Source organism: Haemaphysalis longicornis, unplaced genomic scaffold, assembly GCF_048455015.1.
Source record: "Haemaphysalis longicornis isolate Haplotype H1 unplaced genomic scaffold, Haemaphysalis longicornis Haplotype H1 scaffold_7, whole genome shotgun sequence".
NCBI lineage: Eukaryota > Metazoa > Arthropoda > Arachnida > Ixodida > Ixodidae > Haemaphysalis > Haemaphysalis longicornis.
The window spans coordinates 122,535,122-122,606,875 of record NW_027526422.1 but is presented as its reverse complement, the minus strand read 5'-3'; the positions used below and the strand labels follow the sequence as shown (position 1 = coordinate 122,606,875).

The window sequence follows — 71,754 nt, the reverse complement described above, 5'->3', positions numbered from 1 at the left end:
CTTAGAGTGTACGGAATTGTATAACGATAGCCTGTATGCCTTGCTTTCGCTTGAACCAGGCACAGTGCTTGAAATCTTCATTGAAGAGAACATCCCGCCTGGGGTAGAAGAAAGGGTGGCCGCCAGTTCCAATGCGGAGTGCATTCCTGCACTGACTCGCTATAGCGCGCAGTTGCACGCGACATAGCTCCAGCAACCCCAAAGCATTTAGCTGAAACCATTTACTATATGTGGTGGTTCCAACAGTAGGTGTGGTGTCTGGAAAACCAAAGAATATTCGTCTTATCTTGGCGTGTAGTCCTCCTAGCAGCACAAAGTTTTCCTGTGAGGAAAAAAGACAGCGCTTGTAGCTTGTAATGAAGAAGGCCTTACAAAATCGCGTCGTGTAGACTTAAGGTGGTATTTACGTCATATAGGGTTTCTTATGACGTCCCATCTATCAGTGCTGTTAAATGCACGCCGATAATATCAACACTTGGTGTGAACTTTCTTTAAGTGTACACTGAAGGCAACCAGCAAGTTTATTTAAAAATTCAGGAAAGATTTCACTCACCCGCAAAAGTTGATTTGCGAAGCTGTTGTACGTGAGAATTGCCAGACACATAGTTCAGTTTCACTATCATTGTTTATTTGCATAATTGCGGGGCTAGTAATCGTCATGACATGCATGGAAGAGGTCGTCTTCTTCACGGCGATGGTTGGATGGAAAGTCATCCTCAGCACTGTGCACTTCCTTCAGCTCTTCGTCATCGACTCGGGGCAGCGGTTGCGGTATCTGTAAGTAGTCTTCGGGATGATTGGCACACCCGTAGCCACGTCCCCAATTATCCATAATAGCTTCTAGACAATGCTCCGCTGCGCCTCAACTGTTGTGACGGGGCAGCCCGACGGCACCGCCAAGGCCGCTGCACCTCCCCCACCTGTGCCCATTGTCAGGAGCCCGAGACGCCGGAGCCCCTAATCTGCTCCTGCCCATAGTTTGCAGCACACCGAGGAATGCTGCAGACTTCGCTCCAGCGTCTTGGGCTGTCCAACCAGCGCCTCGAAGACCTGCTCTTCCCGACGGGCTCTGACGGCACCCGCCGTGACGTGTTCCGGCACCTCCTGCTCTACCTTGACCCGATGGTGATGACGATGATGATGCTTAGTGGCTGTCCCTTTGTAACGGGGTGGCGTTGCACAGCGGCCTTAGTCGCAACGCCAATGTACAATCAGCTCGCCAAAAAATACAAACAAATAAATAAAAAATAATGTCAAAATAAAAAAGAAATACTTTTACGATATTTTTGTGCTAGTCTGACTTCTTTGTTCGCATGTCTTCCCAGATTGATCTCTGCTCTTTTCCCTCCAACATTCTAAGCTTCTTTTACTAACATCTACTGCTGTACAGTTCACTTTTCCGCTGACCTTAAAGCCAAGGGCTTCCGGAAGCTGGATGGCTCCATCACTGAGGACTGGACGGATACTTTTGCACTCCGTTACAATATGTCGCATAGTTTCTGGCTCATTTCCGCAGCGTGCGCATAGTTCTTCCTGTACCGGCTCGCGGATGAGCGTTTTGTCCTACAGCAACCCGCTCGGGCTTCAAAAAGCAATGCACTTCCTTTGGTATTATCGAATAATTTTTCCCTTTTGATGTCCTGCTTTGAGATCCTGTAGATATCTAAGGAATTCTTCGCATCCATCCTCTTTTTCCAGGTCGTTGTCTCTCTTTCTTTTACTTCATTTTTTATTGCCTTGGTCGTTTCCCCTGCACTTCCAGCTTTCATATACTTTGTCCTGATCCTTCTGGTTCTTTTCCTTCATTGTGTGTCCACGCTTTTGATGTAAAGATACCGTAACACTTTGGCCGCCCATCTCTGATCATCCATATTTCTAAGTCGTTCTTCAAAACATATTTTGCTCTGTGCTTCTCCCACCTCGAAGGATGCCCATCCCATGTCTCCCTGCACTGCCTCATTTGTTGTTGTGCTCCCAATGCCAATCGACCTACGGCCCTCTTATTTACTCTAGCCCTGATTAAATCTCTGATTTGACACACACTACTGCGTTCGAAAAGGTGAGTACTGGTACCATTACTCCCTTCCAGATTCCTCTCACTACTTCATATCTCCCCACAGTGCTCTGTGCTTCATGGGAGAGGCGTTTCTTCTGCCTTTCATTCTTGAATGTTCTTCGTGAGTTTTTAGATACGCCTGACCTGGCCGCCGGACTCACCAAGCACCTTTAAACAGCACACTGCTGTCCGCGACATTGCTGCTGCTGCTTCGCTCAGTTAAGCGTAGAGGCGCCACTTTCTTTTTCTAGATTACCTATCTTTTTTACCACGCTTTTTTTCCTCCCTAATCTTTCATACCCCTCCTCCCGCTCCCCCCGCACTGGGTTGTATGCAGGTGCCCCCCGATGGGCTCAATAATATCGCCAGTGCACTTTCTTCCCTTTTCACACTAATCACTTAGTAGTAGTAACAATGCGACTGCCGCGATGACCTCTCCCAAGCAAAGTGTATTTTCATCTTGACCATTAGAGCTGGAGTTTTTCTTTGCATGCGCAGTAGCGCTTGACAGCAGCGCTGGAGCTTTTTTATTTGCTCGAGCCAAACCGGTGCACACTCCTCCAAGGCCCCTGAAGAACAAGCGGAGTCCCCAACATTAGTCACATTTCAGGACATTATACAGAATTATCGACTAGAATTACACAGAATCAGAAGAAACGACTCTTAGTCGCATCCAAATGAACACCTTGGTCCTTTCAATTCGCTTAAAGGGAAACTGAGGCAGTTTTTAATTTGCTGAATACACAGAAATTCGGAAACGTTGACCTTAAACACCTAACCTACGAGGTCTTTTTCTTTTTTTTTGGTTGAAATAGCGGCGTAATAGACGAATAAACAAGCGCCATCGCCACGCCCCCGCGACGCGCGGAGCGCAGGGGAGGAGGACGGCACGAGAGTGAAAGGGGTCGTGGTGACGTCGTCGTGAGGAGCGATCGGCCGCCGCGGCAAGTGTTCGGCCCCTGCTGCTGCCTTTCTCAGCGTGCCGTCCGCCAGCGTTAGCTTTCCTGGGCCCCGTGCTGTGTTTTGTTTTAATTTAGCAACTAGTAATGGAAACTTTTTCAGTGCTGCGTTGTACTGCTTCACAATCGTGCCGAGGAAGCGGAGTAACCATGCCGAGGTTCTGCTCGGCATTCGGTTGCAACAGCACCTATGGCCGCGATAAAGTGGTCTTTCACAGCTTCCCGCGGGAGCCGAAACTCGCTGCTCAGTGGGTTGCTACTGTAAAGAGGGAACACTTCAAGCCAACAAAGGCGAGTGTGTTGTGTTCCAGACATTCCCAGACAGGCTGCTTCTAGGCAGTATCGGGAAGTGCAACCTCCAGCACAGTCGAAGTGCAACCTCCAGCACAGCCCTGTTGAGGCACACATTTTTTTAGTTTTCTGGTGGTTGTGGCGCACCTGGGGTGCCTTTGCCTCTCTCGAACCTCCCGTATCTCCTGGCAACAGCAGCAATCTTCTTCGTCGGTCATTGTAACGCAGTGCGCGCATGAACACCTGTTATGAAAACATGCTTATCGTGATATGAGTGCCTCAGAAGGGACCACTACTGACCAAAGCGTTTCAATATAGCTCATACTGAACTAAGTGACGACGCCACTGCAGTTACAAAAGCCCCAGCGGTGGGATATCGGCTCTAAAATCTGGAACAGCAGTGGTGACGTCGCAAAAAACATGTGAGGAGCGGCTCTCTGTAATCAAAATTGGAGTATCGTGTCGCCGCTGCACGACTGAAGCCGTTGGTACGTACTGGCGTGTGCGCTGCTTGTACTGTATGTACTCCTGAACTTCTTGTTGGATCACGATCAAAGAAAAAAGAGCTGTGCGCTGGTGCCGCGACAGTAATAATATGGATGTTATGGATGAACTCCCGGTGAAAAGACCTCTGTAGCACTTAAAATTTGCATATAAATTAGTGCGTACGTCAGCAGAAATTTAACCTCCTCTAATAAAGAAGGATATATACTTTGCACCATGGTACCGCATTTTCGAGAAGCACGGTGCGAGAAAAGGGAAATTAATTGTTGTGGCTCAAGACGCCACTTGCATATTTCGAAGGAAATTTTCCATTGAGAAGGTGGTTGCTTCTCAAAATGAGCGCAGAAAATCATTCACAAATTGCATACGCAAACCATACCCCCTAAAAAAAAAAAAGAGACTTCGGCGGGAATTGAACCCGCGAAGTTGAGCGCACGGGCGCGACGCGCGAGAGCACGGCGCCACCGCACAAATAGCCACACAATGCAAAATATCCTAGGTAATAGATGGAGGCCCATCCTTCCGTGTCATACGTCGGTGTTTACTAGCTGGTTTACAGAATTCCTGGCTGGTAAACTGAAATTTCTTAAATAGCGCTTGCACAGCAAGGTTCCCCGAAGCCCCCACAATAGCTTATCGCCATCAACTCCGCTGCTTCGCGAAAACGCTCGCAAAAATGTGTGTGCGCGGCTGCGACTGCGATTTCCCACTGCTTGGATAGAGCTTGTCGTACTTTGGTTTTACGTTTCACATGAAAAACCTTGGCCGATATTGATGGCTTATTACCCAAATTACCCTACGTAACTCTTCTTCTGCACGAAACTGACCTTACATTTTCCACAGGCGAGCCGTTCGCACACCATTTACAGCTTGCAGCTCCGGGGTAGCGGCGGCGCCGAAGAGCACAGCCGAAGCGTTGAAAGCCAAAATACGGATTGCATTAGCGCTAGTGTTGAGTTGCATGGGCTTCGTGGACCTTACTGAGTTTATTACACTCCAGAAACTATCAAAATAGAGCCGCATTCATTGCGGCACAGATGTTGTCGGGGGGGCAGTTTTCGCTTCTCGGTCGATTCCCGACGACGCGTCGGGCGACCGGTCGGGTGACCGATTTTGTTGGCTTCTTCGGTCGGCGAACCAGTCACACTACGGCGACTTTCCATCGGCCGATGTGTTTGTTTCGCCGTCGGCGTAGTATGACAGCGCGGTCGGGCAACTCGGCAGTTGGCCGATGGCTTGGCGACTCAGCTGTTTCCCAGGCGGGTGAACGTTGCCGGTTGGGGCACGTATTCCTCGGAAGTGTTGTTCGTCGCCGGCACTTGTCGCCGTCGCCGCTCGTGCACGGGCGAGAGGCTCGAACAGTACGGGTGTACTATAAACTCACTACTCGGACTGGCCATCATGGGATCAATTACACAAATGCAAATACGGCGTTTTCTACCGCGACGACCCGCTGGGAACGCGTTTCATGCTCCGCCTCCTCCGAGGGTCCTCACGACGACGTCACGAAGACTTGACCAATCACGAACGGCGGTGAGGTTCGCCACATGTCCCTAGGCACCCGTTGTTCATTTTTGCCAAAATTAAGTGCTTTTTAATAGTTTATGCCAAGTTTTGACTTGATTTTCGAGTTCGCCGTATGAAAAATGATAAAATGGGAGCAAAAGTTCTTTTTTTGTAAAAAGTGCTTCAGTATCCCTTTAAACCACATGCTCCCCACTCAATCTCAAGCCGAATGCACTTTCTTGTATTCCCATGCCAGAAGAAGCGTTGGACACCACCCATATTTTATTAGTGTGTGCCCATACCCCGACCAACCACCCTTTCCTTCCCATCTCACCCCCCTTGAGTGTGGGAAAACCTGAATACCAGTGACCACCTGGACATCCAGCAACTTCTCCCATCTAAGGCACCTGTCACTCGGTCATCACGTGGATTCCCGGAATAGGTAACCACGCCTACTTTATGCCTCATTAAAGTTTCATACTACTACTGTGCGATACGGCGACTCGGTGGTCTCCACGAGGCTAGCGCTCACGAGCGCTCGCCATTTTCTCGATCCTTGGGGTTTCGCCATGTTTTTTTTTTGTTTTTTTTTGTAATGCTACTACGCGCACCGGGGATGCTCGTGGGTTGCCGCGAGGCACGCGCTCACGAGCGCTTGGCCTTTTCTTTGTATTTTTTCTGCAATGGAGAAATTGCGGCTTCTAAAGCAGCTCCGGTATTAAAACAAAAGGTTTAGCTTCCCGTAGTCATTTTGGCGTCGACTCAGTGCCGAAAGGCCGGAATTTCTAAGAAATTGCTAGTAAAACAAAGCATTTCGCTTGCTCACTTCCCCCGCTCCGATTCCATCATGCAGGTAGCGGCCGCAGCAGCCGCTATTTGAGCCACGATAAACCGAAAGCTAGCCAGTTACCGCTGATGTACAGCGAAACTGAAACAAGGAAACGCAAGGCTACCACGTACCAATCGGTTTCATCAGTGTTCACGAGGGTGCTGGTATGGGGTTGGTAGAACATGACAAAAAATTGAAGCGCTAGGACAGTGGGACTTGTGTGTGTTGACTTGCTTTTCCCATTGCCGTAGCGCTTCAATTCTTTTTCATCAGTGTCATTCAATTCGGGCGTGCTTTTGCGAACTCCCAAGTCCTTTGCTGCTACGGAACACTAAGCAATTTATTTAACAGGCTCGCGATGAGAATTGATGCTTTATTGAAGCAAAGCATAATGTTCTTTGTAGGCCAAGTGAATGTTGACATCGAATAAACCGATTGCACGCAGCCCCGCAATGCGTCGTCAGGTAGCGTTACCAACACACTCTTGGGCGGGTAGCGTCACGAAACAGGAAGCACAACGGGAACCCAGTAAAAAGGAACCCAGGAGACACGTTCTCTGTGTACACTTTTTAATTACTGACTTCTGCCAGAATAGGCGTTTTGGGGTTTTTTTTTACTGCAACAACAGCACGCAAAACGCCATAAAAAGTTGCTATTCACACAGTACTGCTAAAGGGTCCACCATTATTTGACCGAGTATTGCACCAGGTACTGCACCGAAACTAAAACAAACTTGCTATCGTTTAGGGTTGCCGCTTGATGTGTCATCTGGGCTCCCATTATATTTTTTATAGCGTAGTTTTTGTCTGTCCTCATTCAAACATAAAACTACAAAACGCTACACCTAATGTCTTAGAAAACCTCGGAAGGCATATTGTTAAAATATTTCTCATGCAATTGAACCGCTTCGACTGTACGTAGCGCGGTATACGGAGTGGGGGCAATAAGTCTTCCCTTTTTCTACCTAATTTTAGAAACGATATCGGTAACGATGGTATATCAGCATTCTCGATAAAGTTAATTTATTGCTCTAGAGCAAATTTAGTTTTGGCTTCAGTGTCCTCTGAAGCCATGAACGCCTGGCGTCCATTGAAGATAGCGGTCCAAAGTGCAACCGAGAAAAATTCACGTTTACGTATAGTATCGGTGCGGCTGCGGCCGTTAGTTGGTGACAACGACTGCATACTAGGGGGAATCTATAAAAGCGGTATGAGCAGGAATGCTTACGCAGCACTTGAGTTTCTTATTCCGGGAGGAAGATAGGATATAAAGCGTGCAAATATGCTTCTAATATTAGCGTTGCCATTTGAAGTCGTATGCAGTTTCATCGTACCGCTTTAGTAGTAGCATTAAATAATTTTTATTTGGCAGAAACTTCAGACCGAACATGTCGACCACCTACGCGACCAGTCAGCGCTGATCGTCTTCCACTTCAAATCCAGGTCAGTCGGTTCAGGTGGTGATAAAACGGGATGGGGGATGCGTACGAGCTGGAGAGGTGAGCTGCCCGGCAGTAAATTATTCAACGAGGTGTGGTGTTCGCATAGCAGCGAACACGTTTTACGGAAAGTGATGGGTGAGGAGGTGGGTACAGGCGTTTCTCCAGATGGAGATGGAGGTAGGCAGCCTTGATGATGCGCCGCAAGGAGAGCCTGCCACCGTCTTTCGAGGACGTGGGCCAAGGAATCAATGGTGCCCCTAAAGAGTATCGCTGGCGAGTCCGTGCGCCAACTCATTACGGTCAATCCCCGAGTGTCCAGCAACCCAAAGGAGAAAATGGTGGATGGCTGCTAAGCAGAGACCCCTTGACCTCCTGTTCAAGTGTTGGGGTAGGAAGCGGTTTAGTATTTGTATAAGTACAGCGTAAGGATTGGAGCAAACTGTGGGTTCGGAAATGAGAGGAAGGAAAGAAAAGGACGACCGTAGGGCATGGGAAATGGCGAGAAACTCGAGAATCATTGCTTCCGAAGGGGGAAGTACGGGCAGCTAGTGTGGGTTCGGCTTCCGCAAGGTGACTGTTGTAGAGAGCGTAACCGTAGGAGCCTCGAGGAGCCACAAAGGAGGCATTTGTGTGAGTAACTTCATGGATACTGAAAAGTGGATAATGGTGTTGAGCGGCACCATGACCAACGATGTGCTTGGAGGAGAGGGCACATGTTTGACTGGAGAAGAAGGATACAAGGGTTGGACGCCGAAATATTGTCGGGAGGTCTAATGTGGGAGACGAAAATCAGAGATATACTCGCCAGAGCCAGCAACGCCTGACCCGACCGCTAAGAGAGAGCGGAGAATGCTGGGAATCACGGTGGAGGGTGAGGAGAGAGCGAAGGAAATGAAAGAGGCCCTTGTGTAAGAGCTTATCAATGGAGGTGGTGAGTGATACTGAGGTTCAGTGCTGCCTTCTAGAGTCCCACGAGGGTGGTCTCAATTGTATTGATTTGAGTGTTGGTGAAAAACATTTAAGGGATAATGTTGTAGGCGGCGGGCAAGGATGTGTGGCCTAGCCGACGCTTATTGAGGTTGCGCTAACTTTACCTGGTCGGTACAAAGAGCGTAGAACAGGGTGCCCCTCCAGGCCGGGTGCCAAGCGGGTTCTGTTCAGGAGCCAGTTAACAATGATGGTAGTGAAGGTGAAGAAGCCAATGATGATAGTGTCGCTACAAGGTACAATAAGTTGTTCTGGGCGAGCACGTGCGCAATCCGGCACGCATTAGCTTCATTGAGACCCGCTCCTCGATTGACCCCATGATGTTAGGGGTAGGTTACCGAGTGGGATGTCACAGCGGCACTGTGCAGTACTTGCACGCTCTTGGCTGCATTCAAAGGAAAGTCACGAACCTCACATTTGGTGATGACAGGAGTGGTAGAGCCAGAAATATGGAGGGAGGTCAGAGGTAGTGGGCGCGCTGGTACGAGGAACCAATTGAGGAGAAACCAGGACTTTTTCTTAGATCGAAGACCAACAGCGGTGAGAGAGGAGTCGATCACATCTAACGCACGCTGCTGCGTGTCCTCCACATGACCCGGAGAGCCAGACGAACGCCAGAGTGGGATGTGGTGAGCGTCAAGGATGTGATGAAGATCAGGGATTTCAGCTAGTTGGTAAGTGAGAGGGGCCGCAGCAATTTTGAAGACGTTGGAACAGAGAAATAGAACCCTGAGGAGGGCCTCGGGTGATAAGGTTGGACTCGGACAGATGGGTTTCGTCCCGAAAGCGAGCCACTCGGTTAGAGTAGAAGTATGGGGGATAAGGGTACATGCGGTATCCAGAAGACAATGGGGCATTCAGGGACAAAGTCTGGTCAAGGCACACACCGTAACAGGCTTCACGTATATGGACGGTCATTACAGCGTGAATTTGGGGGTTCTGTAAAGGTTTGCTGAGAAGGACAAACTTTTCCTTAGTACACGCGCGACGTCAAAATCGGATGATGGAGAGAGGGAAGAACTCCCTCATTTAAAAAAAATCACCCGCATTTCCCCGAAGGGGAGCATGGGGAAGTGCGAATGCACGGGTGATGCTATGAGGGGGAGTTATGTTGAACTGTGTTGGCATTGGCCCGTTAGTTGCATTGAACACCCCCGCGTGATCAAGTGGGGATTCACACACCCCGTTAGTCGTTCTCTTGAAATCTTGGTGAATAAAAGTGTATGTTCGAGCAGATCACACACACACGCAAGTGAAGTGAAACGGCAGTATTCTTTATTCAGCACTTGTTGGTGTTGTCGTTGTAGTTGACGGTCATTATGACCGCCTTGTGGTCACTGAAATGTACGGTCAAGAGTTGCTGCAAGACCGCGCGTATCAGACAGTTCCTCGCAAAGGCGAGGTCGATGTAGCTGCCGTTGATGGTGGTGGGAGCCTCTAGCGGTAGGCACGTCATGGAGTGGTTGGCGAGCATGTATTCCATCAACCACTCGCCGCCCTTCTTCTTCTTGGCCAATCGCCCTAAGTGGGTATGTGGTGCGGACGGACGAACGGCGGTAGACGCGTGATTCAGGGTCGCTTAAGAAGTGCATTCGCACTTAAAAAAAAATCAGAGGCAAGTTAGAGCGATTCGCTCAAACGTCTTACCAACGCACGACGCTTAGGATATATGCCGAGGGTCAACGAGGGACGGAGGTTTTCCCGGCTTAGGAAAAATGGTAATGAAGGAAGACGTAAAGGAGCTACGTAGACAGCTGCTGTCCCAGGCCAGATTAAAAATCTGAAGCCGAACTTGTTTGGTATGGTCGAGAATGTTACGGACAGTCGTGTGCGTGATGGCGTCTTTGCCAGAAGCCGAACGCGTAGCATTTGCAACCAGGACTGCCTCGATCACCCGGAGAGTGAAAGCGCTGCCCAGATTAGAAATAGGTTCACCCGAGTAGTCTGTATATAGAGGAGTACGAGGGGGCCCGTGATCAAAAGAGGCTAGTTGGTTAAAGATGTCGGAGTCAGTTTCTTTCGAAAGGGTTTTACATAAAGCGTGAGGAAGGGTGGGCATATATCTAGGCAAGATTTAAAGATAGACCATGTTTATCATGAGTGCAATGAACCATCAAGGCCGTCGCAGAGACCACTTTATTGAGAGTGTTCAAGAGAGGCGCAGTGAGCAACCGTGCGTCTCGCAGAGCAGCGATTCTGGAAGTAAGCTGAGTATTTTGGGCTTTGTGAGTGGAACGAGTGGCGCAGATGTTTTCGGCGAAAACATAAACAGAAAGGGAAGGTCAGAGTCTTATATCGGGTGACAGATGCGAACACGGCGACTACTGCAAGAAGGCGCCGCAGAAACGCGGGACGTCCGGTCTTTATAGGGCTCAAAGGAGCGGAAAGCCAGAGCCGTGTGGAAGACGTGCCGGGCCATGTTACTGAAAAGGCGACATTAAAGATTCTTGGAAACAGAGTGAGAAAGGTGCATTAGAAAGTGGTCACGGAGAAATGTTTCGGCTGTGGCCTGCTAGTGAGTCAAAAGGGGTCCCCGAGCGAACGTGAGGTCAGGTGTCGTGGACCAATGTGAGACAGTGCCGGCTCAGGTAGGTGAGCCAGGAGTATTAACAAGGTTGAGGTGGTGCTCGTGAGCAAGATCGGGAAGTAAGCGGGAAAGAAAGCCCGGCCGGTCATTGCCGCGGTTCCGTTGGAGCAGACGAAAATGAAGGCGAAAGTGGCGCACTTTAGTGGTATCCATAAAATTTCCTGGCATAGTGAGTAGACTTACCTTCGGTGGAGGGTGATTCTTGTGATTTAATGGAAGACTTTTAAGATATAACCTCTTGCATGGCACCAACTGCATAAACAGTTCAACATGAGATTTTAGTCGAATCTCTACTACAACGTAAACGCTGAGCTCGACGCACATGAATAAAAAACTTTGCCGTCATCCAATCCTGAGACAGTGAAAGTCCAGCAAAGCTGGTGTAAACCATTAAAAAATGGTGATGGAGGAGGGTGTGAAACGTTTTACGTTACCTCGCGGCCGCTTGTCGCTTGTGCAGGGCTAGTGTCAGTTGTTAAGAGTACGGAGTATCTTCACGGTTTTCACTTATTTTTCCGTGCCGCCGCGATGATCCTTAGTCAGTTAGCATTACCTGACATTTCTTTGCACTGCGAGGACCCATGAGCGCCGCTGTTTTGTTGCTTGTGCGTTTTAGTCAGTCAATTCCGGTAGGCTTAGATTGTCCTCTTTTCTCTCCGGCTGTGCGCTACTGACTTTGTTCGGAATGTGAATCAAAGATAGCGCGTGTAACAGCATTTCAGCAACCGCAGTGTGTGCAAAGATGCCGTTTCGCTGCATCTTCGGTAGTGTTGTTTTCAAATGACCCAGTCCAAGTTAACGGCGAGGCCGTAAATGCGACAATCGCGCAACACTGATAAACGCCAAAATGGCTGCCACTGCTGACTTGCGTGCCTCGGTGTGGGTGCTATAATAGCTTGTCTGCTGACACTACGCTTGGCTTCTCTGGCGACAAACGCTGGGTCCTGCGTAGCTTCACGCATGCGCTCGGCGTCATGGGCAAGAACTTGCTATTTATTGACACTAGTTCTGTTCACCCTTCAAAGTTAATCTGTAAACTTAATCTTTACCAGGAACTCATGGTGCGGGTTCCCATTGATCACAGGTGCCTAATGCGGGATCGATGCGGTACCAATACAGGATTAGTGCGGTATAATAATGCGGTATAGATGCCTGTTTTGAGTTTTCCTTAAACGAATGCTGAGCTCTATCCTGTATGCCTGATTAGCCTGACGCATGCGCGCGGCGTCTTAGACCTTGGCTTCTCGGCGTTTTTGCCCACGGAGATAAAACCGTTGGGGTGGAGTCATTCAGCTTAGCTTTAAAATGATGCTGGCACGTCGGGCACAGCGTTCGTGTTGAACATCAAGCAGACGAACATGAACGCCTATAAATTAACAATATTGACATTCTATGTAGGTTGTGCGCTACCGTTTGTTTCACTGTCGTGCTGAAGTTGGGTCATCGGAGACTGCCTCTGGGTAGGCGATGACTGTTAATACTTGGAACAGGTGCGGTTGCGTGTAGCCTCTCTGCTTTTTTGAAGTTACGCAACATCCTAGCGCAGCTGCATGTCCTTCAACTAAGACCGTGGAGTATGGAGCGCATCTCCGCCTACTGAGTAACCGGTACAATGTTTTTTTTGTGCCGGTCAGTTGCCTGTGGTTGCGACATAACAAAGCCACTCGGCTCCTCCTGGGACTTGTCGGCGCCCTTAGGGAGAAGGCGGTTTTATGCCACGTCTGTCCATGAGACGCCATTTTGATTTTTTTACTCGGGGAAGGAGAAATTCTTCATGAACACGAATGGGTCCACGGCAGTAAGGCCGACGTATTCTACACGCTTCACAGAAAAAAGTTTGGCCATAAGGGGTAGCTTCCTCATGTATACACCAAACGTTCCTAGAAAGCTTCGGAGGTGGCAAAATATTGTGGCGTGGCCAATATGCTGGCACAATAAGAACATTTCGTTTTATTCTGAATGACGCGACATTGAATTCCCGCTCGTAATATATGGTCAGATAGACCCATATACTTGGACAAATATTGGGCTGGCAGAACGCCTGCCCATGCCTTGTGGGCGGAGTTTAGAATTTTATCTGGAGATTATGATTCATCCGCCGTTATGAATATTCTTGAAAACTCACTGCGGTAAGAGAGGTTCTAAATTTGATACCGCTGCGTCATAGGCTTTTTATTTTGGAGGAGAATATCGCTACCAGCCTCCAAAAGGCAACCGAGGCATCCCTGATCATAAACAGACACTTGTATTACGTTTACAGACGTAATATGTATGCGTGTTGCGAAGTCTGCCATTTCTCCGCTCGGGGATAATATACGCTTAAAATATGCCAATGCGTTGTTGTTGATGAACTGTATCCTGAGTGTATTTCGTTGCCCTAAGTGTGAAAGCGGCTGAAGGCGACTTACTCTTTCAGCCCTTTTGATGTCTTGGGTGTGCACCATGAAGCTGCGACAGAGTAAATATGCGCCGAGCCTATGCTGAGTGCGGTCAGAATTGACGTCCCCCGGCAACAATTAACATGGCTTGGCCTGGCTGAGCACAGCATCAGGGTGATGCTATGTTAGCAATATTAGGCGAATTTCGAAGTAGCACGATTCACTAGTTTCAGAAGAAGTTTTTAACCGATACCCTGGTTAGGACGTTAGCTGCTCTGTTGGTTTGTAACGATGCGCAAATTTAAGTACCTGCACGGATGAAATGTCCGTGGTTGAGCGCTGCTCAATGTACATCTGGAAAATGAGCTCCTCTATGGCTATACTCGACCATGTGTCAGTATTGGGACTAGCAACAAAGAATATCAACCGCAAACATTACCGAATACACCTGATTGGATATGTGTTAGCGCCTGCGTTAGGCTTAACGTAATGTAGCCATAACGTTTAGCGAAATCTAATTCGAGGAACTTTGAACTTATTGTACGTCATGCAGATATCATATACACGAAGTATTACGTTATGTCTAACATCAGGCGGAACACCCCGGGGCGCCCATTCTTAATGCGATGCCAACACAAGACGAAATATACTACCCTAACCTTGTTCTACAGATTCGGTGGGTATTTTCTGCTGAGTTGGGCATCATTTCTGGACTTGCATGAAAGAAATATTCCGGGGTAAAGGGGCGCACTGGCAATGCTGTAAAAATAGTGCGAGGGCGCATTACGTTACAACGCAATCTTCGAAAGCCTACCTGTGTTTGCGCTGTTGCTTCCGCTGGGAGGACGTGTCAAACTCAGAGCCAATTGTTTTTCTAGAAGTAGAATTTATGTTTTTGCTCATTCGTCAAGGCCGCCCGTTCGACATTGCTCGGCCCGGCTTATTGTTTGTGGCGCTCAGGCCATCGAGAACGACAAACAATGAGACGACTGCGCGGGCGTGCGATCCCCTACGCCTCCGTGAAATAATTTTGCAATTCCGAACGCTTACGGGTTCTACTTGAACCTATCAGAAAAAGTTTGCTTCGTTGTAGTTGATTGATTGATTGATTGATTGATTGATTGATTGATTGATTGATTGATTGATTGATTGATTGATTGCTACGAAAGGACTCCTGGGGTTTGAGGCCCGCCGTTGTGGAGGCCGCCGCATTAATTTTGAGCACCTGGTGGGCTTTAAAGGAGCCATGAAGAGAAAACAAAAGTTCGTTTTATTTGAGAGATTAGGTGTTTCATAGTACCCCAAGCGCTTTCCTGGAAGCAAATGATGCTTTATTCAGTGAGAAATAGGGCGAATTAAGACAAAATTTTAAATCTCCCGCTAAATTGCACATTTCGTGACGTGAACAATGGCGACATACGAGCCGGTCCATGAAACAGATACTTAGTATGTCGACTCCGTATAGCACCCACACGGGGGAGTCGACCGAGACGGTGGCCATTATAAAAATACTAGTAAAACCTAGTGCACCCGCAGCCCTAGTCATGGAATCGCCTGATCCGGAGAACAAAACTCTCGCCGAGGAGCTCGGGCTTGCATTTAACAACCTCACACCACTTGAACGCTGAATGCTTCTACGTGCACGAGCGGCAAGAGTTGTAGTCCTACACAACGCCTAACTACACAACGCCTAAGTCCTACACAACGCCTAAGTCAAACAGAAACAGCTAGAAGACCATGCTGATGCGAAGCAGCTGAAAGTACAAGTTAGCGAGATGCGGCAAGAGATAATACAATTGAAGCAGTACAGCCGTAGGAACAACTTAGAAATCAAAGGTGTGCCGCCGAGCGCTGAGGAGTCGCTGCCAGAAATCATGCTGACACTAGCCGGTTGTTTGAAAACCGAACTGAGCGTTAAGGACATTGACGCTATCCACCGTGTCCCTACAAAAGACAAGAACAAACCGAACATTGTTGTCAAGTTCATTTCGAGAGAGAGGCGTGACCAATTCATGCTCAAAGCCAAAAAGCAAAGGCTCAGCACGTCCGTGCTAGGTCTGGAGTCTAATGAGCCAATATATGTAAACGATCACCTGTGCCCAGAGAACAAGGTTCTTCTGGGCAAAGCCATCTAGGCTAAACGTGACAAGAACTGGAAGTTTGCGTGGGTGAATGAAGGAAAAATCCTCATGAGGAAAACAGAAAATTCACGAGTCCTACGTATAATATCTGAGGAGGATCTCGAAAAGGTTGTTTAAACTCGTCACAGAAGGCCGCTAGGCATTTCCGACTTTTTGCACAACAATGTTCTCCATTAATCAAGTGAACGACACACTACAAAAAAATCCGAGTTTTTCTGTGTTTCATTGCAACATACGCAGTGTTCGAAAAAATGAAGACTTGCTTTTGACATTTTTAGCCAAGCACAGTTTCACGTTCGATGTTATTGCCTTATCGAAAACCTGGCTTAAAGTAGGTGAAAATTTTCCTATCACTGGATACAGTGCCGTTTGCAGTTCCAGAAACGACCGCGCACGAGGAGGGGGCGTTGCCCTTTACATTAAGTCATCCTTGCAGTACACTGTTTTGAATGACGTGCTGATAAACGATCAAGCACTGGAATCTGTCTTTATCAGACTACGCGATGGCATAGTCATTGGCGCACTTTATCGGCCGCCAAACTCTGATGTGGTGCAGTTCCTAGATTTAATGGAAACCATTTTAGGCAATATAAGCCAGATTCATAAAGGTCCTGTTATAATCAGCGGTGACTTTAATCTGGACACTGCCCATAACCAGAATATAGACTACCTCCTTTTATTACAGTCATACAATTACAAAAACCTGATTTCAGAACCTACCAGAACTACTGGCACTTCCTCCACATGTATCGACCATATTCTGAGCAATGAGGAACAAATTTGTGCTGGTGTTTACGATGTACCCATTACTGACCACTCACCAGTGTTTGCGCTCTTGGGTAAAAAACAGTCATCCTTTAACATAACTCTTGCTACTGACAAAGGACGAATTAACTACACAACGCTTCAAAGAAAAAAAGCCGATATAAACACAAGTATTATATTTGATTCTGGCGTCCACAAGGAACACTCAAACCTGATCGAGTTTCTAAAACGCGCAATAGATGAAAGTACTACGTATAATACTAACAAATACACTGAACCACTCTGTCCCTGGATGACCCACTCGATACTTGAGGCTATCAAAGAAAAGGATAGTTGGTACCATAGGTGGAAACAGCACAAAAATAACCTTTACTATCTTCAGCGTTTTCGTGCTTCCCGTAACCTCGTGGTTGGCATGACCAGGAAGCGGAAAAAGGAATTCTATATGTCATTGATGCAACAGGCGAATGGAAACACCAAACAAACATGGAATATAATTAACAACGCCATAGGACGCCCTGTTAAGAAAAACATAACCCCTGGATATAGTTAACTCTGACAAAGCAGAAGAATTTAACACGTTTTTTGTCAACATTGGTCAGGAATTAGTTCGCGGCATACCCCCTACCTCATTTACAATAAATTTACCGCAATTACAGGACACGTTTTCGCTGCGTGACATTACCCATGGCGAATTGATATCTGTAGTTACCAGCTTGGTAAACCAAAAAGCTACTGGACAGGACGGGATAACCGTCAGGACATTGAAAGATAGCATCTCATCGACGTCCTTGCTGCAGTGCTACTAAGAATTTTTAACCATGCGTTGCATATGAGTGTTTACCCCAACATTTTAAAACTTGCTAAGGTAGTTCCCGTATTTAAAGCCGGAGACGTCACTGACCCTGGTAGTTATCGCCCAATTTCAGTGCTCAGTGTCATAAACACTATCTTTGAAAAACTAATTTCAATTCAATTGCGAAACTATTTAGTTCAGAATGATGTAATTATGAGCAGCCAGCATGGCTTTCGGGCAAATAGGTCAACGTCCACCGCTGTAATGGAATTAACCCAAAAAATACACGCCTCTTTGCACACTGGTGACACGGCCTTTGTAGTTTTTTTGGATCTAAAGAAGGCATTCGATACTGTGGATCACGCTATATTATTACACAAATTGCGAATCTTCGGGTTCAGCAATTGCGCGTGTGACCTAGTTTCAAGTTACTTATCTGGCAGAAAGCAATACGTTTCACTTGACAACTACAAATCCTCCCTCTCGGCTATTAATATTGGAATCCCACAAGGGTCAGTGCTGGGGCCTATTTTGTTTTCTCTTTACACAAATGATTTTCCCAGCATACTAACATGCTCTCAGGCTATATCTTACGCCGACGATACTGCAATAATATTTAAAGAGAAAACAATAGCTAAGGCGGAAGCTAGTGCTAATGTAGAATTAAGGCGCATTTGTCATTGGTCCAAGGGTAATAAACTAACAATAAACGGAACCAAAACAAAATATATTGTCTTCCAATCGAAACCGAGGCCTGCAACGGATACACCCCCTAAAATATTCGTAGACAACTGCGAAATGGAACAAGTAGAATGCATTAAATACCTTGGCGTCACACTAGATTCACAATTGAATTGGAAAGCCCACATTGAAAGCGTTTGTTCAAAACTTGCCTCTATATGCTTCATATTGCTAAGAACTAGAACCTATTTTAGCGGTCCTATATTAAAACAAATTTATTTTGCCCTGTTCCACTGTCACCTCACTTACTGTTGCGAATCATGGGCTTTTACATTCAAAACACATCTCGAACCTCTGGTTCGATTGCAGAAGCGTGCTTTACGCACCATAACGTTCTCACCCTGGTGCGCACCAAGTGCCCCGCTATTCCGCGACCTACAGATTCTTCCCTTGGCACTAACAGCTGAAATGAAAGTTGCAATAATAATAAATAAGGTGATACACAACAACTACCCAATGCCAGTCGATCTGTTCACAATTCCCACCAGAAATACTCGCCATGCAAACCATGGGAACTTTAACCTACCAATCACTAGAAATAACCACGGCCAAAGACTCATACAATACTACGGAGCGAAAATATGGAACACGATTCCATTGGAAATTAAATTATCTAGTAATTTTGTGTTTACAGTGAAAAGATTTTTTCAGAGTAAACTTTAAAAACTGATTGCGTTTCTTATAAGTGCATCTGCGAAATATCATGCCAAGTATTTCCTATCATTGCAGTGTACGGCTTGCTATTCATTGCTGTGCTTTTGTGTATATGTAATACATGTATCCAGTGTGCGCTATGTATGCACATGCAGAGAATATGCTTGTGTGTACACAAATATACCGACATATCCACGTTTATCCAGTCGTAGCTGTGTGATAATATGCGTGCGTGCACACAGTAACTGGCATGTATTCATGTACAATTTTATGTATGCACGCGTGAATTTATGCATATATGATTAAATAGATGAGTGCGCTGTCTGTATGTGCATATATGTTGTGTATGTATGTGTATATATATATGTGTGTATGTATATACAGATATATATATGTATATATATGTGTGCGTATATAAATGTATGTATATTCTGCAGAATGAATTCAAGTGCATATATGCTGATGTGTATTTACTCTTTTCAAATTTACTAGCGTAAACCTTGTGTTGATGTTTTTTGCTGCAAACGCATTTGTATATGGGCCTCCACTAGCTTCGGCTATTGGCCCAACATTTTCTTGCCTGTTTATGTACTATTTTAACAAAATAAACTCAAACTCAAACTCAAACTCAAAGACGATAGTCTTTTTGGGCTACTTAAACGCAGAAATTTTGGTCTGTCTGTCTGTCTGTCTGTCTGTCTGTCTGTCTGTCTGTCTGTCTGTCTGTCTGTCTGTCTGTCTGTCTGTCTGTCTGTCTGTCCCGTGATACGTATGTGGTACGGGTTGGGCTTTAATTTTATTTTATAGGCCTTTATTTTGTCGGTCTGTCTGTCTGTCTGAGACTCGGTTCAGTCACCCGGCCAAAGTAAAGCAAAAGCTGAACAGTAGTCTTATATACCCTGTGCGTCTAAGTTCGGTGCCAATGTTTACACTTGTCAACATTGTTGAACAAGAAGAACACATAACGCAAATACGAGACAGAAAACCAATACGTAAGTAATATTTGCAGCGTTCCTTTATTAAAAATTGATAGATGCTTGGTTTTTGCGATAGCAAATGAAATACTACATCAAGGCAGAAAACCGTAGCATGCTGTGGCACCCGCCAGCTCCTGGCGGCATTTCAAAAATAAACAGCAATAGCAAGGAAATGTTACACTAGATAGGATTCCCGTCCCACTTGAAACGCTCGTTGACTATAGGGAAGCCTGGTTCTGTAAACGTTGTAGAAGGGTGCCTCAATTACCGAGCGTCTCCGCCATACGGCAGCGCTGGCATCCAGGCACTCGACTTTGGAGCAGTGGAACGTCGTGAATTTAAATTGAATTGAGGAAACCTCTAGCGTGTTATCTTGGGAGAGAGAGAGAGAGAGCAATAACCTTTATTTACATAGTGGATTAGGGTGCGGTTGGCGCAACCCTTGAGTGTTGCGACGACTTCAGCCGCTCGATTCAAGAGCTCCTTCTGGAGCTGGTTTCTGGGCTTTCTCGCAATAGTTCTACCACCGTGGGGACCAATTACAACTAGAACTGTGTGTAATAAATGTGTTCTAATAAAGAAAACATAAATTTTTCACTTATAAAATCCTCTAGGTCTAGGAGGGCCTGTACGTCTTGCTACAGAAGAAGAAATTGGTTGGTAGCTTTGAAAGCACCTGGCTAATAAGCAGCGAACAGATGAATCGAATCCAGATCGCTGTGATAGCTACTTTCATCCTGGCACGAATATTTCTTGGCGTGGCCTGATATCTATTAAATGTCGCACGTCTTCTTGCGCGCAGACCGACTTTTGCACCTCTCGTGGGTGAGCAAAATTTTAAATACATCTTATTGCACGCTATAAGACAAACAATATTGCCCGCCAAAACCCGGCATTTGTGTTTTACGTCGCTTCACTATATTTAACCTCATTCTCCCCCTCAAATCTCTTACTTTTCTTGGAGAATATTATCCACAGGTTGTATTCTACTTTCGGACGTTTTTTATTACCCTATAGGCTGCTTACACTCTAGCAAAACGCGAGTTGTCCTTGCTAAATATTGTGAAGTGGCTGCCCCGCCATGTGTTGAGACCAAGAACAAGAAAGGGCGAGGGCGACATCATATCACTAACCTGTGGCACCGGAGCCTGAAGTGCCTTTTCAGATCTTTCCTCTAGGAATCCGTAATCGACTACCTGTGGTGGCTTTCCGGGCAGTCATGGCTCATGTACCGCTTACGAAAGGTCAATAGATCGCACTCACGGAAGCTTTGCACCCGCCACCGCTTCGACGCGACATCAGAGTACATTTCAGAGGAGCGCGGCAACGCCAAAATATTACAGCGTCAGTGTATGTTGACTTCATCCCAGCTGATGCAAAAGAGAGAGAAGACTCTTTATTGCAGTTCATGGTCAGGGCAGTTGCCGTCAGTTCAGGACACCGCGGCCTTAGTCGCTTCTAAGGCCTGACGCCTGATAAGGCCGTGGCGTGGCCCTCCGGAGGAAGCTGGGAAGGGTGTTGTACAAAAAACACGTGAGCGGTCGCCATTTGCATGCCTAGTGGGTGCGGCTACCCTGTGCAACAGCGTCCCTGTAGCGTTGAGTATGTAGTATTTGTATGGGTGCCAGGTGGGCAATATTTAAAGATTGCCAAAGGTGTGAATGTGAGTGTTTGGAGGAAGTGCTAGTGGCTCTTCAGCCCCATTTGTAACAGTGCTTGCATAGCACCGTAGTGGCACAAGTGTGATGGTGCTTGCGCTGTTGGTTATAGTGCTACCACTGAAGATTGGGTGAATTGGTACTAGAGGAGCATGACACAAGGTGGGGTCAGCAACAAAGTAATCCAGACTCCTCGGCGGGTCAACTCACTGCAAGGCGACGGGGTCCTTTATTGGCGGGGTGGGTTTACGTGCCTGGGCGCCGAATATCTCTGTCGTAGTTAGGCGCTGGAAGTGGACTTCCGGCGCCATAGTATGCACAGTTCCTGTCAGCAAGTTTCTGAAGGCTTGCTGACAGTTGAAGATTATTGTGGCTGCGCACATGTTTGCTGCGAAGACAGAGCAATCGCCTTTACCTGGATTACGTTCGGTGTAGGTTGTTCTGCACTGACTCAATTTTGCTCAAATAAAGTTTGTGTTGCAGGGAACACGATGTTGAAGAACACAGAAATGAAGTGGTCAAGACGACCATTGTCTGCTTCGCTCGTGTAGCCTATTTAACTTTGTGTACCCTGTAGCCCAATACCCGGTAGAACAATAACGCAAAAACAACAACTCCAATTCCTCGCAACACTAGGACAGCGGCCGAGAGAGTAGCTAGCCCGGTTTTATATGCGCGCTGGGTAGAGTGAGGCACCCGTTTATATCGTTCCTTTCTGGTATCTGTATTCGCCGTAGAAATTTCGTCCTCATGCTTTTCTTCCCGTTACTAAAGATGCGAGGGGGTAATGACTTTCATCGTCAGTGTTTTTTCCTTGAACGTCCTCCTGGCCCGTTACATCAGAGGGGCGGACACGGCAGGTTAACAGTGATCAGAACTACGTAAGAAAATAACGTTACCCTACTGAAAATATGGCAACGATATCCATACGACATGAATGATATCATAAACATTTCAACGACATGTCTTCGATATCGCAGAGATTTCAATACGATGTCGAAGAAGCTTTATGACATGTCATTGACATCGTAAAGATTTCAATGACTTATCGTTGTCCTCTGACATCGTAAAGGTCCGATGTCGCAATGACTTCAACGACATGTCTTTGACATCGGAAGGCCTTCTTCGACATGTCGATGTGCTACGATATCATAAAGGTCTGTTATCGCATAGAGCGGAACGACATGTCAAGAAAAGATCGACAACATCTTCATGATATGAAGATTTCAACGATGAGTCGTAGACTTTCTGCTGTATGTCTTCAAGGTGGTCTTACGACGTGTGACATATCGCACAAATTAGCCCATTCTGCCCTGTGGTTTCTCTAACATATTGCAGACAACATATATTCTGCCTTGTCAGCACTGGAAAAAAGTACAAGGTACAGTACAAAATAAAGTACAGTACAAACGCTGACACTTTGCACTCTCAAGTTTACTTACACAAAATTCAAATTGTGTAACCTGTTGTTCTGTAATGTTTCTACGGGTGCATAATTCAAACTCGGTCATTCAGTTAATTCATAAATTGCACTTGTCCACACTAGAAAATATCTGCTTCTTCATTACCACCTGCTAAAAATATGTGTCCAAATATCACTAAACAGTTGAAAATTTAATTTAAGAATGTCAAGACCTCAAAAAAGAATGTTTTGCTACTAAACCAACGTTCGAAATAAAGCAAAACGTTAGTGTAGAGCATTGTTGTTAGCCCTACTCAGTATTCAAATACCGTATTAAGTTTGGTCATTTTCAAAACTGTCATTTTTGACGTGACCCAATTTGTTGAAAATGACCAATCTTGTTATATAGGCCCTGAAAGTTCTGGTCAGCAGTAGAAGACGAATTAACTAGTTGTGGACTTTTAACCTCTGTTTTCAGTTTGTTTTGTGTAGTTTAGCCTTCAAAATGCTAAAAAATGTCATTAAAATCCATGTCCAAACATAACGTGCACTTTTGTCTTTGCCAGAGTGATATTTATGATGATTTCTGCCCATTCAACAAACTTCCAATGTTTTGTCAAGTTTGCAACAATGAGAATTGACTATGTGCAAAGTAGGGTAATTGAATACAGCATTTTTTTGCTATATTAACAAAAATTAAAGATACTGAGCGACCGCACTTTTTCATCTTCATGGATAACCTTGTTGGCTCTTCGCAATGCGGGCTTTGTAGTAAATTGCAGTGCTTAAGTTCCTATTGCCGTCTTGTTTTTTGTTCTTGGCCATGTGTTCATCTGTGCTTGTCAGCAACTGGTACAGCCTGCTTGTAAATGGCACGGTACAACCTCCCCCCCCCCCCCATTCTATTTTTTTCCTGTTGCATCTCTTAGTCATAGTCATTTTCATAGTTTTGTTCGCACAGAGCGTTTGTCAACCCGGTGGTGTGCATGGCTAGACAGAAAGGTGGATGTGTTTCTTAGTCACGTTCTCTTTTGCGGTATTGCTGTACCCGTTGACAACTGCATACAGATTTCTGGTGAATGGCGCCGTAGAGTCCCCACACCTCTTTTTTTTCTGTCGTATCTCTTGAAAGTAATTTCTGTGTACAATGTCTTTTATTTATTTATTTATTTACTTATTCACAAAATACTGCAGGCCCATTTAGGGGCCTCAGCAGGAGGGGCAAGAATATAATACTGCACACAGCTGTAAATCAGCAAGAACAAAAAAAAGATACATCAGATGCAAAAGATACAAAAAGATACATCATGGGTCATGGTTCAATACGATCAAGTGTTGGATCAATATGATCATGGATCAATACGATTTTGAGAGTGTTGCTGTGCTTGCTGCCCACCGTGTTAGCTTTGCTTCAAAATTTCGGTGCTTTTGACATCTTTTTGTTTCTTAGTCAATATTGTGTGTGTTAGGTTTTAATTCATGCCCTCTCCCTCAGCTTCTTCAATCTGTTACCTATATCCCCCCTACATACACACCAGCAGGCATTTTTATGTCTACCCAAGGGTTGAACTGGTACTCAGACTATTTGGTCGACTGTGTTCAGCCAACCATTCAATAACCCTAAATTGGACTGGGCGATCTAAACACACAGCTCTTCAACCCTGTTGCAAAGTGAACTGACAGCATTATTAGGTGACATTTAAATATGACACGTAAAAACACAGTGATTTCTACTAATAGCATCTTCGATAAACTGCACCAGTCACACCGGGGCGCACCGGTGCGCCTCTTCATCCTTGATCAACTGCGGTGGTGTGCACCATCTGTCCTCCATAAACCGGGCCACACCGTCACGGGGCAGTTTTTGGCTGCCCCGCCACACACTGAGGGAGTCGACGGGGCTCCGGGGTGCAATCACAAGATACATTGCGAACAACGCTGGAGAAGCGGCTTCCTCCACCGTCTGCTGCAGCGACGGTGGTGATGGCGCATCGGTGCACTTGTGTGAAGGTGGACAGAGCTGTATGTTGTTGCTGACAAGGATGACTTGCTTGCGAAATCATTGGGCAATGATGCGACGGGCTCCGCACGGAGGCAACAACGGCCAGAGATTGTAAATGAAGACATGAACTTCGTGTACTGCAAAGAAGGCTGCATGAATTGCCAGCCAGGTTGACATTTGCATCCGCTTCGTTCGATTGAATTTTCATGAACAGTCACTGCGGTGCCTAGACCATCAAGCGGAAGGGTGGACAGAAACAGGCACTCGTATCATGGCTTTAACGAAGATGAGAATCAGCTTGTATGTAGCTGTTTAGCTGAAGTGGTGAAAGTGCATTGTTGCGCATGTGTGACGGATATGGGTTTAATGTACACATAATCATTGCCCTTCAATAAATATCACTTTCTAGTAGCGCTGTGTCACGTTATGCTGCTTTATTGCCACTTGTGAACATTTTTATGCGTTGCTTTCTTAGCTTAAGAGATGGTGCTTGGGTAGAATTGCTCAGTTTTTCCTCGATCAACGCTTCATGCCGGGTGCACATTGTCACCTGGCACTGTGTGTTGCACCGGTTTTGGGGGCAACCCCGGTGCGTGCTTATTAAGGACGTTATATGTTGACAACCGACCAGAACTAAAAAGCACCATTTATCATTTTCAGTGAAATTGACACCCCTTGTTCCTTCAGGGAATGTTTGTAAGGATCTTACTGGAAGATGCACAAGTTGAGCACAAACAAGGGTTCATCCAGAATTTCGCTTTTGGGGGGTTGTCCAAATTCTCCTCATGGGGTGTTGGGGGGATTTTGAGTGGGGAGGGGGCATTGAAGAAATCCCTGTTTAAACTTTACAATGCTCCAATAGGAATTAGAGTATCTGAAAACACCTGGTGATGGGACACGCTTAATCCATAAAAGCACATAACAAGCTGGGGCTTCAGCATTTTTTTTTTCAGTTTAACGTACCATGTACAGCCAAACTGTTCACTGTGAAGTATTTGTTTCTGTATAACAGCACGTTGCGCCGTATCCTCCAAAACAGTGCATGACAGACGTTAGACGTACACATTTGTGCCCTAGCTGCCTGTCCACACTGTATTTTTCCTTTTTTAAGTAACAGTCAGAAGCCCTACCAAACAACGATGTCAAGACATGCTTTGGCTCACACCAAGGCAAGCACAGTTTATTGCTGCAGCCTTGGTTGCTTTTCTTTACCGCACACTGTACCTGTTTGCTGTACCCATCACGGTTTTCGCGTCGTTCGTCGCTTCGGTTGCTTTCTCATGTTGCGCCTTGAGCTATGCCCCTTCAGAGGTTTTCGCTGCTGTCAGCAGTCCTTTTACACAACAGGTTTGCTGTCATTAATTGTCGTATTAGCGTGATGTGGCTTGTCTGCAAGATCGGTGCGTGACAAACAAGCGTTACCGAACTAGCGGCGTATTTCACTTCATTCGTGGCTACCGTCGCTTGCATGGAAGAGATCGGGGATGATCTGAGATAGCTTTGTTGGGTCAAATAAGGGAGCTTTGGCTATATCGCTTGTAACACTAGCGTAGTTGGCCTTGTCAGCAAGATCGGTGCGAGAGAAGCAAGCGCTATAACTGCCGAAATGTCTAAACTACGGTCAAAACAAGACACAAGCAACAATATCCATTGACACTTTGGTAATTATACTGCATTCTTAGCCCTCCAAAGCCTCTTGCTACGATGGTGCAGTGGTAGAATGCTCGTCTAGCGTTTTGATAGTCGCAAGTTCGAATCTCGGCGAAGATTTTTTTTTTTTTTGTCCGTGAGGAATTTAATAGCTTTTTTTTTACAAGGGTAAGCGCTTGTTTCCTGCTTCCAATCACGGCAACGTTGGCGATTTGTTCCGTCTCTTTCTCTAAAAAAGGAAAAGAAACCGCTGAGAATTGACCGGAATAAAGTCCGTCAAAACTATCGAAACTACTTTAACATCATTGTAAATGTGTCAGAGTTTTTCATTACTATGTACTTCTGCGTATGAAAACTTCAATTTGAAGATATAAACTTGTTATAGCTTTCAGAAACGAAAAGATTATTGCCAATATTCTCGTACTAACACGACTTCCGTCAAACATAGAGGTGCTGCTGTTGCAGCCTGGCAACTATGTCTCACATTGTGTGTGCGTTTGTGAGGATCCCGCGTTTGTGCTGTGCTGTTTGCATCAGTTTTATCTGCAGATTTCCAGCTGAAATCAAACTTATAGAAGTTTTATTGCGCGATGTCAGTCCTTACAACCTACGCATGTGTTGAAAACATGGGCACTGGAAGAACGATCATCGCCGCCCGCCTCAAAAGACTGCGCGTCTAAAGTGGATGGCATTGCTTCCGAACAAAGTGTATTGGTGTTCGCAAAGTGAAGACGACAGTGAAGAAGGATTTTACGTAGGAAACATCGTTCCTGCTAGGGTAAGTAGGCATGTTTTATAAATCTATACTTGTTTGGAACGGGTTCTGGTGTTAATGGGTCAGCGGTTCACTAAACCCCCATTTCATTTTCTCTGAAATCCTAGGGGACTTGCGTACTTTCTGGGCGACCTGGATTTACCTGTCCACGGTTTCCGCGGCAGTCAGCATCAAATTACGCGTAAGCTAGACCTTAACTACGACGCTCGCGCTGTAGTAGAGGGCTGCTAATTATTTGACATGATCACATCACGCGAGGTTCTTTAACACCTATGCGTTTTTGCGTTATGTGTCTACCAAAATCTGCCTTCGCGACTGCAGATCCCGTCGAAATTTCGCGTGAGCGGCACAACGCTGTGATCAGTACACATTCGTGAATGCCTGCGGTATACGATGAAGTAACGTGGACAGGAGATGCCCTGGAAGTAGTGTACATGCGAAAAAGCGGGCCCTTGATTCCGTAGGAGCAGCTCGCGGGAACTGTGGGGCCCGATATCAGAGGCATCTGCATTGTTGTAAATTAGTGATGAAAGTTAAGCAAGGTGTCAACATCCTAATATCCCGAAATTGAAGACCATACAGAGACTAACAAGGAAACTTTAGGCCCGCACTCTCAACTCGATTTATATTGGAGAATCGAACTTGCAAAGACAAGCTAGGCAATGCAATAGAGGATCCTCAACAAGCACACACTAGTCCCTATTGAAAGCTATGGACCCAGATAAGCTGCTAGCATGCGTTCAATGCAAATTAGCGTAGCGGTAAGCTTTGGATATATCATGAATACCCCAATCGCATTACTGGCGTGTCTAATAAACACATCCTTAATGTGACCTAAATTTCACTTTGGATGTTGCTGGAATGTTCTTATTATTGCCTTGATGGTGAATGTCCTTAAGCGATTACAAATCCACTTGATGTAAGCATTTGATCTTTGCGTGGCCTTCTCTTGTATTTCAACTACTGTCTGTGCACTCACAGATCGTGTACCTTCAGGTGCTGCTGCTGGCTGTCCTGGGTCGGCTGCCTGTCAGTCCAGTTCCCAAGGCTTTGCCAGGGCCTCCCCTGGCCAACCACCTGCTGGACCTAAGCTGCGGCCGGCCTTCCCTTGGTGCTCTGTATGCTTCGCCACCAGGAAAAGCCATTCCTTTGTCTGTCACCTGGCACCAAGTCACTCGGCACACCCCTTCAAACGCACGTCATTTCCTCGGCCCCAGGCACTGTTGCCATTCAGCGCACCCATCGATTATGTACTTGCAGGTTAGTTATTGCACGTTGTGCATACTTCCATTGTCATGATGTATACCTGTTAGCAGTGTTCTAGCCTTTGGTTATTGGAAACATTTTCGTGAAGCAGTGCTGTGCATTTTAAGCATGTTATTGGTTAGTGGGGATATTCAAGAGAATCCGGAGGCGCACGCAGAGAAACCGAACTTTGTTTTAAAGGGTTCATTCGCATGGAATCAAGCCAGGCAATCCTTTTAAAATGTTTCTATACATATGCAGCGGGTGTGGAGAGGGCCTATCCATAATCCACATACTCATTCAATGCAAGGCACTTGACATAACACAATGCAAACACTTCCAACAACTATACACACGACATATTCCACAACGTCATACTTCTTAGGAGACAAGCCCATGTTTTCACTCAAACGTGTTTTCGAGTTTCTTACCGACGTAAAATTTTTACATCTCATTTCTTATCATGCATCTTGACAACCTGGCCCTTTACACCAGTCATCTTAATTATGTTGTGTCTTACTTTGTTTATTTTTACTGAAATGTTTTACTTTTACTTTCATGTCGCTCTCATAACACGACTTTTGTTTGGCGCTCTTTGCCCTTAGTTTGCCTTGCGCCATTAAAACCTAAACACCATCATCATCATAAAATCTTTCTATAAGGCTTGAAGAACTAACCATACAAACTGACGTGGAACTACTTTCTATTTTAGGTAAGCTTAAAATTCCACCTACTTCAGATCCTACTGGTATTATTTACAGTGTACTGAAAAGTACAATCCACACTGTAGAATTCTGATGGCGCTATTTTCAGTCTCTCGACAGGCGCTATTCTGAGTGATGGGTGGATAGCCGAGGTAGTACAAACCTTTCCATCTGGGTACCGTGCTTGACCATTAAACTACAGGCCAATTTCCCTAACAAGCACCATATGCAAGGTTGTGGAACATTTCATTCTCTCTCAAGTCACTAAGTACTTATAAAATTACATCATCATATTTGAATATCAGCATGGGGTAAGAGTAACTCAGAAGGGTTACTCTCGTAAAGCGCAACTTTCTGGGATTCTTCAGGGTCTACATTCATCCATTGACGCAGGTTTACACACTCCTGCAGTTTATCTCAATTTTTGTAACGCATTTGATCGCATTACACACCGCAGACTACTTCTCAGACTTCACCCTAATGTCCTCATTTGGATCACGGATTTTCTTCCTTGTTGAATTAAAGGGGCCCTAAACAGGGTTCCAAATGTAGCGATTTTACGTGCTGTTCGCTGAAGGAACAGCATCCCGCAAAAAATGGTTTAAAAGTGTTAAGTATTAGCTAAGTTATTGTTCAATAAAAAGGGTTGGCAATAAGGCCTGGAGCTTTCACCCTGTCCTCACACCTCTTAATCGGTGTGAATGCTATGACATCACTGACATGCACAAGACCACCTAGAGACCTTACAGTTTCGAGGTACACACAGCCATTGACTCTGCTTGTCACGCTTTTCTTTTTTAGCAGGCGACGTGTATGCTCTGCCTACTGCTGGCTGCGCTGAGCTGAGTGGGGCAGTAAGCAGGCGGGCCGCTCGCACTGCCGAGGTTGCGTCGGTACGTCAGTTGTAGAATGGGGGAAATGAGTGTTTGACGGCCAGATAGGGGGGTCCCAAACACAACATGTTCGCTGGTGACTGTAATTGAAGATTTCCACCTACGATTGGCGGTTCGCTAGCATTTCTTGCAGGTGGCGCTGTTGCAGCGAGCAGGTCCTTTTAACTTGCGCAGAAAAGGCTTAGCATTGCCGCAGTTATTCAGTCACCACTTTACGAAGCTGAGCTGATGACGATTACCAGCGCAATCGTTCACTGCACTATTTCCCCCTTTCATGCATTTGTAAACTGATTTCCAGCAATAGTCCCCCTCTGGCGGGCAGGGACAAGTTTTAACTGCTGCGGTTCATGCCATATCGCGTATACACTGCACAGCGGGGTCTTTGTCGACCGTGCAGGCAGATGCTTGCCGCGGTCACGCTTGTAGCGGCGATTCCACCTGCAGAGACTCTCCGTGTTTTTCGGTGTTATTCATACTTTGCAAACAATGCACTATATCCACAAACTCAGCTAAGCTCCTGTAACGGATGGCGACGATCGACATTTGTTTTTCCAAAGATAGCTGTGCTGTAGTGCCGTTCGGCAGAACTGCCGAACCATGCACCTGCATTTCCACCGCAGCTGGGAACGCTGATTAACTGCAGATTTTAGGAAACCCGCCAAAAGCAACGCTGTAGTGTTCAGCACCAGCTTTGCCATGAAGGTTGCGTCAGAGTCGCAAAGTTACGTCAGAGTGTGTGAGAATGGCGACAAGGATTGACAGGTAAACAAGGAAAGAAGTGAAGACCTTTCTTGCACTTTTGTGCAGCATTCGCTTTACGCAGAGGTATTATATTTGGTATACGTTGTCGTGAACATGTTGTCTAGCAATTTTGTATTTGAAACCACTACCTTCGGAAGCCTACTTAATGCCCCTTCAAGTTAACGTCTGCTAATACCTCTACTTATTTTGCCCCCATTATATTGGTGTCGTCCAAGGCAGTGTGCTTGGTCCTCTATATTTTAAATCTATTTTTATCATCTACCATGTTGCATATCTTCCCGTGCACATCTCTTCACAGACGATGTTGCAGTTTATCACACAATCTCTTTCGACAACCACCATCAATGCTTTCAAACTGATTAAAGCACTTCTCTGGGCTAGTTGTTCATATCACGCTTGGGTTAGATTAATGCGCTGCTTAGGCTTACGATACAAGGATGGAGACAAAGAAACACACAACGCAAATGGGTAAGTGCAAACAAGCAACTATTTGTTCTTTGGAACGCCTCCAACAGCTTTACAGAAAAGAGAAGAAGCAAACACTAAAAAAAAGGTGGGGGGGGGGGAGGGGGAGATTTAAGGCGATAAATGAAACAACGAAATACAGAAATTTTGACTCTGAACTATTCAAGTTGAATGCGCAGAAGCCTAATCATCAGAATTTTCTGCGCACACCCGGATTTACAGGGGCCAGGGTGCATCTTTTAAAAGGACAGTTTTGCAACAACCTTAAGACTATGACGCGTGCTCACGTATTCTCCGAATGTGCCTGATTCCATGAAACAGGACTTCACAATTTTCCTTTTCTGCAGCTTGGGTAATCTGAACAAAACCTCGGTCTGCCCAAATAAAGCCTTCTATCCACACACTTTGCAGTGTGCGGCCAAGTTTCCAGGCCCGCTCGTCTGCTCACCTGTGTAGCGGGTGCTCCCTGAGCCTGGTGTTTACGCACCTGCCTGGGCGTCCCATCCAGCTTCTTTTGCAGTTCAAGGGGATGCGGTAGACAGCGCCGACCGAGCATTCAACAAATTTTGTTTTCTCCATTGTGTCAAACTGATATTTTCACGCCGTGTTTCCATCCTGATTAACCCTCTTACAAAGCCCTTTAATTTGATGGGGGCTGAGAAAACGACTCCAGCTTCTCGCTTCGCTTTTAGCTTCTTTATCTTGTGTATGTACAGGCTAACTTTCTTTCTCTGCTGTTCTTTGGGCCCTTGCTTGGCTTTACCCCCTTTAGCACTTCTAGGCAGTGGACACAAGAACTTGCGTGGGAAACCCACTAGACCTTAAGCGTGCCCACTGTTACAGTTACAGGACTTTTTTTAGGGCTTGGAGGAAACAGCCTGCAACAATGCTTCTCTTTACTAGCTTTTTGCAATACTTGAGCACTTTCACACTGCATTTGAGGGGTGACAGTTCAAACATGAGACACCTGACAGCAATAGGCTGCGGTATTTAGACATTCAAATCCATTTTGGAGCATCCAACACGTGCGGGTCTTATCGAAGCGGGCAGGGGGGGGGGAAGGGGGGTACCTACGCTTCCCTTTAACTCTGGACATCCGAAGCTAGTACAGAGAAGCATTGCTGCAGGCTGTTTCCTCCAAGCCCTAAAAAAAGTCCTGTAACTGTAACAGTGGGCACGCTTAAGGTCTAGTGGGTTTCCCACGCAAGTTCTTGTGTCCACTGCCTAGAAGTGCTAAAGGGGGTAAAGCCAAGCAAGGGCCCAAAGAACAGCAGAGAAAGAAAGTTAGCCTGTACATACACAAGATAAAGAAGCTAAAAGCGAAGCGAGAAGCTGGAGTCGTTTTCTCAGCCCCCATCAAATTAAAGGGCTTTGTAAGAGGGTTAATCAGGATGGAAACACGGCGTGAAAATATCAGTTTGACACAAAGCAGAAAACAAAATTTGTTGAATGCTCGGTCGGCGCTGTCTACCGCATCCCCTTGAACTGCAAAAGAAGCTGGATGGGACGCCCAGGCAGGTGCGTAAACACCAGGCTCAGGGAGCACCCGCTACACAGGTGAGCAGACGAGCGGGCCTGGAAACTTGGCCGCACACTGCAAAGTGTGTGGATAGAAGGCTTTATTTGGGCAGACCGAAGTTTTGTTCAGATCACCCAAGCTGCAGAAAAGGAAAATTGTGAAGTCCTGTTTCATGGAATCAGGCACATTCGGAGAATACGTGAGCACGCGTCATAGTCTTAAGGTTGTTGCAAAACTGTCCTTTTAAAAGATGCACCCTGGCCCCTGTAAATCCGGGTGTGCGCAGAAAATTCTGATGATTAGGCTTCTGCGCATTCAACTTGAATAGTTCAGAGTCAAAATTTCTGTATTTCGTTGTTTCATTTCTCGCCTTAAATCTCCCCCTCCCCCCCCCCCCCCCTTTAGCCCTTTTTTTAGTGTTTGTTTCTTCTCTTTTCTGTAAAGCTGTTGGAGGCGTTCCAAAGAATAAATAGTTGTTTGTTAGCACTTACCCATTGGCGTTGTGTGTTTCTTCGGGGTAAGAGCATTGCGTAATTGTTGCTCACAGAAGAGCTTTACATTTGAGGCAAGAGGTGATGAATGAAGCATAACCTCTAGCTCCTGTTGAACAACTCTTTCCACAATTTGATAAGGAGCTCCTTTTGTTGCCTTCACCATTTTTGTAATTCTTCTATTTCCCGTCTCAAAGGGAAAGACGGAGAAAGCCGATAACGGTCCTAAATTTTCCACACAGTTTTCGAGATGCAACAACTGGTGCACGTTACAGGTCATAAAACATTGTCCATACAGTCCTTCGGCTCTTGCCACGAACACTTGAAGCAGGTGTCCTAGAACAACAATACATTTAGCTATCGATTGTAAGCTTTGACACGATCCAAATTTTCATGAGAAGGAGGGTCATATGCGATGCAATTCGTTTATTTTTTAGAGCTGTGACGAATTCCCCGCAATAGATGCTTATTTTAAATGAAAAGTTATTTGATGTCTTCGAGACTGCACTGGTTTGTTTCAGCCACCATCTAGTGTCATCAAATACTCGTTCAACTTATTCCAGCGAGAAGTCGCTGCAGACATTAAGCTCATATATCGGGCCCTTGCCTCTGATTCATGTTGGTTTTGCCCCCCATTATTTCACTGTTGCTGTTTTCATAAATTTCGTTATGGCCAGAGGGGCAGAGCTGGCCCAATAATACTAAGGAGATGAGAGGTGGTTATCAAATGCTCCATCAGCTTTTCACTGTTTGTCACTCAAGCAGTGCAGGAAAGCCCAAGTGGAGAGACCTCGCTCGTAATTTTCAAATGGTTTTATTCGAACAAAATGGAAATTTGGGTGAGTTGGTACAAATTCATGATGAAATGTAACAGCGCAATAAACAACGAGGGACACAGAAGCGCCCGTCTTGTGAATTTTCTTCTGTGTCCCTCGCCGTTTATTGCGCTGTTACATTTCACCAGGTCTTATTCGGTTTGAGTTGAAATGAAATATTGCATTATTTGATTCAATTGTTATATTGTAGTTGCAAATTCTTGCACATTATTAAAGATCAGGGATAGGGGCAAAATAAACAATATTGCGAATGCACTGTTCTCACAACATAGCATCCACATAAACTCGTGAGGCAAGTGCCATGTCCAAGTGGTGGTCCGTGCTCAATATAAGATGTGCTGGTATAGGCTTGCACCTCGGACCTTAGCATCAGCCTGCAGCCATGCTGTGAGCTCAAGCTCATGAAGCTTCAGGGAAACATGGCTTTTCTTTGGTGCCCCTCCCCACACCTTTCTCCACTGCGCTAGTACAATAATAAGGGACACATCTCCACATGTGACGAATCTTGCATTTAAGTGTGGGCCAACGATGTTTGGTGGTCATAGTCATAGCATTGTGAGCAAGCACAGCTTCTGGAGTTGTGAAGAGTAGCCTCATTTGACCATGGAAAGTCTTCACAGGTGGTACAACTAACTGAGCATGTATGTAATATCGCTTGATTAATGGGTCAGACACACCCAAAAGGTTCACGTGCACCCTCTAAACACATGTTCTCTGCTCCCTCTCTTTTTCCATTTTGTGCAGGTGCCCATGGTTACTTCATGAAACACCGGGACAGTGAAGCTACCACGGAGAAGCGGCTGAAAGCATTTAACGGATATGTGGCCAACCTGCTGCGGGACATGAAATAAAAGGGAAAAGGCAGCAGCTTCCAAGTATTCTTTTGCGTATTCTACTGTGCAAGGATCTAAGCACATTCACAGCACAATATCAACACCTGCGCATTTAACGCTTGTATTACACGCACACATCGAATACATATTGTCGCTCACCCCACCCAGCAAAATCTGTACGACAAACTCGAACGACATCGCTTGCAACGATCCGACTTGTATGATCCAACGTATATGATGAGCTACTACGATGAGCTACTACGATGTGCTACTACGATATCTCAATGATATCGTTGAAGCCTATGATATCATTCACCTTACGATCCCATAATCTCGTATACGAGTTATCGTTCATATATCGTTTGATTTTTTTCAGTAGGGTACAAATGAAACACCCATGAAAAGAATATTACTTAATTTCGGGAATGGAAAAAAGATGGAAACATACTTATGATTGTGTAAAAAAACAGAATAAAACAACAGACGGAACACCAATCAAAAGGGGATGAGACGACAGTAAGGCAAGGTGAACAAAACTTTTTACGATCAGCAAGGTTGGATTGGGCACTGCAGCAGTTCCAGCGGGTGGAAACAGAAGGGTTAAAAACAAAGGAAAAAAACGGTAGGAAACAATAGACCGACAGCTCGAATACGAATATGAAAAGAATTAAAAATAGTAAAGAAGTGCTAACGAGTAGTATATGCGCAAAACAATTTTGCGCTCATTCCACTGGCAGTTTGTGGGGCTGCGTGATTTAGGATGATCCTAAAAACATCCGAAATGTCGCACTACTGTTACTACTAAGTTAAGGGCTTCTGTTTGGCGTTTTTGCGTTTATGTGAACACTTTGATTGTGCAGAGAACCCGAAAAGCCGATTAAAGTTACTTACGTCCCCGCCTTTGTAAACTTTGAAATATACAATGTCGCGTTGTCTTGACTATTTCAACGTTTGATACATTGCAAACATCATACAAGCTTGCAACTATACTGCAGAAAAACCACACAGTATTTGCGTGTAATACGACTTAGGTCAAGCGTTTCTCCACGTGCCCGCCAATATATTTTTCTGAGTATAACGCACGTGGGTCAAAAAATAAATCAAAATTGGACATGTAGAATCTCCGCTCCCCGCGAATGATTTGATGTTCCCAATGGGTAGGTGTGCGCTATATCAACCTACAAGAATCTAACCTTGGTGCTGCAAATCTTTTGTTGGAGAGCGAGGATATCGATGAGGGAGCAACAACTTATTTTACTGCTAAGTCGTCTGCCTAGAAAGGAAAGCGTATTTGATGAGCATTTTTTATGTAGCAAGTGGCTTCGTGAAAAAAAAAAACAGTACGAGGTATAGACTGCGTGAGCACGGTATCGGGCACTTTGCTTCCTTGGATGTTTTCATCCCTCTATTTGCTACACGACGAAGTATTTGCTGGCGGTGCAATTTACTTTTTAATATTTATCGACTGATAAGCAATTACTGGCTGAGCAGAACAAGTTTCGTGTTCCTGCGTTGTTGTTGGCATATGATGCTCTGCTCTCAGCGGCGCGTTGAGAACACTGTTTCCAAGTTCAGTGAATGTGCCAGGCCATAGCTGTCCGGGCGGTGTATTTTTAAAGAGCCAGCCTATGAAATTCTGCTGGCATTTAAGTAAGCGTTTCACAGCATGTAAAATCATCGAATTATGGACCATACCTTTCACTCTATTCGCTCTTTTTTTCTGTAGACATATCCATAGCTCGCGACAAATTCAACAAGACAAGAAAACACTCAGAACTCTCTAAGGAATGACACAACTCTGGATTCCGCCAATGTAAAAAAAATCGGTGAACCCAACATTTCGGTCTGAGTTTTCCAGGGAGAGTTGTCTCTGTGTTCTATTGCCGCATTTCGTGGAGGTGACAACTGGCCTCGATATTCTCCCGAAGCAAAAGTTTCAGTTCATTGCACCTAACCCTCACGCTGCCTGTGAGAGCATTAATGCACACACAGGGGTGAAGGCATGCTACGCGAGATAATGTAATTCAGTGGTTTGCGGAAGAATCAATAAATCAATCAATATTCATGCAGCAGTGAATAATACCATCACTAAAATTAATCAATAAAATGTTAGTAATAGTGAATAAATTATTCTAACAATGACTTCAGCACTTGATAGGTTCTCAATATCCAATAAGTGTGCGGGTGTTTCAAACTGCTCGTGTTTGAGCGCCAGCAGCGGTGCTGAGATTGTGAGAGACAGGTGCGGTTGCCTTCCTCTCCAATATGCACCACTGACAGACTACTTTGTGATACTTTTTTCAGCAACCGTTGACCGACGAGGGTATAACATACTGAATAAATTTGAGGCGCTAAACAACGGGGACCAGAAGAAACACGTAGACACAGACAAGGCGCCACTTCCAACTAAACTTTAATCGTGAAAAACCCTGGATTAAATACACTGTTTTGACGTCATGCAAAAACGTCACACCAACAACTTGTGCCAACCTACACGTGTCCATCTAAAAACTGGAGTTCTTTGAATGATAATGTAACCGATTGTGTACTGATGCACTTATCTTCCGCCTTGTGAATGAAGTACGCCTCCACAATTTCTCTTTCCTGCCTATCTCTTTGGAAGTGGCGCCTTGTCTGTGTCTACGTGTTTCTTCTGGTCCCCGTTGTTTAGCGCCTCAAATTTATTCAGTATGTTCAACCAACTAGCCCTGATCAAGCTTTTGTTACTGTATAACATACGTAAACCGAGAATCTGGGACTAAAAGTGCGCGTCTGTATAGGTACGTTGCGGCCCGGGTAGAAAACCGAAATACTAGTGTTGAGAGATGTGAACCAAACGTCGTGGTGAACCGTTTATTGAAGGGCAACAGCACAACCAATCTTGGTGGGAGGCCAGCCAAAGAGGAAACGAAGCACGCACACACCCGTGGGCGAGATAATGATGGTGGACGATGCGTGAATGAAGACGAAGTAGGTAATGACAGTGTTCCTGGTTGGCGCAGGTTATGGTGAGGTTAACCAGTTCAGGAAATGATATCCTGAAATATTGAAAAACGGTGCTCACGGTACACCAATTCAGTTGTCCCTTCGACAGAGAGAGAAGGAGAGATATAATTAATAAGAGATTAAAAAAGAGGTAACACGATCATAAAGGCACTAACAAAAGTTATCACTCCAACCCGCTTGAGCTCATACGGCTCCTACAAACCCCAAGACAGAAGGCGTTAATCCTCGAAGTAGCAGCTGATCCCTGATCTCGGCAAAATCTCTTAAGAACGGAGCGGGTTTTGCAAGTGTAGTGTGGTGCGGTCGGCGAAATGTCTTCTGGGAGGCTACTCAGAATCAGCATGACGACAAATTTGTGGTTCGGTAGAGTTAATAAGAGCTACTTCACTTCATTGCTAGAGTAATTAAGAGGAGTGCGTAAAAGTGTCGGTACCAAGGACACGGAGGTGACACCCCGGCAGTCTGGATATTTTCTTGCACATTTAATCGGCCGTCGATCGTCGTAATCTATATTGTTGCGTGATCCTCCTACATGAACTGGATGAAAGCGGCCTGTTGCGCTCACTTCCGAGTGCCTGACAGCATAACTATCGGGCCAGGGGGCAGGCGGTTTTTTTTTCGCAAACGTTCCTGGGTGGGAGATCCCATATAAAAACCCAACCCTCTCACACCGACTGCAGGAACCACACAACGAGTCTACGAGGACGTTGTGAATCAGGAACTTCAGAACTGGAATTAGATGGAATGTGGGAAGGGTCCTTCGCTGGAAGCATTCGGATTTCGACGTCTAACAACTTCTAGAAAGCAGGACTTCGCAGCAGTCAGCGGTGGTTTGAAATTCCTTAAAGTCATGCCCAACAAGCATTCGTTTAGCGAGCGTTACCACTTCGCTTTGCAGTTTGAACTCCCGATTCCGCATAGAGCTTTTTCGCCAATACGACACGCTAAGCTTCCGTAAGTCCCAAGGGCTCCAGTGCGTTCCCGAAGAATGTCCTACGATATAATATCGCTGGGACTGGAGGAGGGCGGGGGGCGCACAACGGACCCGCCCTTGAGCGTGGAAAATAGCTGGCGTGATTTTCAGGGACAGTCACGGAGGGGGAATTCATACGTGGGCGGTGTGAAGTTCGGAACCTTCCCTTGCGCCAAGATGTGAGTACCGGACGGGGTTGTCACGCGGATTGATCGTTCCCATTTACTTTTAGAACAAAGAGTATGGCACAGCCAGCTTGGTGCCTTCGTTCAAATAATTGGACACATTAGTCGGACTGCTATATTTCAAGTAATTCAAAAGGTACTCAAATAACGTACTAAAGAGCTAAATAGATGTACACGTCTAATTGGTCTTCATTTTCCTACCTTAGGACGAGACCATTAGCACTGAACTGCGCGAGATTGAGTTATATTTGCCAAACTCAAACCATCGGCATTTTTCAAGTGAACTCGCGTCGAAGAATAACTAAACTCGGCTAATCGAACTCGATGCTCTATGGTAACCAGCGGAAGCTTTGTACTCAGTGCACCGTCACCATTGCCAAAAACTAATCAAGTCAATTTAATGTAACCTTAGAGCCCCACCGTGCCGATTTGTAAATTATAAATAATAAAAACCCTTAGCACCTCATTTTTCCTTTCATATGTAATTAATCTCAAACGCGCATTAATAAGAAGCTATACGTCTCTCAAAGCACTTCACCGCCCCGGTAAAAAGGAGCTTAAAAACGTGTCGTACGCACCGCCAAAAACATAAGAATGGACAACGCAAAAAAAATGCGCTCGTTTTATTTGCCCCCGGCCAAATGACTTTTTAATGCAGCTACAATGTAGTCATACCTTTGCCAGCAAGGAATCTTGCCAGCAACCGGTTTTATTTTATTACGTGATCAAATCAGTAAATAAGCCTTCCAGGTCACTATGCTGCTTACAAATAGTGTTCCCCTGAGCGACCACACTTCTTTAGGTGCAGACAAACACTGGTTCTCAATAAATACTCCAAACTGGATAAAAGTATCCAATTATTGTTCACCTAAATATACGAATGATTTGTACAAGCAAATATATCGGCACTGTCGCCGTCGGGGTTGCCGAAGGGGCTCAAAATTTTTGTACACCAGCGATAAAACAATGAATAAAACTGCTGGATGTGGTGCCATAGAAAACGTCTCAGCACGGCAGTAAAGAAACGTTACCCGAAAGCGCGATAGCTACCTATATAAGTGTTTTCCGCACTGCGTCCAGTCTACCATACGCACTTAAACGTACTTATACCCAGCACGGCCAGATATTCGTTACAACTTCAGTATTATGACTACAATTCTGAAAGGAATTAAGGAAAATAAAGGCACAAAGCAACACCAAGTAAACTACGTATAAAAGCATAAACATACATATATTGCACGAAACGGCTTAAAACATTGTTTCATTCGCAAACTTGCGTGTGGCTTCAAGCTTCATGCAAAATTATGTTAAATTGGTAGGGCTAATTTGCCCCTTAGGCTTCCGTGTTTTACAAGCCTTCCGCCTTTATCAGTCCGACACCGAAGGAGACTTAATTGTGCAATCAAAGGCTTGTATTGTATTGCATACCAGGGTAGAAAAATCTTTGGTATAACTATAGCGATCATGTTTATTATTCTTGCTTCAGTATGGGCGTAATAAGAAGAGCACGGAGGGGTTTAAGCAGGGCAACGAAAAAATAGTAAGACGAGAACGAATTATTGTCAATGGGGTCATCTCTACGATTTCATAAAGGCGGACTGACTGTTGGTTTATTTCTTCCAGTGGTTCGAATCAATACCCAAACACACAATATCGTCCAATGGGACATATTGGAGCTGAAGAAAGTGGCGCCTAAACAATTGGACAGCCCTCAATAGTGCAAAGCAATCAACAGCAACCTTCTTTGAAAACACTCTAGGACGGCACTTTGCGTCTCGCACGGGACGCCAAAGCTATCCTCTAAATGTTTTCTACATCAGTAACCGTAATTACGCTGTTATTTAACAAACTCTAACCACATAAAGAGGAATTTTATTTGGTCTGACCGACAATACAACACAAAGCACTATACACCAGCTAAAACGCCGTGCATCGTTCAGGTACAACGAGCGAGTCACTCTTGAAACACAAGGACGCTCGGCCTGCAATTATTACCGACGCCTTACGGATTGAGATCAAGGGGAGTGTAAAATCCTCACCGCCATCCGTGGACTACAGGAACCGACAAAAAAAAGATTAGAAACGGAAATTAAAAGGGTCAGCAAACCCCCTTAGGACCATCACCACTTTCAAAGTTAAAATTGTTAGTTGGAAAGGGGGACAAGAATGTCAAAAATGAACAGCCAGTGCCCGGTTTTAACCCCCAATGGGGAGGTAATGCCATCGGACATGCACCGACAGTTGCAAAACGAAAAGAAATTTTAAAGGAGAGCCGCAATGTAGGAATGGTGCTGGGGCAAGCATTCATGTGCGCTTTTCGAAATGGAATGCGTCGGGTGGTTGCGCCGACGTGGTAGATAAAGGCAGCTACAGAAAAACGATGTCACGCGGAGGAGGACGAGAAGACGCTTGCTTCGTGTTCCATTGCGACGCCCTGTGTTTACAAAGCCGAAAATTTTAGGTCACCAGGTCTAATGCTCATAATAATCACTATCCTATTCCCCAAGCATTTTTTCTTCAAAGAACAGTGGAACAATAACGGAAACATTTACATGAAGTCCCAATTAAAAGCCTAAAAACATCCAACCAATTAGATTTTTAAATTGCTGCTTCTTACCAGTTAATAACTAAACCACACCAATAATCTTGTAGCTTTCAGAGATGATTACGGACATTTTTTCAATTAGTCAAAAATGTGACTACCGGTGTTCGCGTATTGAAGTAAAACTTTTTAGGCAGCGCTCAGCTTCCACGAAAACAAGCGGTTGCCCAAGCTGGTTTTTCTTTTGTCGTTAGGCCTGAGTTAGATTCTTGGACTAGTCATGCCTACCTCCACGCCCATTGTTCTCAAGTTGTCAAAAAGGATCCCTTGACATCCCAAAGACGCAGCGCTTCCAATAGTCTCGTCCTCACGCTACAGAAGAAAAAGGGATCCGAACCCACTCTTTGGACAAGAGACAAGAGGAAGGTCGCATCAACCAAGAAATACTCAAGATAAAGTATCCGCCTGGGAAACTTGAAAAAAATAGCCACTTCTCTCATAATTTCTGCATTTATCCTTCGATGTTTATTTTTGTAGGCTGTCCATCGAAGTAGACTAAAAAACAATGCGAGAAAGCCCAAACAATAGATTAGCAGAGGGCTTCTCCGTAACGTTGGATCAAAATAAGCGGACAAGGTCAGCAGATGCGCTGGTATAAAATATGCGTGAGCTGATGCGGTAGGCAGACCACGTCGGGCAGTGAAACAGCCCCACCATGAAGTCTTTGAGCGCAACGGCGCTGCTTTTCGGCCTCCTCGGTGAGTTTTGGAAATGTAAACTTGGCGAAAATATCTACCCAACTCTAGCTTAGTCGGAACCAGATTCCACATAACTGGTTACGACGGAAGGTCTATGCCTTCACTACTTCTACCATTTAGAATATAGAGGTCTTAGGGATACTTAACAGTGTGCTGCATGTTGTAGTACTGTTTCATTTTTCATTGAGAACGCTTAAAATTTGGGGAATGAATAGCGGACGCTTCCTCCATAAGGATCTTGAATCGTTGCAACAAGCTATCTCCTGAAATGCCGCTTTTTCACGTATTAGCAGCACTGAAATCGCATTTTGAGGCTTTTATAGCTAATATATTCGCGTGGTAAACAATGATAAAGTTATACAACGTACATATGCGTATCAGAAACATTTCTGCTGTTTACTGAATTTGTTGCGAATAGAGCCTCAGCATTTGTGGCTTACAGAATTGCTGAAAAAACACTGTACCACTTTTTTACAGTATCCTATGGATTTGAGGCTACCCATGCCTACAGTGAGTACTCGGACTCTTTTATTTTGTAAAAAGCTAACTACAAGCTTTACTAGTGTCACATTTAATGTTGTGAAGGGTCAGCATGAACGGACTAAAAATTGGCTGTCTACAGGGCTGTCCAACAAAATTATAATAACTCCCGTCAAGCGACATCCACCGGCGTTTCTTTAAAACATGCCATGATTCGCACTACTTCGCTCTCACCAACTGTAAGTAAGGTAACCTAACAGAGCTAACAATAGAAATCAATCATATAAAAGACCAAAAAATTAAGCCACGAAAATTTTAATGCAAACCGAGAAGGAAAAAGGGAGACAAGAGCCAAAGACCATAAACAGCCTTTATTCTCAGGAATTATGGGGGAACTTGTAAACCACGGGGGCAGATACTCGGTCACATTGCCACAATAGTTCTGAATATTCCAATCTTGTTGGTGGGCACTCGAGGCAAGGCAGCAGCGTTGAGCGGGAGTGCCGTCGGACGACACTTTAGACACTGCGCAAAATATTTCCATAAAGTCTTACTTTCCCACATTCTTATCGGAAGCAGGGAGAACGTTTGAGGTAAACTTTCTGTTCTTCTCGACACTGTATACTAACATAATATATGCTAGAATCAATCCAAGACCGTTGGAACGAACATATAAAAATGCTCAAGCAGTAAACCTCTCTGTAATATTTACGCCGTGAATAAATTCGTGAATCAGATATGGATTAGTAGCGAATAACTGCAGTGATTGCTATAATGAAGTAAACCTGTGAACTCAGAAAGCATATGCAGTTTAGAGAGATATAACATTTCATAGTGGCCACATAAACACGTACCCTGATCAGCTCGTTCTAAGAGACATTTTCTGATCTAGAAGGCAAAATAAAATGCAGTGTGCTCCGTGTGCCCTACACTACCCGAATAATAATAAGGTAGCTTCAGACTCCTCCAATGGCACCGGTGTGCATTTGAGTACTATTGGACAACTGATATTTCCTCCTACCGTCGCCTACCGGCCTCAAGCTGTTCCCATAATTCGGCGTACGCTATCACGACTACCCAGTGGCTGTGTTTGTATTAACAGATATATTAAATACTGTTATTTTATATGAAAACCGCCATCCGAGTTCCAGCAGAAAAATGAAACCTTTTCCTCACAACAAGCTCAGGGTACCTGCGAGTGCTCTCGATGCGGAACATTTTAAACTGTCGTCAGCCGTCTCAGGCGTATGAAGAAAAATAACGGCGTCGTCAAAGTTTTCCGATGCGTCGTAACTCCTACCATGCGCTCTCGTTGGCAAAGTGGCCCGAAAATTTCCGCCTTATTTTATGCCGACATGCTTTTTTACAGACCTTACATCTGAAACCGGTTCAATACAACGCCGCCAATGTTGATGACGCCTTTTTGTGCTGCTTTCTGGGACACAAAAAATAAAACGAGACTGAATATACTTCGCAAAAAAAAAAAACTTGACGTGGAAAACTGCGCGGAGCACACAAAGACCGGCCCTGTTTTTTTTTGTTGACGCGCATTCGAGTAAATAGGAGGTTTATTCGTTAACACAGTCTCAAGTAAACCTCTTTGTAAGGCAGAAATTTTATAGCTGTGTTGATTCCTCAACTTTATTGGGAGAGCGTATAAAAGTGTCAATATATAAACGTAAACTTGTATTGCATGGCAATGAATTCACACGATTAAGGTACCATGTGTTCGATTTAGCCCCCACCAGACATTTTTTTTCTTTCTTCGTCAGCTTATGAGGGTTTATACTAGATTTGTTATTGACATGCTACAAATTATTTTGCAAAATCTAGCAGGTCATGGCAGTTATCAATATTGCGAATTGCAAGAACTTTTCGGCTGCCAAGGTAAACGCCATACTTTATTCAACTGATTAATCATTTTGCTCTTGTTTTACAGTCAAAGGAGGCAGCTGGGGTAGCAGTGGAGGATCGAGCGGATCCGGTAGCGGAAGTGGATTCGGCGGAGGAAGCAGTCTTGGCCAAGGATCTGGCGGTCCCGGATCTTCTGGATTTGGAAGCTCAAGTGGATATGGAGGCTCGAGCGGTCTCGGTGGCGGATGGGGCAGCAGTGGTTCCTTCGGAAGCAGCGGTAGTCCCTTCACTTGGGGTCAAGGAAGCTACGGCTCTTCTCCTAGTTATTACTATTGGACGTTCTCGCCCTCTGGAAGCAGACTTGGTAGCAGTAGCTCGTACGGTTCACTAGGTGGATATGGTAGCTCTAGCGGACTAGGTGGCCTCGGCAGTTCGTCTGGGTTGGGTTCCCTAGGTGGATATGGTAGCTCTAGCGGACTAGGTGGCCTCGGTGGTTCTTCTGGGTGGAATTCTCTAGGCGGATATGGTAGCTCTAGCGGACTAGGTGGCCTCGGTGGTTCTTCTGGATGGAATTCTCTAGGCGGATATGGTAGCTCTAGCGGACTAGGTGGCCTCGGTGGTTCTTCCGGGTGGAATTCTCTAGGCGGATATGGTGGAGGAAGTGACCTAGGAAGCTCTTTTGGAAGCCTTGGTGGCAGCAGTGGTGGCTATGGCAGCTTTGGAAGTGGCAGCTTGGGCAGTGGCAGCTCTGGATATGGCAGCGGTAGCTTCGGCGGACTGAGTGGCTTAGGCAGCTACGGAAGTGGCATTTCAGGATTCGGCAGTGGTAGCCTTGGTGGATATGGTAGCGGAGGCCTCAGCGGACTTGGCGGCCAGAGCAACTACGGAAGTTCAGGATTTGGCAGAGGAGGTCAGAGCGGTTTGGGCGGCCTGGGAAGCAGCTCAGGATTTGGCAGTGGAGGGTTTGGCGGATACGGCAGCCTAGGCAGCTACGGAAGCAGCAGTTCAGGATATGGCAGTAGCGGCCTCAGTGGATTCGGTAGTGGTAGCGGATTCGGTGGGGACGGCGGCTACGGAAGCGGCAGCTACGGAAGTGGTGGCTATGGAAGCAGCGGCTTTGGAAGTGGGCTCGGAGGCAGCCTAGGTGGTTCCAGCGGGTTTGGTGGACCAAGTGGAAGTGTTTACCAAGGAGGGATGAGCAGTGGTCCTTCATCTGGTGGCCTGCTTAGCAGTGGAGGTTACGGAGGTCTCTCTGGCCTTTCTGGAGGCGGTCTGTTCGGTAGCAGTGGCCTATCTGGGCTTGGAGGCTATGGTGGACAAGGATATGGCAGCTACGGTGGTGCTAGCGGAATCAGTCGCCGTTTACGTCACTTGTTGCGCCGTCTCAGCTCAAGAAGCCTCCTGCTACGTTACTTGAGGTACCGTAGGCAGGGAGGGCGAGGTGGTATCCTCAACTTCCTCAGGCGAAACGGATTTGGGATGTTGGGCGGCTACGGCGGCTCCTTCGGAAGTGGACTCGGAGGCCTGGGAGGTTCCGGAGGATGGGGAAGCGGCTCAAGTTTTGGCAGCGGATTCGGAAGCTCAGGTAGCGGATTCGGAGGAATGGGTGGTGGACTCAGCGGTGGATTCGGCAGCGGCTTTGGCAGCGGATTCGGCAGTGGATTTGGCAGCGGATATGGTAGTGGGTTCGGCAGCGGTGGTCAATACCAACAGTTGGCCTACTAAATCAATGTTGCCTCCGTCATCCTGAACGTGAAGCAATGAAGGCAAGCGGCGCCTGAAGTGTCACGTTTCCCTCCATTTTTATTACGAATAAAAATTTGCAACCTCTTTTATACTGGTATTCTAATTTGCGCAGTTTTCAGTGACTCAAGACAGCTGCTAAAATTTCCTCTCCACATCAACAGTTTACTTTATTTACCGAAAGATAAGCGCATTGGAATATTTCTTTTTCGTGGGCCATAAGCGGTTTCCCAGTAAAATAAACAAAAAATGTAGCACTAATTACACTGAACGTGGTCGGAGTATTCAATTGTAAAAGGCCTTATAACATGCGTTGTTCAAAGTAGGCTTGCAACAAACAGGGATTGAATGCTTGGCTACCAGCACCCTGGAAAGAAACATTTCTCACAAATATAAAAAGCGGGAGTTGAAACAGAAGGTTCGTGTTACATGCCAAAACTACCCGTTACTCTGATCATTCAACGCTTCGAAGATTTTTTATCTCTAAGTGGGCCAAAGGGGGTTTATAAAAAGCCAGCTTTTTATCTGTAGTCTCCAATAGATGGAGAGCCTATGCCGTGCCGTGCGCAGGGTATAAGACAGTGCTGCTTAGGGGTTTTAGGTGACATTGGGATATTAAGTAGTTTGGGCACAGACAAACACGAAGCAAGGGGCCACACACGGACCCGTCACGTCGTCCTTCTCTTTGCCAGCACTACTACAATATGTCGGAATATAAATACAAAACCTGTCGGCAGAAGTCGCCGTCTTAGTAGAGACAGTGATGCCAAAGGTAGGTAATGTGATATGCGCGACACCAGTAAATAGGGGGTTCCAAACAGTCCGGAGAAGTTCCTAGACAGCTTCAAGTCATTAAAATAAAAATTTATTCCGCAACGAGAATATAGTTATTAGAACAATAAGTGAAGCTGTGAAGGGAGTTTTAGACCAACTGACTCATGCAAAATAATTTGGTGCTAAAAGTTAAAGCGATCTGCCAGATCAGGTTCCCCCCTGGACAAAAATCGTGGGTAATGGTAACTTCACCTTGCCAAGCCTGAGATCGTCAGCGCTCACGGATTGAAACGCGACACTGCGAGCGCGTCGCCGCCGGTACATGCAGCGCCGCCCGTGGACGCCCGTGGTAGCTAGGTGGTGCATTGCGGTATACCGCGAGGGTGCGTGCGTGTTGAGCGTAGGCTTACTGCTTCCGGCTGCCAATGAGCGGGACTGTGGTTCCCCGCAGCGACAGCGGGGCGCTGGGAGCCTCGAGTGCGGAAACGCGTTTGTGCGCCGACGTTACCCGGCTGTGCGCGCAGCCGATTTCGCGACATCGTGTGCGCGCGCTCTTGTTACGCGTGCCCTTCCGATGAGACACAGTAATGTTCATGTAATGCACGGTGAGTCTTATCTGAATAAAACGAGCGTCTGCAGGAAGGAGCAGCAAACTTTATTCCAGAATGTAAACTAAAAAAGGAAAGACGCCTTTGCAAGCACGTTCGCGTGTGGTGCGGTGCATTAGTACTTCGTCGGCTCTCCTCTTTTTTTAGCTTATATCATGGAATTAAGTTTGCTGTTCCTTCGTGCAGACGCTCGTTTTATTCAGGTAAGCGTGACCGTGGCTTGTAGGCACATTATCTGTGTCGCATCGGAAGGGCATTTGTAACAAGACCGCGCGAGCAGACGATGTCGCGAAATTGGCTGCGCGAACCGCCAGGCGGCTACCATCGGCGCACAAACGCGCTCCTGCGCTCCACGCTGGCAGCGAACCGCTGTCGCTGCGGGGAACCACAGCCCCGCTTATTGTCAACAGGAAGCAGCAAGCCTACGGTCAAAACGCTCTCACCCTCGTAGTATCCCACAATGCAACACCTAGCTTCCACGGGCGTCCACGAGCGCCGCTGCATGTACCGCAGGCTACGTGCTCGCCGTGTCGCGTTTCAATCCGTGAGCACTATACCATGCCTGAAATTAAAATTTTATTTCTCCCAATATGCCTGACTGACACAGGCATTATTCGTAATTTAGAGGTTTCCGGGGAGAAATGCCTGCTTCAAGTTACTCAAGTAAACCTACGGGGTTTATTTTGACAAGGAGCCTGCGTTTTAATCTTTTATGTTTTATTCAACATGCCTTACAGGCCCATGGAAAGGCATAAAATAAGGGGAGGGCATATTATCAACAAAATTAACGCACAAATTAGAGACACCGGTAGGCAAAACTAACAGATAATGAGTCAACTGCATCAAAAACACGCACACACACACACACACACACACACACACACGCGCGCGCGCACGCACGCACACGCACACGCACGCACACGCACACGCACACGCACGCACGCACGCACACGCACGCACGCACGCACGCACACACACGCACACGCACACGCACGCACGCACGCACACACAAACACACACACACACAGAATAACTAATAACTAATAAAAAACTAAACAAATAACTAGTAAGGATATTAAGGATAGTAAGATTACCATTTTAATAATCAGACACAAGGCACCTAAAGGTTACATGGCATGACACATATGCGATATGTTCGGCCAGATAGCACTTGGGAGGGAAAATGAGTTAAAAGCATGTGTGCCACCGCAAGTGCGTAAAAAGCTGCAGGGGTTGAACAGTCGACGTGAGGATTAAACGATTGAAGATTAAACGGTGGCGTTGTCGAGGCGTAAATACACTTATGGAAAAGGCTGCAATACACTGCAATAGAGCGATGTGTGTGTTGAATGGCTGGAGACAGAATTGGCGTTTAATTTGTGTGAGGCTGCAATTCTGGTTAAAACTTCGAGTTTAGAAGCGAGCAGCGTCATTTTGGATGTACTCAATGATGTCAGTGAATGTTTTTGATATGGCCACCAAATGGACGAAGCAAATTCCAATTGTGGGCGAATGAAAGTTAGAAATGCTTGTTGGCGAACATTTGATGGGGCGTGCCGTAAATTGCGTAAAGTAGCCATGTTATCCAGATGGCGTTGCACAAATGGTAGAGATGTTGACAGACCAAGACCAATCGGCAGCTATAATGATACCTAGATATTCCTACGTCGACGTTCGCATTATTTAGTTACCTTTTAACCTGTAGGGGTAGTCTTAGTTATTACGTTTACGACTACACGCCATTACTTCATATTTGTTTTAGTTTAGTGTCATTAGTCATGTTTTACACCACCTGAACAGGAGCCTGATATAATTTTGGGGGGCAGGATAGTCATCAAGGGAAGGTATTTTGTTATAGATAATGCAGTCGTCACCAAACAGCCGCACACTAGATGTTAAAAAGGGATTGATGAATATTGAAAAAGTAAAGGGCCCAGGACACTGAATTCCGGCACACCAGAAGTCACGTCAGAAAAGGAAGAAAAAAGTTTTTTTTTATTAAATACCTGACGCTCCTTACGGCATTACAGAGGGGCTGGGTAGAGTGCATGAAAACAGGTAACAGTGTAGAAGTACAGGCAGTATGTAAACACAAGCATATTTCCGGAAACCAGGTTACTGCATTACATGTACAGAAAGTGCATTCGTGTGGTTGACAAGAATGCACGTTGTTGTGCAAGTACAAGTGCAAGTGCAAGTGTGTTGTACAAGTGCAATTTGTTGACAAATGTAAACTGGTGACGAAGCGTGAAGTTTCGAAGCCATGATAACGTTACCGAAGCCAGCCGTAGAGCTGTTAGCGTTAATATTAAACGTCAATGGGCTACCCGATCAAAAGCTATTGAGAAGCCAAAAACACGCGGTCAGTTTGTAAGCTATTGTTCTCGTTAGTATGCAGATCTGTGGTGAACTCGAACTGCGTGTCGCACGACAACCCTTTTCTGGAGCCATGTTGGTCAGTAAAGAAAAACATGTATCCCAGATGGCTGAACACGTGGGATGCAATGATATTTTCGAGCATTTTGCAACAAACACAAGTTAAAGGATTTGGGCGACAGTTGTTGGGGCAGTCCGTGTCGCCGGAATTGTGAAGGGGTACTATTTTACCTATTTTTCATACGATAATTGGAAGGGAAGAACTAACGCTTACGTCTGTTTGAGGGGGAAATGGCTCAATCGTAGAATATGGACAGGAAGAACATACACGGAGTCTGACAGCTCTGGTTGAATTGGAAACGAGTGAATGCACACTGAGAACTTTTCTTTTAGGAGAGTGCATCTTTTGTAATATATGAAGTTCTAATGTGGGTAGAAGCCCAGATAATTCTACAATGAAATCTTTATCGCACTCAAAACAAATGTGTTTATTCCTAGGCAAATATTGTTTAGGCAAACATACTCAAACATCTTTGGAATATAGTTTTAAAATACCAATTATAGCAGAAAAATGTGGAGACTGGCGAACAACCTTTTTTCGAATCTAAATTGTTTTGTCTCTTAGTATCTTTACCTCACCTCAACATAATTGCCCCTCAAAACGGAAAAAGTTACCGCCATTTTTGGCTCATCTGGATGCTTTTGTTCTTTGCAAAATTTCAGCCAAGGGCGGTAGCCTTGGAAGAGGATTTGGTGGAAGCAGTGGAAACGGAGACGGAAATGACCGACATTTCTCGTTTGAATTCGGAAGATCTAATGGATCTGGTGGTTCAAGTGGCTTCAATGGCCGAAGCGGAAGCGGGCTAGGTGGTGGATTAACTGGAAGCAGCGGAAGTGTGCACAGGGTAGTATTTACTGGGAGCCGCGGAAGCGGGTTTGTGAATAGATTACGTGACGGCAGCGGAAGTTGGCTCATCGGTGAATTCGGTGGTAGCAGCGGACCTGCAGGAATCAGTGGCTTCGGCGGCCGCAGCAGTGGAGGGCTCGTCGGAAGGTACTCAGGCCACTACCGGTTATATTTATATCACGGCACCCATACTCCTTGGGTGTACGGAGTTGAGGGAGGCATTCCTCGCATGGGCAGAATACTGGCTTTGCCAGGAGGTTTCGGGAGCCTGACGCAAAGTGAAGAACCAAGATTTGGCTCACGACTTGGTTATGGTACTGACCGGAGCCGAGGGGGATTCCTTAGAGGCCAGAGTAGTTGGCGTGGTAGCTACAGACGTGGAAGTAGCCGCTGGGGATCTTCTTTAGGAAGGCATGGTGTTCCTAATGGGGACCCTACTGGTGGTAGCAGCTCCAGCATAGGATTCGGTCGTATATTAGATGGTTCAAGTGTGTTCGGCGGACAAAGTGACGGACATCGTGGTGGTTTCCGGTCTAATGGACAAGTTGGAAGCCCGGATCCTAGCTCATCATTTGGCGGTCAGTCCGGTTTCTCCAGAGAAAGACAAAGTGGAGGTGCCCTATCGGGACTAGAAGCTACGAGTGACTCGTCAAGGCTTGGAAGCTTTCATAGCAATGCACACCTCGGGTCGCTAAGTTATCTTGGCAGCTATGGTCGACATACACTTAATTTGTTACGCCGTCTGCAATCAAGGCGTCTTAGGAGGCACTACAGGAGGTATCTTAGGCGTAGATCGCACGGTGGAATATTGCTTTTAATAATTAGAATAGTGTCCCGCCGGTCGGGGAGCTACCGGAACAACGTGAGAGAATTAGGCGGGCCCTATGGCAGTGACAGCTCGGGAAGAAGCAGCTACCTCTCTCCACGCTTCTATCTTTTTACGTGCGGACATAATAAGCTCGGAAAGTTCTCCACACCAAGGATTTGGTACTGGATTTAAAAATACAGGTGAACAATAAATGACACAATTGCTGCAGTAATTCGACGTTGCTTCAAGCTTCCACAGGAGGCAAGAATAAAAGCAAGATGGAAAATACGTTTGCCGCACGCAAAAAGCTGTGTTTCCCCGTCGTCGGTCTGTTTTCGGAAATAAATATTTTAGCATTACTCCCATTTGTATTTGTGTGTTTGATCAGCAGAAATAACATCAGAGCCACTGAGCCGAAGAATATGTTTATTTTTTGTCGCTCTGATTTTCTAATAGAGGAAAATATTGTTCCCATTTTTTTTGTGGAAGTGTGTTGGCATACAGTGAATACGTTTAGAGAAATGGAGTGGGGTTGAGGCAGGAGTTGTTTGAAAAAGTAGAGAATTTCGTGCTAAGTGCTTAAACATATAACATTACTGCCTTTGAATGCCCGAATGCACACGCAGGCACCTAGAGTCTTCTCATCGTGACTAGGGGCTGAGTATTACCAACGTCTCTCTTGTTACTTTTAAACATGCGATGGGTTTTTTTTCAAGACGAGTGAGATCTACCTAATGGCTAATGCGAATTTGAGAAATGAGCGGGACACCGGCAAATGCAACACCGTCAAAGCTATTATATGATATATTTTAAATGTCAGTTAGGGGAAGTGTGTGGCCATACGTAATCAAAAATTATGTTGTGAGATTAAGTAACATTGAAATGATAAGTTTTTATCTGGCTTATATTGAATTGAAGCACCATAGTCGATGCGACATTCATGTAAAAACTTTATTTAACTTGACTTTCAAGCATAGCGCGATTGATTTTTAATAAAAAAAGACACAAAATACATGCAACAGGGCTTCACGGACGGTATAACTATACATGGAGAGAGAGAGAAACAACTTTCGCTGAGCCCATTTCAGGCGACGCTCGCAGGCGTCAGACGGGGTGGAACCCTATTCATGAGTCCCATATGAGTCCAATAGCTCCTGGCCCCTGGACGGGAGCTCTTGCTGCGTCGACAGGTCGGGGCTGGACATCAAGTTCTCCCATCACTCGGGTAGGGGGAGAGAGGAGTGGGAGGGAAGGTAGGGGATTCTTGAGCTGAGTACACTCCGCCAGTATGTGCGGCAGGGTGCCTTCAGTCTTTTTGCAGAACGGGCAAATGGGGTCGTGTTCTGCCGGGAACATCTTGTGCAATAAAGCTCGGTGCGCCAGTGACCCCGCTTGTGCGCGGCGCACTATTGTTTGTTGCTTGCGGTCGAGTTGCTGGTGCGGCACGGGAAGCCTGCACCTGGCGCTCCTGTACAAGCCGGTAATCTCCCGGTAGCTCGTAACTGGGTGCGGTAGCTCCCACTCGTCCTCGGCCCGGTCGCTAGTTCGCGGGCCTAGTGGTCGGCGAGGGCCTTGCCTTCCACTGTCGAGTGTGCCGGAACCCACACGAGCTCTACGTCTCGTCCCGGTGGGCTGCGCTTTGCGAGAATTGCTAGGGCCGCGTGGGCGACGATCCCCTTGCGGTAGTCGCCGTAACCCGTCTTGGAATCTGTGGTGATCGTATGCACGTCTTCGTGCGTGAGGGCGAGAGCGATGGCCACTTCTTCTGCTTAGCTGGCGTCTGTCGTCCGTAGCGACGCGCTGTTCACCAACTTGTCGATGGTCGTGACGGTGGCCACTGCTTAGCTGCTGTGGTGGGGAAGTGAGCCGTCCACGTAGAGGACCCGGGGGTCTGCTTCCAGCTGTTGGGCGAGTGCCTGTGCCCGCACGGCACGCCTCTCGTCGTTCCTGCCTGCCTGCATATTGCGCGGCAGGGGCTTGGGCTTGAGCGCTTTCCTCCAAGGCGGAGGTAGGGGGTGCTTGGGTATCTGTGGTTCGATGGGCCAACCAATCTTCCGGAGGACTGCTCGGCCGTGCTCAGTCGCACTCTCTGGTTAGACCGATGAGCCTCTATGAGCTGTCTACCGTATTATGTACCCCCATGTCCAGCAGCTTCTGCGTAGACGATTACTGCGGCAGGCCCATAGCCGTCTTGGTGGCTTTCCTTACGATCGTGTCTAGCGTGTTCCTGTTCGCCTTCGTTAGCTGGAGATACGGGGCCGAGTAGGTGATGCGAGACACGAAGAACGCTCTGACCAGGCGGAAGGCGTCGTCTTCTTTAAGTCCTCTGTTCCGGTTCGCAACGCGTCGGATCATTCCGGTGACCTGTTCGGAGGCCATCTTGATCTTAGCAATGGCCGCTGCCGCCTTGCCGTCTCTTTGTAGCAAGAGACCCAGCTCATGCGCAGCTGCTGCGTGGGCTTGATGTCTCACCGTCGATGATAACGACTATAATCGGCTCGGCATTGTTCTTACGTCTTCTGGGCTGCACGATGAGGACCTCCGACTTCTGGGGTGCGCAGCACAACCCGCAGGTCTTGGCGTATTCGTGGACCGTCGTTGCCGCCCTCTGCAGCACCTCATCCGTCCAGGCTTCGAATCCCGCGCGATGTTTCAGTAGATTTGGCAGCGGGAGGAGGGCCAGGTTGAATAGCAGGGGCGACAAGACGGAACCCTGTGGGGTGCCGCAGTCTCCCAGTTCTATCGGGTCCGACTTCTCTCCTCCAATCTGTTTGATCGCCATGCGCTTCCTCAGGAAATCCGTAACGTAGCAGAACGTGCGTTGGCCACATTCCGTCTTCTTGAGCTTACCGAGAAGGCTCACGTGGGACACGTCAAATGCCCCCTTTAGGTCGAGGGCCAGCAGGTGAGTCCCCTTCGCACCATTAGCCAACCTTTTTGAATTCTTCCCTAGGATAGTTTTGTTGGGCACGCCTGATGCTACTCACGAAGTAAGCAAGCTCTTCACCGCTTTACCATGAATATCCGAAACTCTCAACACGAAGGCTGCTCTTATCTTCTTCACCTTAATGAAGTTGTTCGTACTGTCAAGGGGGAGGGGGTGTATTGGCCAGGGCTTGTAAGCGTCGGCTTTTTAGTTACGTACTGAAATGTAAAAATGGGAGCAAAAATTATATATAACCAGAGTTATTTCGTAGGGACTGGTGAGACAAAATAATATCATTGTTTCACATCTCTTAGTTTTATTTCGTTTCCTTCTTCTTCCCTTCACTTTGTCGTTGACACCTGGGGACACATCTTTTGCCGATCTCCTCGATTCCGTCTGAATTCACAATAATCCGGCTCCAAAAAGGAAAACAAAAACTTCCGGAAACACCCACGAAACAATCTGAACAGTCAAGCCAAACGCAAACTCCCAATGGGCAAATGGTTTTGGCTCATGTGGATCCGTGAAACTGCAGGGTGTGGCTCATTTTCCATGGAAACTACGATCTGCGTACACGTTTTCAGGGCATTATTTCAACTCTTTTCTTGTCACTCGTTTTTTATGGGAATGTTTCCGAGTTTTTCTTGTCAGTGCAGTTTTAGCCGGCTTAGTTTCGGTTTCTAGATCCTGCTCATTTGGAAACGAACGCCTCACGTAGAGTAGATATGAATTGGCCATGAACATTACCAACTCAAACAAGTCTTTCATTTCACGAAGTGTTGCCGTAGCTGCAGCAGAATGGCGAGTTGGGCTAGCTGGTACATACGCATAATTAAAAAAACCCAATACAGAACAACAGGACAAGGGCTGTCCCTGTTGTTTTGCCGGTCTTACGTCATTAAGTACTGTGCTTTTTGAATGTTTTATCATGTTGCTGTGGCTGGGCTCAGAAGTTTTCTAAGTGACGAAACGTATTCATGCAGGAACACTTGCACCTTGTAATTTAGACACCCAGACAAGTAACACCAGAATTGTTTGATGTGCAGAAAATTAGTTACATCTTATTCATTAGGCAAATACAAAATCTTGTCAGAAGATATTTGCTTCACAACATTGCAGTTGTAAAGTTCTACCCAACGTGGTGACTCAGTGGTTATGGCGTTGTGCCGCTGATACCACGGACGCGGGTTTGATCGCGGCCGCAGTGGCTACTTTTGTGATGGAGGCGAAAAGCAAAAACGTCCGTGGGTGCCGATTTTGGCGCAAGTTAAAAATCACCAGGGGGTCAAAATTAATCTGGAGCCGTGCTCTACGGCGCGCCTCATGGCCCACTTGTAGATTCGGTGGACTAAACCCCACAAACCATCAAATCTAAAGCTCAAGACGAAAAGTAACAGCGTTAGTGTAGTCAGCATAAAAATGTCGGCAAACATAAAACTTCCAACGTGAAGGAAGCTTAAGCACATTTCTTAATGCCCAAGAATCAGTTAACTATGCACGCCGCAAACGAAGCGCCCCTCTGCGCAAAAAATTATATCAGTGATCGCAAACCGAAGGACCCACGTATATATGGCGCACAAAACGGCCCAGTGCGCCACAATTAAAGCGCGACAATAAATTTATCAAAAATGCTCCAGTAAACAAAATGACTGATACAGTTTCAAAATATGGTAAGTTTTGCTCCAGTGAAACCTGAACCAGTGTCCATATTATATCGAGGCGACCGTCAAAGGTCTGAACCACCATGACTCCCGGATTTTGGCTGACTAAAGGATTTGTGGATAGATCCTGGCCTCCCAACGTGCGTTAGAAACATGTTTTGTGTCAACAGGAGTAATGTCAGCTGCCTAATGAAACAAGTAGTAATCAGCGGCTAGCGAAGCACTTGTCGCCTAATAGCAGGAACAAAGGATTCGCAAAGCCCCTCAGCTGTAGCAACCTAGCTTGAAAAAAATGGTGCCGAAGGAAATGAGTAATTGTAAAATGAGGGGACACCGTCGCGTAACTGGACACGTCCAGTAAACACAGAAATGAAGAAGCTAGCGCCACTGTGGGCATCGCCTTATGACTGTACAGAAAATGAGGGTGTCACGTTCATCAGCAGCAGCTGATCATCATTAGTTTAGTGAGTGAGTGATCATCATTAGTTGAGCCTAGCCGCCTTCGTTTTATGAAACCAGATGTCGTTTTTTTCTTGTTGCCCATTGTGCTTCGTACCGGCTACGGGTTTGTTGATCACATAGATTTGCCAACACAACTCGGGTCAAAGCTGTAGTGGATCTCATTCCTTTGAGTTGTATTGCCATGCAGCGGCGAGTTTTGCTTTCGCCAGCAGGCATCGTATCATACTTCGGAGTGGAATTCGAATTGGTTAATATTTCTCGAAATCATGCACGCTTTCTAATTAACAGAACATCATCCCATAAATGTGGCTTTGCGTTCATGCGCGTAGAGAACTTCAGGTTGGGGATCTTAAGATATGTTTTTTTGTTGTCGTAGCAACTCCGTGCGAAGGCTCGCACAACATAGAGGCGACCGCTTGCACTGCGTTTCCAATTTCTCTGCACCCAGTTGCTGCAAGAGAACGGCCCTTGGCCCTTTCTGTTAGTCTACAAAGCTATTCGGGTATATCAGACTGTCAACCGTAGGCGAAGTGACTCCAATGAGGTTCGTCGTTCTTACAGGCGTTTTTATCCACGCATTGTGGCTCCTGGTTGCTTCTGGTCTTGGGCCCACTTTGTCTAAGAAACTGTGTCATCGGTGCTGTGGAACCTCTGTAATTATATTACGTACGGGAAGACTGCTGTCCGTGGCCATTACGTCTCTTATACCTGTCCTGTAGTGTTACTGCCCCTATTCCCGATGATAGAGATTCCCGCGCTATTTGCCCTGGGTATCATGCAGTACATGGCGCTACACTTTTTTATCAGCGTTTATTTTGCCTGAGGGAATATATACATGGGGGTATGAGTTTATGAGGCAAGGTGTTTGCTCTGGGCTTCGTGCAGTACCCGGCTCTACACTTGTTCCAACATAGGTAGTAGAAAGCGTACTGCCAACTGGAACATGTTGAAAAGTAAAAAAAAGATATTCAAAGTAAAGATGTAGCAGAAGGGCATGCTTTTATCTTGAGAGCGGCAACCACATTGTATGGCGAGGGAGAGGGAAAGATCGTGGAGGAGTGTGCAAGTTCTGGGGTGGCTTGGGGTTAGGGAGGGCAAGTGCCTTTTTTGCACCCCCTGCCGCCGCCCATGCAAGGGGTCCAGACACTCAAATGAGAAGTAGCATTGGCTCTAATAAGCAACGCAAACGAAAACCGAATGTATATTGTCGAAAATAGGAAGGTCAACAATAATGACTGAGTAGAGGCTTTGCTGACGGCAATGACGTCGAAAGAAGGAAGTCTTTCTGCTGTTCCGTTAAGCAAAGCTCAGCCAACTCCAGTTTCTTGTGTTTCCTCTGGTATCTTTCTGTGCTATACTCCTTGTCCTCAGAGATTTTCCTCGCGCTCCCCTCTCCTTTCGCTGGCGTTACTCTCCTTCAATAGCGATAACGTTTCTCGCACTCTCCACCTTCGTTGCTTCACTTTCCCCATAAACGTTCCCGCCGTTTCGCTTGCACTGGTCATCCACCGCAATTTCCTTGTCACGTTTACCCCTCCACTTCATTTCCTGCCCTTCGCCCCCTTACACTCATATATCCATCTTTCACAACTTTGGCTCTTTCCTCTTCCCATGCCCCACCCGCAAGCCTGTTTTCGCCCCCTCTATATTGTATACTTGTTTCGCTTTCCAGCTCCGTCCCTTGAACTACAGAGTTTTATACGATAATCACTAGACAGGAATCTGGCGCTGCGAAAGCCCTCCGCGATGGAGGTGATGGGAAGTAGTGGATTTGGATTGGCACTCAATGGCATCGCGGGAAGTACTATGGATCAGATCGTGCAGCCTGTTTCGTTTCTGTCGCCGTATCGCATGAACACCTTCGCCTATGCGGGCTGTTGAAAATATGTAAGCGTCCAAAACTACGTTTCTTCTTGCACTGAATGTCGCCCGCGTGCTCACGCTGCATTGAGTGGAAATGTACTTAACCGAAGTTGCGAATCCGGTCGGTTATCAATTTATTGCCGGCACAGCGATCACCAAAATACCAATGACGGCAATCTATGCGGCGAAGTTGCCTGTGAAATAGGGGTTGCAGCGCCAATATTTGCGAAGCTTCCGAAGATTGCGAACTGATTGGAACAGCCACATCGTTCGTGCGAACGCCGGTTTCTGCGGCTGGACCAGCCAGTCCAGCAACCGATAGGAACGTAACTTGATGAATGTCGCCAATTCAGGATAAAATTACTTCTCCAAAAGTAACCGGTTCCTTTTTTTCACAGTGCAAAAACACTTTTTTTATAATAACGACTACAAGAAGCATTAACTTTACAAGTTGGTTTTAAGGAAGCCCGCCTCACGCTATAGTTGGCGGCAAATTGTAAACGTACTCCGCCAACCTCCTCGGCTCCGCGTTCGCGTTATGTCTAACCGTGCCGTTTTATTTAGTACAGCACCAGCTTTTACTAATTTTCTTCTGACCAACGTAATTTGTAAATAGTCACCCATGCAGTGTATATTTTCCTGATAAAAAACGCTGTGCGCAGTGATAAGCACGTTTGATCATTGATTGTGGGGTGTAACGCGCTCGTGAACTTCAAGCTCGGTATTGCAGCTGTGATAACGTTGTTCAAGCTGACATTCATTGTTGAATATTGCAATTTATTACAAACCTCTCCTTTTCTCAAAAAGCTACGCGTTGGTGTTCTGATGCTTCCACTCTAAGTGCTTTTGTCACCATTTGACCTGAAGTTGGCGCCATCACGTTAGGATGATTATGTCCATGAGTTCATTATAGTTTCTAAACGTCGCTCGTTTCGCCTTCTTTATCTAAACATTCATACAGAGCACTGTACTCAAGTGGAACGCACGGGAAAATATTGTAGTGCTAGCCCTGCCATAACACTTGCGCTAATAAGAATAAACGCAAGTAAAGGATCGCTACGGAAAGCGTGAACGTTTATATCAATGTGTCCTTAGCGTTTTAGAGATGCCGTCGGAAGAACCTCCATTCAATTGTTTTTATTGTTTGTTTTTGAATAATTAGCTTGTACGGCAAAAACTACTTTCTCATACGCGTGACAAATGGACGAAGTGGTCTAAAAATGAGGACCTCCCGGCAGACTTCAATGTCTACCACGTGTCCTGCGGCACGTCTCCAACAGACACGTAGCTTCCAATGCCCGGAAAGCGCGCGTTCACGCCAGTAGGAATATCACCTACTGCGCTGTAGAAAATGGAAAATCTTCGCGGCGAACTGGGCACGGCAAAAGGTAAAATCCGTGTATGCAGATTTATTTTCTTGGGGTTAACAAAATACGTGTAGGCGAAGGAACAGCACCGTAGTTTGTAAGTAGTTGTATTATCGATGTGCTAGCAGAAAAAAAAATAAACAAATACTGAACACGACAATTATGGTAGTAAGCTTACGACACCTAAACATTGATTGAATGATTATGAGGTATAACACCAGGCGCTACACAGGCGATGATGCGCGCCGTAGTGGAGGGCTCCGGATAAATTTTGACCATATTGGGTTATTTAACGTGTGCCGAAATCCCGAACATCCGGCCGTTTTTGCTGTTCGCCACCATCAAAAAAGCAGCCTCCGCAGCCAGGAATCAAACCCGCATACCTATGCTCGGGAGCAGAACGCCTTAGCCACTGAGCAATCGCGGCGAGTCATAGGCACGTTTCTCGTTTCGAGCCTACGCAATCCAGTTCCTCTACTACCCATCGTTCCGATAAAAGCGTAAGCGCTGTTTCGAAGTTCGCTTTTACACTAGTGTCAGATTCATCTCTAGTTATTATGGGCTCGGGACAATGGCGTCTCATGTCGTCAACGTAACCGTTGTTCAATATAGTCACGGTAATAATACATCCGGGAGGCTCGTTTACGCCCCGCGCTAGAATGTAACGCGTACGAAAAACACCAGGACACTTCTGCCGCCGCGCACTGGAACGCTTCGTAACGCGTAATAAAAACCCCGGGACGTGTTTACGGCTTCGCTAGAACGCTTTGTGCTTAGAAGACACGAGACGTTTACAGCAAAGCTCTATCTCCGCTGACAAAAATGCCAAGACACCAAAAATACACTTATATACTGCATGCTTCGCCCCTCCCCAGGTTTCCCGTTAGTGAAGATGGCCCGGGAATTTTTAGTGCATGAAATTCTATGCCTTTAGCTACACAATTAATCCACCGTAGGTCTCGTGACACAACGTTAACCTACAAGACTTTTGGTTAGAATACGTTTGCGATGCAATTTCCTGGCTATTAATTTGAGGGGTACGGGTAGTACCACAACACCGAATGCCCCACGGGTGAGCAAGGTGTACGTCCATAATCGGTAAATATTAGTTTTCGCGTCTCAAAGGTTTTGAATCAAAGTGGCTCAAACTACGCACAGCTGATTAGCCTTTCGCTCATGCGTCAATTCATTGTGGGTCACGAAGTATTCTTTATTGAAGTATTTGGGGCCTGCAGTGTACGGACAACCAGTGAACACCCCGTTTGAATGAGTGGCTACCAACAGACGGCTGACGAGGGAGGGCAGACATTATATACAATGCAGAAATGAATTAAAAACTTGAGGGCACTGAGTGGCTTTGAAACGCCCGTGAATGAGTGCTTGGAAGCTAATTAGCTATAGATGGTGATGAAATATTTGCCGGTAATGGTAGCTTACGTGATCCACCTTTGACCCAGGAACCATGTGTGCATACCTAGTGAATGGATCGCAATTTTGGCAATTAAAAATTTGCGGGGCACTTAACACGCACATGCGTACGTCACTACAGTGTCATACAAGGCAAATGGTGATTTGTGCTTCACTAGTGTTTTCTTATACCCCTTTTTCATGGGAACTTTCAATCCGGATTGAAGCAAATCGCGACTGACTTTGCGAGCGCGTTCGATGCATCACCGCTGCTTCACGACACATTTCAACCCCGATTGAGATTTTGCACCGGCTGCACTGACATACGGCAGATGGCGCCAAAAATGTGTTTTTGGCCAGAGCCTGGTATCTTTGCGCACTCATAGGTGCATGTAACTAAACAAATATCGCCCGTTTATTCGAGTCAAGTTATATAATAAAATTTATGGCGCTAGCTGAAGTTGTTCATTTCTCAGTATAAACACTTTATTTGGAGTGTTTATGCTGAAAACAATGCACGAAAATCAAAGCATTGTTGAAAGTGTTAAGCGTTTGATATTTGTTGCCATCAAGCGCGCCTAATAAGAGCACGTGTATCTGTATACAGCGCAAAAAGATTAACCGTGACGTTACTTGGCTGTGCGAAGTTAAGCCAGCGTGATATTCACGGCTTGTGTTTTCATTGCAGCATTTTTGCCCTTAAAACTCCGGACCACTTTTTTCCAGATACGCTTTTGTTGCTATATCTTGGCCATTTTTAGGGCTGTAGGAATATATGGCCCCTGTGGAAAAAATCCGGCGTCGGCGTAAACTGTTCGGGGGAAACCGATAAACAGCTGGCATGCGACTGCAAAGAGTGCCATTACGACATCACTGTTTCGTTATTTAAAACACATTAAAAAATGAGCCGCTAGGCATTGCCTGCGCATGGACAGCACGTGGAGTTGCAGTCGTATGCCTGACTTCGGTATACAGTGATGTTCAGCAGCGGCCCATCAGAACAAGTACGCCATCGGCACACCCCACACCGAGGAGCCACAGCCACCATTACTGGGAGCAGCTGATTCTAATGAACGCTCAGTGGCACGTACTTGCGCTCTAATGTTTTGCATTCACAAATTACAAATGCTTATAGACATCTGAGCTTTTTAGGGCGACGCCAAATGTGCCTATATCTGGAATCATGCATCGTTGAATGCTCGGGATAGCGCGCGGGTTGTGCGCTGTAATTTATTCAAAACATACAACTCGTAAGTAGCGCAGTTAATGGCTCTACAAGTGCGCGGCCCTTTTGGATGCATTGCGCAACAACAAAAAAAAACTGGTGAGGCTTCCCTGGTGTTCTTTCTGAGCTACTGGACTGATTCCCAATATCTGTCTAGATAAAAATATCTAAACGTAGGCATACCACAAGTTTCTGCGTCGGCCTAGCGCCTTCTAAAATGCCAGTTTGTAAAGATAGCCCGTGCCCAGGAGGCGTAAAACGCAGCAACAAACCCAAACGCCAAATAATTGGCTCCAGGAGTGTTTTAACTTCCCCATTGACTTTCGGAAACACACAGTTGCAGTACACAAGGCTTTCGTGAGTATTAAAAATAATAATGATGCTTTCGTACTGCAAACATGTCGCCAGATTTAGGCGCACCAGAAATGTTTATTCTAGGACATTTGAATCGAGCCGTGTTTTCTAAAAACGTTGCGCTACCTATCTTGCCATAAAGTCCTACCAGAGTCCTTCAATGCTTTACTGGTCACGAAACTTCGGCGCTCGTTTCATATAGGGACCGCGCGCGCCGCTACAGGCGCCACCGCCACACGAAGGTCATCCAGCCGCCGCGCGTGCGGCGTATTGGCCAGCTCTTGGCGTGCAAACGCTTGCTGCTTTTGGTGTCTGTGCGCTGATTAAGAGTGTTTTTTTTTTCGTAGTAGTTAGCGATGAATAGTCCAGTCATTGTGTATATCACCTGCCTTAAATGGAGTTTTATTTTTCGAAGTAAATTACCGTTGACTTCGGGCGCGAACGGCAACGGCTTCTGTGTGCTCTGGCACAAGCGCTGCGCCGTCGTGTTTACGGATTTTTAAATCTATATTGCTTCTTTTCTTAAAGCAAAAGTTGTAAATACTACACATACGGTAGCTGCGTAGTCACGGACTGCTGCGGGCCTATCGATAATACAATAAAAAAAACTGAAAGAAACCAAGTACGCGTCGTTCAGACTACGCTTAATGAATCCGTTGATTGCTCTGGAATGCGCAGAACGCTAAAAGAGATAGCCCAATAGTATTCTCGTTTCGATGAATGGGTACATACTTGAGAACATCTAAAAACGCTGCAGAAACGCGAAGGATCAAAACACGAAGAGATATATGTTGCACGATATGTCTTTCGGCTTCCACGCTTTCCAATCCTTGCAAAAACAGGAAGCGAAAAAAGAACAATAGAACTGATTTTATCACATACAGCCAAAAGTTTCAATGTTACGAATGGAGACAAAAGAGCGTGGTCCAGCGTACAAAAATTTATTTTTTCGCGCTGAGATGTGCAGTACACGGAGGAAACAGAATATTGCCACGTTGCCAAGAACGACGCAAAGCTTTTCTGAACGCAGCGAGCTAGCGAGCTCCTGCTCTACAAAAGACTAGAATGAAACACAAACGTCGAAGAAGCAGTCCGCAGTGTGACGTGCACAGATGAACGTGGATAAAGTGAGTTGCGCGGCGTTTGCTATGCACGCATTACTCTCGGAACGTTAATAATTTCAGATCCATGGAAATAGAATCGAGAACATTGTCGAAGAAACAAAAAATCAAGTTAGCGACAAGGTGGCACCCTTTCCATATCAAACAAATTGCCCGACGGGACGTACGACAAAAAGAGCAAACGGGCGCTCCGGTTAAAACGCCAGATAAGAAACCGGAATCGGCCACGCGCGGTTACAAAACAAAGAAAACGAAGGGACAATTCGAGGAAATATGAAAAGTAAAAGCACAAGGACGTCCCACAGCTTTTTTACACGCGAGCCTGAGCCTAACATAATACAAGTTTGCAAACAGGTAATAAAGCACCGCTACAACGATATGACAAAAATCCAGCTTTAAGTTAGCCTTGTACAATTCTAGGTCCACGATGCTCTCAAAAGGGTACATTGCTTTTGATTGATTGATTGTAGGGTTTAACGCGCCGACGCAACGCAGGTGATGAGGCGCGCCGTAGTGGAGGGCTCCGGATTAATTTTGACCACCTGGGGATCTTTAACGTGCGCCGAAATCTCGTACACACGGGCGTTTTTGCTTTACGCCTCCATCAGAAAAGCGGCCGCAGCGGCCGGGAATGGAACCCGCGACCACCTGCAGAGCAGCAGAACGCCTTAACCACTGAGCCACCGCGGCGGGTACATCGCTTTTTCCATACTCACACACAGTGTATTTCCACACACTGTCATACACTTATAATGGAAGCTGAACTCTCTCATTGCTTGCTTTGGAATGGCGCGCCTCTATTTCTCACGCACTGGCGCTCTGCCCTCGTCGGCCTTGCGCCATTAAACAAAAAACCATCATCATATTTCTCACGCAGCTCCCCGTCGCTCGGTCAACAGAACAAGGAAACCTTTTTTGTGGTATCGTTGTACAAGGAACGACATCCCGGGACGCAACACATGTTCGACATCGTCGTTGCACTACTTAAGTCGCATCACAAGAGCCCGAGATGCACGTTACATTTTTTTTCTCGCACAAAACAAACACAACTCGCCGCGGCTCCGCCGTTCGAGCCAGCGCAACGCCGCCCGAAGAGTGACCTCAGTGAGAGGGTGGCGCCACCGCGCGGCGGCCAAACGCAGCATATGAAGCTCTCCCATTGAGTTACGGAGCAGTTTCGTGACCAGTAAAGCATTGAAGGACTCTGGTCCTACATATTATTAACGTTCGGGAAAACTTCAGCTCAATAAGGCAAACATTTCTGAAAAAGGTCGACATCGCATCCAACCTCAGATTGCAAAAAAGTTGTTTTTAGGATCACTTTTAGCTTGAAATTTTATACTATCGTTTTTCTATTGCTAATTTGCCACAAAGATGTAAAAGATGTATTAAAGGGCTTTTGATGAACAATTTCCCATTGTACTTGTAGTTTTGCATTTGCGCGCGGAAGGGAAAAGTACAAGTGCATTTGGTAATAATACTTTTATGTCTTGACAGCGAACTTTTTCTTCGTATTTTCTGAGATGAAGCATCTCAAAATTCTCAAAACTTCAGGTGAATAGAACTAATACTCAGATTTTTATAGACAGTGAGAACACTGCAGCGTTTTTGTTCTCACTACAATGACTTCTACTTCATTTTCCCGAAATGGCGCTATAGCTAAGATATGTAGGGGGAACGACCCAGCGTTCAAAGCCGCAAAGAATGGACGAAGTGTCCTTTAAATGGTTAAAAGGCAACAGTGCAAGGTTATCAGCAATCCCAGATTGCCTCCGTTTTTTACATCATATGACAATCATGCGACAGACGTCCACACATCTTATTGAACAGATAAGCGCCAAAAAGACACAACAAATATTAAAACACTTAATTTTTCAAAAAATATTTGAAAGAACCGGGAAAAAAGGTTGTGTAAATGAATGTAGAAAACGCCGTAGGAAAAGCGTTTTTTTTTTCGCTTTTTATACCTAGAACGGATATTTAAAAATATGCATTCTGACTTCCACACTCGCCATCTCCTAACTCGCCTTAGGGTAAACCGTACAACGGTGGCGATGCCAACTAGCTGCAGGGAAAATGTTCCGTGCACACTACGAACGTATACAAACAAGCCGCAAAAGAAAGATCTGATGCAGCGAGGTGAAACTAGAAACACGCATTAGAAAGATAAAAGACGTCTAAGCGGAAGATGCACGACAAAGATGCTGTTTACATTCTTGTTGCATAAGCTGATCCAGAGATTTAGTGGAGTTAATTTACATAAACCGTTTCAGTCGTGAAGCGCGCAGTTTTTAGAGAAGCTAAATTAAGCTTCCCACTTTAGCTGCACATTTTTTGTACAAAAGGGTGAGCACGGTTGTCCCGCGAGGATAAGGTTGGATCCATGCGCAGAAGTATCAGCTGTAGTGGAAGTGTTCACCGCCTCACAGGAGGAACGGTAACCCGGGAAAATAATGCAGCACGATAAAACATCAGAAGTTCGCCCTTAAGAGACAAAAATATACTATTTTTTGATCTTTGGGTGTGCGGAAAAACGGGCTTTGGTGCTAATTGAAAAGTGTGCTTTTTGATAGTGCGAGAGATTGCATTATGCGCTACTGAATCTACAACAAAAGCTGCACACTGTAGCTGCACTAAAGACATATAAGAAATCAGTTAAAATGAGCACGAAGGCAGGCACAAAATTTAGTTTTTGAAGTAATCGAACATAAACATATGCATTCGCGTGGTTCTAACTCCACGATGATAAGCACTGAATATTGCGATCTATGCACTAAAAACCAAAGGAAATAATTTCCTCGCGCTTAACAGTAAGAGACATCCACAGGGTGTAAATCGGCCAAAAACCGCTTGGAGAACAAGGAGCATTCCAACCATGCGACTAAGAGAGAACATCCCACACGCAGTTTAAAAAGATTGACTGTGAGGGACGTAAGCGCTTTAAACTATCCAGGACTAAGCACTACAAAGCCTAGAGTACTTGCCTTACAGTTCCCCCGAAGGACAGGTTTTAAACTGTAGGCCCCACTACATGACTTATGGCGCACTACATGGCTCGTGGCTTATGGCTTTAAAATCTAATCAGGCACTCTGGAACCAACTAGGAACTCTGGAATCAGGCACTCTGGAACCACCTTCGAGACAAATTTTACTGTATTAAAGGCAGTTGTGCCCAGTCGTTTTATGCCAAACTGATTGAGAGTCTTACCTTCGTGCACCAAACCACTGTTAAATTTGGCTCCGGTGAACGTGCTACTAGTTTTTAATAATCATCATCATCGCCAGCCTATTTATCTCTAGTGCAGCGTCTATCTTGCGCCATGTACCCATACAACAGCCACGGATAACCCGTGAGGCAGCGTGCCTAATTCGCAGGCTCAATCATCTTGACTCTCCTCCAATAACAATATTCCCCACAGCCATCGGCACCTGACCGTCCTCTGAGTCCCCCCTGTTCTTCCTAACCATCCATTCTCATTCTTACTGGGAACACACCCCACAATGTCTTGCCCCATCCCTCACTTCTATCACTTCCAGGGAGCTTGGCTCTCTTTCGGACGGCAGTGAACATACGACTGCCCAAGGGGCTCTCTGTAACCATGTGCGCCGGATCCCAAAGATTCTTCAGCACTACGTGGACCCGGTTAATTGAAGAGTGAAATTTGTTTCGGGACCTATGTCCTACGGATAATAAAGATTGTTGCATTTATATCTACCGCAGTACGAAGGACTCTCTGATTTACTTAATACCATTCCTTTATTTGTAATGCCCGAATCTAATCTTTGACCGCAAATTTCCTTACGCATTCCCCCAATGCCCAAGAACAGTGCATGTAGATCTGTAACATCGACTATATAGGTGTTCCCCACGTTTTGCCACCGAGTAGTTTCAGTATACATGTACCACTGCAGAGAGCTTCATCTTCATAGCATTTAACTCAGCGCTACAAGAAAGGCCTCTGTCGATAACTATGCCGAGAAACTTGTGATTTCTCACATAAGCAACCTTTCGCTATTAATATGCAAACGTTATGCGCACATAGGCTTTCTTATAAACGCAAGTAGTGCGACTTTTCTGCTGGATATTTCCAACTCTTTTCTGTGTGGACAGGTCTTCAAGTCAGCGTCATTTTGTAGTCGGGCACGCAGATTCCGAAGAGTCACACCATCTGCCCAAACACAGATATCGTCAGCGTATATGGACACGTGAACCCTGCATTGACGACACGAAGTCAGGCCAATTATTGTAAGGTTGAACATTGTAGGGCTCAGGACGCCTCCTTGGGGAACACCACGATGAGTATAGTGAATTGATGCGGTCCATCTTCAGTCATTACAAAGAAAAACCTCCCCGTGAGGTACTTCCATATCCACTGGTAGTCCCTGCCACCGAGCCCCGCAGCCTGTATTACTTTAATCATCGCCTTGTGCTCCACGTTATCATAGGCCCCTTTAACGTCGAGGAACAACGCGGCACATATGCACTTCACACTTTTACGCTGCTGCATAAGTCACCAAATCAATAACGCAGTCAATGGTTGAGCGCCGCCGACGAAATCCAGCCATGGCCTCAGAGTACACGTTGTAATGCTCCAAGAACCACTCGAGATGTGAAAGAACGATTTGCTCTACCAGCTTTCCAACGCAACTCGCAAGCGCTATGGTCGGTATGCCATTGGATCCAGCATAGATTTTTCGGGCCTAATAAGCGGAACGAGGGGGCTAGACTTCCACTTTTGAGGAACGGAACCATCACACCATAGTTTATTCAAATATTCAAGCAGGCTTGTCGGGCATCCTGGCCAAGAGGACAGGGAGCGGCGTATGTGACCTCATCATGACCAGGTGATTAATATCGCTTGCACGTAGCCAATGCCGCCTCCAGTTTTTCCATGCAAAATGGGACGTCCATCCTTGTATCCCGCGACTCAGGGATGTCACTGCCGAGTAATAGCCCTGAAGGGCCTGCTCCACTGGCTATCACCACGGAGAAGACCTCGGCCACTTCGAGCTCTCGGAGCTTCTGGTGAATAGCCAGAGCCTTGAACTGGCAGCGCTGCTGTACGGGAGTCATTAACCCTAGCGCAGTTTTCATGTCTTCGACAAAAGCTTGCGGGCGTAAAGTGAAATAAACTGAGGTACCAAGGCTGGTGGAAGGTGTTCTTTACTAGAATGGGCGGATGACGGCGTTGGAATGTGACATCGGGTCATCTACAGGTGGCGGCCGATGTTCCGACGTGCGCAGGTACTCAAAAATGGAACCATGAATACGAAGCGTTATTACCTTAATGCAGTGAAGGCCAATCAGACAAGTTTCAGGGTGAACCACATAGGAAAGAAGTGATGCAGAGCGCCCTATACAACGAACGTTATTCTTGAAACAGCCTAACACGTAAGTTGGACGCTTAGCAAAGTCAAGGAGGCTGATGTGCGGAGCAGGTGGGAGCGAAAAGCTTTGGAAAAGTCGAATATTTCTTGTTCCGACAAAGCCCGGACAGACAACCCTTAATCAACAAGGAATGTCAACCTTACATTCGATAACGGCACTTCTGTAGGAATTCCGCTACGAGCGGGACGTTGCACAGTCAGAACTTGCTCAGAGCTGCCACGTTAAAAAGTATCATCGTCGATTCCAACTTCAAGAACCCTGCTTTGAGTCTTTTCGCTTGGCAGTAATGGTTACATACATTTTAAAAGTTTCTCGTGCGACCGCAAAGCATACAATTCTTTCTGCGCGCTGGGCACTGCGACGGTGATGCGCGGTGGTTCCGCGAGCCGTATGCACATTAAAGGAAAACAAGCCGGATGGGGAGTTTCATTAAGTGTATTCTCCATTAAATCCTCCAGCTCTAGAACGCTTACTCCGTAATGTGGAGTGTATAAAACACTATACGCCTAAACACTCCGTCCACCAAGTGACGGTGTAAATAGGAAGCGATAACATACCATTGCTCCGACCGAGGACAGAGTTAAGCACATAACCTCCAAGAAAACTCCGGCTTGAGAGATTCATGCTGGAAAACCTCCGTCGATCGGCGGTGTTTCAGGAGGAGTCTTTCGGGAGATCTCAGCGCAAACGAGAGGGCAGTCAAGATGGCCGCTGCTCCCGGTGGACGTGCAGCAAGACAGCGAGGTCCTATATAGAAAGCGCGGCATGCCGCGTTCAGTTTCCAAAAAGTGACGACCTCGCCGCTTAAACGGCACATATAAAAGGAATGCATCAGCAAGACCAACCAAGGCTGTTCCCGATGTATTTTGTGGGGCGCGAGTTTGCTTCCCGGTGGTAGAATGTGGCGGTGGGTGCATGCGGGACCACGAACAGGATACTTCCAGTGGCGATTGGACCAAAAACAAGCCTAGGACTCATCGACGCATAAAACCGTTGCGCCGTAAAAGCAACCAATCTTCTTACACAGCAAGGTGGATGTCTAAAACAGTAGGGAAGCTTTCTGGCCTATAATTTGTACTTCGGGGGTGCAAATTCGATATAGTCAGCTAACGCTGCGATGTTTTTCAAAGCATGGAGTTTCAATTTTGATTTAAAGATGCTACCGTCGCGGATGTGACGCGAAGGTGGTGGCGTAAAAGTGAACTTGTTTGCGCCTGGCTGCAATCATTTGCTAAGTGCGACCCGCCTAATGTCTTCATTCTTAATTAAAAAGTATTCTAGGACCTGCACTTTGCTTCTAAGAAGAGTCGGTCAAACAGAAGCTAGTCTTTCCCGCAATAGCCCCATCGTTTGCAATGTTCAATTCCCATTTCTTTTCTTTTGTAAACAGTGCATGATTGTACAAAGTAGCTATACATATTTATTATTTTTGTTCTTTTCCTAGACTAAAGTCGTCCCTCTTCCTTTATAGCGATGCATTACCAGTGCCAGTAAAGACGCAAATGCGCCGTAAACATGCCGCAATGGTGTTGAATCAAGCAGACATCGCCCGCTTCGCCCTCCTTCACGCGGGCAGAAAATCTCCCCGTAGTTTTCTGGGAACGTTCACGAGCGCCGTACAGCACACACCGAGGCACTGCCGCGCACCCGCACCATTTAGGGAACGCGATTAAAAGAAAGGGGGGATATACGCACACAAAGCAAGTTGACAGACAGCGAAAAAAAGGCACCTTACGCAAGTTCTTAGCATTCCAATGTCGTCATCTTGTTTACATTCTTGTAGGGAAACACCACCTTCTTTTCTTCAGGCTTCGTAATATTTCTTCATTTCCGTCGTGTCTGAATACCTTGCTTATTTTTTTTTCTTTTAGTGAGTCCTCTGTCGTTTGCATTGAGACGTCGTATGTGTGTGGCTTTTCCGTACTGTGTGCGCTGTTTTGAATTCGCTTAGCTTTCCCGTAGTTTTTCTGACGTGGCTAGTCATGTCATTATGGTAAACTGTGTTGCAAACTTGGTAATAATGATACTTACAAAATATGGTCCTGATTTCCAATTTTATTTCGGTTTTGATTTCTAAATAAATTATACGCTTTAAACAGAGAAGAGATCTAACTTCCG

At 46.0% G+C, this 71,754-nt stretch overlaps 3 protein-coding genes across 5 annotated transcripts; all 3 read left to right on the top strand.

Annotated features, from left to right (window-relative positions):
- The first annotated feature begins 26,811 nt into the window (after window positions 1–26,811).
- On the top strand, window positions 26,812–35,004 carry LOC144145020 (uncharacterized). 3 transcript variants are annotated; one of them, XR_013317398.1, is made up of 4 exons: window positions 26,812–27,102; window positions 27,207–27,280; window positions 28,081–28,359; window positions 34,759–35,004. XR_013317398.1 is itself a non-coding variant. In XM_077676522.1 (3 exons), exons 1-3 carry the CDS (start codon window positions 27,010–27,012, stop codon window positions 34,777–34,779), a joined length of 378 nt encoding a protein of 125 aa, XP_077532648.1. In that variant the 5' UTR covers window positions 26,812–27,009; the 3' UTR covers window positions 34,780–35,004. The 3 variants fall into 3 exon arrangements, 2 of the variants coding, with proteins under 2 accessions (XP_077532648.1, XP_077532647.1); XM_077676522.1 differs by lacking the exon at window positions 27,207–27,280 and having other exon boundaries at window positions 28,096–28,359; XM_077676521.1 differs by lacking the exon at window positions 27,207–27,280.
- A 7,167-nt stretch (window positions 35,005–42,171) lies between these two features.
- Window positions 42,172–46,480, top strand: LOC144146921 (uncharacterized). The gene is made up of 3 exons (XM_077678885.1): window positions 42,172–42,311; window positions 42,789–42,821; window positions 44,731–46,480. Exons 1-3 carry the CDS (start codon window positions 42,269–42,271, stop codon window positions 46,368–46,370), a joined length of 1,716 nt encoding a protein of 571 aa, XP_077535011.1. The 5' UTR covers window positions 42,172–42,268; the 3' UTR covers window positions 46,371–46,480.
- A 4,283-nt stretch (window positions 46,481–50,763) lies between these two features.
- LOC144146920 (uncharacterized) lies at window positions 50,764–52,224 on the top strand (the record flags this gene model as incomplete). The annotated part of the gene is made up of 1 exon (XM_077678884.1): window positions 50,764–52,224. A coding segment is annotated over one exon (1,290 nt), but the record flags the coding sequence as incomplete, so codon positions are not given.
- Between the last annotated feature and the right edge of the window lie 19,530 nt (window positions 52,225–71,754).

Coding starts and splice junctions, on each gene's coding strand:
- LOC144145020 (XM_077676521.1), top strand. CDS start 27,010: ATGGCATTGCTTCCGAACAAAGTGTATTGGTGTTCGCAAAGTGAAGAC. Junction 27,103..28,080: donor GAAACATCGTTCCTGCTAGG/GTAAGTAGGCAT, acceptor GTGCACTCACAG/ATCGTGTACCTTCAGGTGCT. Junction 28,360..34,758: donor CATCGATTATGTACTTGCAG/GTTAGTTATTGC, acceptor CATTTTGTGCAG/GTGCCCATGGTTACTTCATG.
- LOC144146921 (XM_077678885.1), top strand. CDS start 42,269: ATGAAGTCTTTGAGCGCAACGGCGCTGCTTTTCGGCCTCCTCG. Junction 42,312..42,788: donor GCTGCTTTTCGGCCTCCTCG/GTGAGTTTTGGA, acceptor ACTTTTTTACAG/TATCCTATGGATTTGAGGCT. Junction 42,822..44,730: donor TGAGGCTACCCATGCCTACA/GTGAGTACTCGG, acceptor CTTGTTTTACAG/TCAAAGGAGGCAGCTGGGGT.